The 72,089-nt window shown below is 43.7% G+C and overlaps 1 protein-coding gene across 3 annotated transcripts; it reads left to right on the top strand.

Moving 5' to 3' along the window:
* Nucleotides 1-14,126: 14,126 nt before the first annotated feature.
* On the top strand, nucleotides 14,127-49,185 carry LOC138260398 (lysozyme g-like). Of its 3 annotated transcripts, none has more exons than XM_069208839.1 (5): nucleotides 14,127-14,263; nucleotides 14,696-14,767; nucleotides 24,248-24,444; nucleotides 31,654-31,792; nucleotides 47,876-49,185. In XM_069208839.1, exons 1-5 carry the CDS (start codon nucleotides 14,260-14,262, stop codon nucleotides 48,004-48,006), a joined length of 543 nt encoding a protein of 180 aa, XP_069064940.1. In that variant the 5' UTR covers nucleotides 14,127-14,259; the 3' UTR covers nucleotides 48,007-49,185. The 3 variants fall into 3 exon arrangements, with proteins under 3 accessions (XP_069064940.1, XP_069064941.1, XP_069064939.1); XM_069208840.1 differs by having other exon boundaries at nucleotides 31,654-31,811; nucleotides 47,876-48,013; XM_069208838.1 differs by lacking the exon at nucleotides 14,127-14,263 and having other exon boundaries at nucleotides 14,680-14,767; nucleotides 47,876-48,144.
* The last annotated feature ends 22,904 nt before the right edge of the window (nucleotides 49,186-72,089 follow it).

The raw sequence follows: 72,089 nt of genomic DNA, 5'->3' as shown, positions 1-72,089 counted from the left end.
GCAGCCAGCAGTATTACTGCACAATGTAATAGTACTCAGGATACGATCCTCAGACTGCTTAAAGGCTTGGCTGTTTATGCAAGATTTAGACTCGACCTCTGACACAGAGAGGTTTGTCATTTGTGAACATTCGCTTCACTAAAGTAGGTACATTCTATGTTTTTTTAATTAAAATCTAAAAGATAAAACTCTCAAGCTGTTTTATAGGTGCTCACATTGTCATGCACTAAGTACAGCTACTGTTTGAGTTCTGAAGTGTCTAGGTTTCTTGTGTAAATAATGCATTCTCTACAGGTTCAATTCTGCACAATTGCATACTTGTGTTGATTTTGCAGCCTAACAAGCAGGACTACAAGTCCCAGAGTGCAAAGCAAAAACTTTGATTTGATAATCAACTTATGCATGAACCTAGAAAACTAGGGTCGGATTGGGAAGACAGGCAGTTGGACATTCTGCAATTGGCCGGTGCCTCAGGGTCATCTGTAGGCCATTTTTGTAGGGCTTGAGTCAACTGGCACACAGAGCCTTACAGTCTTACAGGCACCTGCCGGGCCCCTGTAATATGCCTTCATCTCAGCCATTCCCTTCTCCACTCAAGCAAGGCTGGGGCCCGGTGTTGCTCTGGCCCTTGGGCTGTATTTTACCTTGGTAACCCCAGGACCACTAGCAGTATTTTCCCCACTGACCCCTCCCAGCTGGGACAACATATTCTGGCCATGGTGATCAGGGAAGGAGGGAGTATGCACAGACCTTGATAGGGGCAGGTGTTGTCACCTCATCACCAGTGTCTTTTAAGCCCTGGTGGAGGAGGTGTGCATTTGCATAGGCCTTGCTGTAAGGCCACCTTTCCCAGAGATTAACAGGCATTTGCAATGCAATGGGTCTCGCGTTTGCTCGAGTTAAAGCTATTAGCGTTGTGAACTCCTAACCGGACTTTTCTTGCCACATAACCTGAAAATGAAAAGTACAAACGTTCACATAACTAACTGGACTTTTCTTACCACATAAACTGAAAATGAAAAGTAAAACAGTTTCACATAAGCGAGCCGACGGCCGCCATGAGCGCAAAGAAGACACAGGAAGGAAACAAATGTTCACTTGCAGTGAAATGTATCAGCAAAAGTGCAATTATCCATGTAACCGGCAAAAGTACAAAGGTCCATGTATCAGGGTCGATATCATGCAAAGCGCTCGACTATTGCCTAGCGAGATCACGCTGCCTACGAAATAAAGAGAAAAAGTAGTCTAGAAACCATACGGAAAACTCAGAGCCTCGTATGTTTTCAGTAGTTGGCCGGTGCGCTTGAGGCGGGCTTAACACGGGAAAAGGCGTGAAGTACGCATGCCTTTCACTAATTAAATCAAACGAATTTTAAAAGTCAAGCCCAGGAACCAACCAAACTGATGGAAATTACATGGGCATGGTTAAAAGCCCACAGAGTGATTACACCAGGCACAGAGCACTTTGCGTGCTCAACCCTAAAAAGGGAGGCTGTAAACTACGTTCGAGTCCCAGCATTGGCTCAGCATACTGTGGTTCGGGGCAAGTCAATTAATCTCCCATGGCCTAAAATGAAAAAATGAATTTGATCTTGTGTAATGTAATTACCGCTCATGTAAATCACTTCAGTGCCTTTGGGCAGAGTTCACGCCATATGAAATTAAACAAACAAAAAATATTCGGCCAGATTCTGCAAAAGCCCAAGCCATGATAAATAAAGAAGGCTCTATATAAAAACATCCATATTCCTTTTTAACATGGCTTTTCTGCCTTTGTCTAAGTTTAACTATGGGTCACCTTTAGAATACATTTTTATGTGCCTTTGCATTATTTGCTTTTGAAGTACATACTGATCAGAGGAAAAAATACCAACTTTGTGTAATTTTCTTCATTTTCGTACCAGCCGGGTCATTAAAATATCAGTCATGCTGGTAAAAAAACAGCCAGGTGGCAACCCTAGCCAGATCAGATTTTGTGGCCCTTGAGCAATTTTATTTCACCTGGCCACCCCAGCCACACTGCTGCGCTTCGGGTTTGCACCAATGTTACAGGCTCAATAAGCTTCAAACTGCTTAAGTTAAAAAATATGCCTCTAGAAATGAGTCCAATGAGACTAAGCAAATGGCGATCCATGAAATGAATGATCCTGGAATGTGGGCCGCTTTTTTTGGGAGTGCCTGGGCGTGATCCAAATCTAACTATATAGAAAACATTAGAGCGCTGTACTATTACATAACTGAAACCACATTTGCGCCACATTAGAGAACCCACACATTGATAAGCGCGAGGCACAATATGCAAGGTCAGGGTCTGAAAGCATCTGCCTGAGTCAATTGGCTTTAAATTTAAAATGCCGCCATCCCTTTGGACACACCTGCTTAAAGAACAGCCGCTTTCCCCTGGACAAGAATGAGGCAATCAGTTTAAGCATCTAATGACGCTCATATAATTATGTCAGGCCTTAGGACAGCCTCACTAGTCTATAATTAACAGGAAGGAGCGGCACAGCTCGTTGGTTTATTGGGGAGATGCCACTGGAGTGAGGATGCCCTCCAGCTTGCCAGGTGAGCGCGCTGCTCCTGGAAAGGGAATGGGGTGGGCCTGCCACGTGCTATGCAATTTACAGGGCGCTCGCGACACCTTCTCTTCTCAGGTTTCTTCAGACCAGCCTTTCAATCAGTATCTCTGCCCAGGCACCCATGCCACGCGCGATACGTTCACAAGGCCTGGATTTTATTCCAGCAGCACGTGCATTCTGCGACTTGCAGGCTCACATTTTGAATTGCAACACTGAGTTTAAAATATCGCAGCTTTCAAGGCGCATCAGACTGAAAATACAGGACTGGCTGAAGGTGTCAGGAGGGCATGCGGCGATTTAGCAGCTCTGATTTTGTTGTGGTGGAGGGGTGACCGGGTTAGGTTAGTAGATGAATCCATGACACCAAGAAACAACTTTTCTAATCCTCTGGCATTACATAATCTCTGCGTCAGGAAAACCCCTTTAGCTACTTAACCATACTTGAAAAAAATATGATATGCAGATTTTGCACTATTTTGCTATATTTGTAAAAAAAAATTGGAACAAACTAATTTTTCCTCAAACGTCTCCCCCTCGTTCACGTTTGAAAAGTCGATAACATGCATCTACTCAGTTTCTTATTAGTACACACAGCAAGAATTATGTGAACGCTTTTGAATGGTGCTGACCGGATGAAATAAAAGCGGGATTTTAAGCATCTCTAAAGAGACCTGGGCAATCACCTCCTAACAAGAGTCTATCTATGCACAGAAATAGGAACACTGGCTGCAGCAACTGATGGTGTGAAGACTTCTTTATTTGTGAATTGCTGAACTTATCATCGATCACATTTGCCAGAATGAAATGCAGAACTATTGCTGAGATGCCAGCAGTGTGCAGCACTCCCCTCCCTTCCCACCCTCTTCCCACCCTCTGAACTGTTAAAGCTCCTCTGGAGTGATTAGACAGACAGCCATTGGGTGCACCTGCACTCTTTTAAGTCAGACCAAATTGATGAAATGCGGCATTTCAGTCACCCTAGAGAGAACTGCTGCTTCCTGCTAAAGCAGGGCAATCACCCAGAAAAAAACCTGTTTAGGAATGCATAGTAAGAAATCACACAAATTGAATTTGCAAATACCATAGTAGCTGACGCCATATTGCTTTGACAGCTGCCATTTTGTATGTCCAGGCTAAACATCGCTGCCCATTTGCTGAGATGCCATGAGTGTGCTCCCTCCCTTAATGATCAATTTGGTTCAGGTGTCCATTTCACAAAGCTTTTGTGAGGTACGACTATCTTTTTCTCCCTTCGCAATAAACCTAATTTCGGACCTTGAAGCAACACTTAGGTCTAGTGAACTCTGGATGATGTACTCCAGTGTCAGAGCTCTCTGGTCTCCCAGTTCCATGCTTCCACAGTTCTCCAAGTTGACAGATTTTCTTTCTATTCTAGGACTTGCAGTTCTATACTGTGTTAAAATGGACTACAAATCCCATTGTACAGCAGAAAAAAATCTGGACTGGAATAGCTACTAACACATGGAACTGGGTAGCTTAAGAGCTCTGCATTGTACTCGAAGACGACTACCCCTACATATTGGTACCTCTTCATCACCAATTGGCCTTCTTCATAGTTCAGTGCAGAACACATTTTTCCATCCTCTGCACTCATAAAATGATGGCTATTACTATTTTCAACATACACTTCCATTGTAGAATAGCTCTTCTACCCGCTCATTTGTTCTACGAAGTACCGTCCACACCTCGATTCTACCCAATACCACTCAGCCTACTCAAGAAAGCAAAGGGTGTTGTCATCATGACAAGGCATCTCCTCTCATCAATGCCGTCTTGACATCTGTCATTCCTAAGGTGTTACCCATTGATGCTATTCTGTGCCTGGCATGAAAGATCATTTTAAATGGTCTGTTTTAATGATACTGTTATAATGGATTTCATTGTCTATCAAACACAGCACAGAGTTACAAAACTGGTTTCCACCATGCTCACAGAAGAAGTTGCCCCAGAGGATGCTGAACACTAACACACAACATAATGCATTAGACAGAACTCCTAACATATCTCCAACAAGAGGCAGACAGGTCATATAGATGGCTTCATGGCACCCAGAAGTACTAAGCAGCAATAAACTCCATACCCACACATCGCTTTTTAGTTATTAATGCCTAAACATGAAAATTAGATACCCACACCTCAATAAATGCAACAAAGCCACCGAACTCGGAATAGAGACAGATCACTCTTCCTGTAAAAAAATATATTCACATGCTTAATCGGACTCTGATCTGTGATGGTGTCCTCTAAAGCAGGTGGAAGGCACCAAACTGATCATTGTTCAAAAAGGTGACAACAGGATGTGTGCTATATAAATGTAAAGAACAATGTCAATAGAAATACAACTTTATTACCACACATATTGGGAATTATGAGGTGTGCAGTTTTTATCACACCCAGTACACTCTGGGTGCAATATAAAACAGGGCTCCCAGATACAGTTCAACAGATCAAATGAGCACGTATTTATGGGGCGGAGGGGGGGGGGCAAAAACGTATAAATGAACATGTGGATTTTGGTGTAATAAGTAGCAAAATCCACATGATGCCTAATTTTAGAGGTAACCGTGTGATAAGGGGTACCTATCACACACAACAGGCTGTGTGTAACTCAGTTTCAGTTTTTATTGTGGTCATAGTAGCGTGGGCCTCAGTATTACTTATCAGTAGGGTGCAACATGTTTCACTGTAGGCGTTTTCAATCCCACCCTTCTCTGAGCTGAGCGCATGCTGCTAAATCCAGCAGTATGGAGGTAGTGGGGGGAAGGAGAGGGCTTTGAATGGGTGGTGTCACTCTTTGTCCTGTAATAAACAGCCGAGAAGCAGTCGAAGATGTTGTGTTACAAACTAAGGCCCATTTTTATACTTTTTTTGCGCCGCATTTGCATCATTTTGTGACACAAAAACGGCGCAAACTTACAAAATATAATTGTATTTTGTACGTTTGCGTCGCTTTTGCATAAAAAAATGACGCAAATGCGGCGCAAAAAAAGTGTAAATATGGGCCTAAGGGTGTGTAAAACTGCGCAACTTTAGCTCAACCAATTTCATACATTTCTGAGAAGAGCTATGCAATATTGAGTGTGGTCCTAAGAAAGCTTCCATTCAGTTTTACTATTTGCAGATTTATTTTAGCAAAATGAGTGAAACATCCTAACGAGGTTTCCACATGTGTTGCTGAAAAAAAGCAAACGCATTGACTTTTCATGGGAGAATTTGACTTTAAAAAATGCAGAATTTTGTCAGGGGCATAACTGGTAAAAATGCAATTTTTCTCACTTTCAGGAAACTGGCAAAATTCAGAATTTCATTTCACACAAGTAGCACGGACTCTAGTTTCTTGAGACTATCAAGGAGAACCGAAACTCTTTCACCAGCTGATTTACCAAATGCTGTTTGTTTCCTGTGCAAAATATGATGTCTCTCTTCAAGGTGATCAGGAAATTCTTTAGGAGGACTTTCAAAACTGCTTTCCAGCTCTTCTGAGATCCCTCGTTTGACATGTTTTGCAATGTACAGTTTTCTTTCCATCCTGGAATAAATTCATATGACATAATAAGACCAGGAGTGAGTGAAATAATCTGCCCAGGGGACAAAAATTCGAGAAATTCCTGTATGTGCTGTTATCCCACCCACCCATTATCCCATCCACCCCTGAGAAGAAAAGTGACAGAACCGTACTGTGTCTCCCCCCTCCCACTTAATTGCTGAAATGTGTTTCATTCATTGCGGGAACATGCAACCTTTGATACGGGTAAGCATCCATGATAGTAATCACGCCTTGGTAATCATGACAGCAGTTGAGTAAGAATTCATCATATTATCACCTCTCCCCAGAATTCACTAGCCTTAGGGCACCTGATTTAGAATTCGGGGGACGGGTTACTTTGTCACAACGGTGACGGACACCCCACCATTATATTCTATGGGATTTCGATTTTGGCGGATGGGATATCTTTCATCGTTGTGATGGAGTTACCTGTCCGCCAAGTTTTAAATCAGGCCCTGAGTTCCTTTTGGCAAATACATGAACACTTGGAGTGACTCCGGTGTGTTTTACATGCACTGTTGAACTCCTCGAATTAGTCTGGTGCTTCTATTAAGATTCCCATGCGATGTATTTGTATTTCAATGATCCACTGGCATCACTTTCTCATGGTAACATTTATCCTGCCTGCTGCAGTTTCTTCAGGCATAGCTCTAAAGTGAAATATCTATTTTTCCATCAGATTGTGATGTGCTCTTTTTACCTTTGCCATGATGATGACCTTACAAATTTCCTAATATGGTCGAAACACTGCAATTAGATTAGGGATCATTGTATTCAGCGCTTGGCTGTTGTCAACGAAAAGCCCTGCCTTACTGTGATACTCTAAGACATGTTTTCTTGTGTATGCTCAGAATGCCTAGAGGAATAACTGTCTATGACAGTAAGGGCCTTTCCTTCACCTCTTGGCTCCCAAAAGAAGAAAATGTCGATGAGCTTGTTCATCTCAAAAGTTTACATTCTGGTAACAACTTAGGGTTGCATTTTCACATGATCTCAAGCATCTTCGTACTCCCTTTATTTTAAGAAACCATGCAAAGCCTGTTTTTAAAATACTATATTTTTGAGTCTCATATTTGCTTGGCAGCACTCAGTGTTTTATGGTTGCTTGAGACCTCCTTTATAAATGAGTCTGTGATTCACATGTATATTTTAACACATTCCAAGTTACAACATCTTTTTTAAAGAAAAAATTACTTCACTAAGCTGATTCTGTGTTTTGCAACAGCTATCTAAGTGTGTTTAATTCTGAAATTGAGATCCTATTGTTATACATCAAGTTTGCAAACATGCTCTATCTTTCATCTGAAAAAAGGTAAATAGCAATGTTGAAGTGGTTTGAGGGAAAGCTTATGGTGTTACCATGTAATATAAGGAATAAAATACCACCTGCCGTACATGATAAGGATATTTGAAGTCACCTCGGAGGTCCTTAATCTTATAAAAGAACTCTGCCTTCTGCCTCATTCCTTTACATGGCCATTGATTGCCTGGGTGACATGCAATACATTTATAATGTATGGAAGGAGGTAGTCATCCCATATATAACATTACAGAGCACAACACAGCTGAGCATAGCAGATTCTACATCATACAGAAATCAAGTAACAGTCAAAATCAATCAAATAGTAAATAAGAGAGCAAAGCTTGAGTATAGAATCAATCAAGGAGCTCAGTAAAGTTCAGGTCAGAAAAATATAGAGGGCATAACATGAGAAAACCTGAAATGGATTCACTCCCTGCAGTCATACTCTGAACATAGGATTTCATACATTCAACACAGTTCTACACAGTTAACACTGAATAAACCAATCAGAATTAGAGTGAAATAGTTGAAAAAAATACACGTAGAAGTTACTTGTAATTATACAAAATGGAGCTTTTCACCCCACCTGTGCTAGAACAAATATTGCTACATTTTTGTGTAATTCTGCTAAAACAGCTGGGTGAAAACTTGAACATGTATAGTTCTGCTGAAACAATATTTTAATATTCTTGGGAGGTCCTTGTTGGCTTGTAAGAATACATTCAAACATCATTTTACCAACACATGAAAAAATACCAGTCTGTGCAATACAGAACTTTGACAGCAAAAGTCACAAACAAAATGGAGTCTGAGGCCTGTAGAGAGTCATCTGGGTTCTCCTATACTTTGTAGTGACAAGGGTCAAAGGGGGTTGCACAACGGGGGAAAGGAATTAAAAGGGAGAGCCATTGACCCCGACTGCAGTTCTCCAGAGTAATGCAATACTGGTGCTGTGTCGTCTTTGTTAGTGTTTCCTGGCAGCACCCCGTCACCCTCTACATTGGCAACGAGGGGGAAACTACCTACAGTCGTGCTGTGCCACATTGCCCAGGGTCCTCTGCGCACCACTCACCTCGGCGGTCTGCTCCCCCGGTGGAGTGTGCTGGTGTCGGCCGTGGCGCGGGGATGTGCCGGTGCCTCTCTCTGGCCGGTGAGCTGCTGTAAGGGGGCGCCTCTAGTCATCAATGTGGGCCAGCCACTGCTGCCGGATTGCCAGAGGGAGGCAATGCTCTGTGGTCAGGCCGACCCAAGACACGATGTCTCAGAGGCACGCTGAGACACTGCCCGCTGCTGATTGGCCCCGCCTGCTGCTACCCGTAGTGAAGATGCGGCGTCTTCCTTTGCCCATCCCTTTTCGAGCGCTGGAGACCCGAACGTGGCCACGCGCAGTGGCACAGTACATGTGGAAATAAGTTACAAAAAAACGCGACGAACTGAAAGAGAAAAAAAAAACAGAAAAAGGACAAACAAAAGTAGAACTGCATCCAACACGACACGCATGAGCTGTGACACACCTCATCCAGGGTGTCCAGTTGACTAGGGCAGCTCAAAAATATAAATAAATAAATAAATAATTTTTAAATAAAAGAAGTGAACAAAGATACAGGGGTAGCAGGAAATAAGAGGGCAAGCCACAGCGGAGATCTGACGTTTCTCGCCTCAAGGGGAAGGGACTCCTGCAGCACAGACACTGGCCCGCAGGGCCACGAAAGGAGTGTGTCCATGGTGCCAGCAGTGACAGGCAATCACGATGAACTTGTCGCAGCAGAACTGGGACCTGCCGCCTCCACCGCCCACCATGGGAGTCCACTCGTCGGTGGCAGCGTTGCCACCCTTCAGCCAGCTGGCGGATCCTGCCATGGCAGTGCCCCGATGGCGCCATTCGTTAGGCCGGCTGGACAACTACTTCTGTGCCACAAGGAAGACGGATCGTGCAGTGGGTAGATCCCTGATGTTACACAAGGGTGGGGATGAACTGCATGAGCTCTTCAGCACCCTTCCCAACACGGGTGCGGCCAATGACTTTGATGTGGCGGTCGCTGCACTGAACCTGTATTTTGACCCCCAATTGAATCCAGACTATGAAAGGTTCAAGCTACGCCAAGCGCAGCAAACTGACACTGAGACAGTGGATTTGTTCTATGCCTGATTGAGGAAATTAGCAAGTACCTGCGTCCGCCTGGACCAGCACAAAGAAATCCGTGCACAGGTAATTCAGTGATGCCGTTCCAAAATGTTACAGAAACGAATATTACGACAGCCGGGTATCACGTTGGATGAGCTACTGATCCTCGCCCGCTCGCATGAACTCTCAGCCACATGGGCAGATGAGATGGCTGCCGCGAGAGGAAAGGCATTGGTTGTGTCTAGTGCTGCTAAGCACCCCGGGGTGAAGGAGGAGCAAGTTGAAGCTCTGCAAACGCATCCAGTCAGACCGAAATCCCCACGTGCCCCAAAACAGAGCGAAAGAGAGTGCGGGAGCTGTGGCTATGGCCACATGATGCTCAGCATGTGCCCTGCAAGGGGAAAGACCTGCAACAAGTGTGGGAAGGTGAATCACTTTGCCAGAGTGTGTCGAGCCGGCCGGTTTAGAAAAAAGACCGCACAGGAAAAGACTGCTACGGTGAGGCAACTGACACCTGTGGACAGCACAGATGGAAGTGCAGGAAGGTCAGGAAGTGGAAGATATGAAGACGAAGAAGAGGAAGACATTTTTGTCATTTCATTCACAGGAGGGAGGCAACAGAAGCGACGCCCGCCCCCCATGTGCAACGTGGACATACATGGCGCTAGGACGACCGTGCTGATTGAAACTGGGGCGCTAATCAATGTGATGGACGGTAGGCTAAATGACCAGCTGTCCCCGAAACCCTCACTAATACCCTACAACACAAAGATCTTTAACTACGGGAGCCACTCCTGCTGCGTGGTGCCATTCACGTGGAGTAGTTAACCAGGGTCGTTCGACAACAGCCAAGTTTTACATGGCAAAAGAGAAATACCCTCCTCGGATGGCACACAGCTGAAGACCTGGAGCTTGTCATTTTTGCACGTCAGGTGTACAACACTCATGCAGAGGCCATACTTGATGACCTCCCACAACTATTTGTGGGTCTAGGAAAGGTCAAAGGGAAGCAATTCGAGCTGCACATTGACCCTGCAGTGTCCCCCGCTGCGCTGCGACATCGCCGTGTTCCTTTTCATCTCAGACCGCTAGTAAAGAGAGAGCTGCGAGCTCTGGATGACCACAGGGTGATCAAGAAGGTTACGGGGCCGAACGCACCAAAACCCAAGCAGCCTGGGGCCATCTGCCTATGTGTTGATATGTGGCTGCCGAATCATGCCATCAAGAGGGAACAGCACATCACACCTACGATGGATGAAATTGTTGCAGACTTGAACGGTGCCCAATGGTTCTCCAAACTTGACCTCAATTCCAGCTATCACCAGCTGGCATTAGCTACGGACAGCAGAAACATCAGAACTTTCTCCATGCACGTGGGGATCCGGCATTTCAAAAGACTCAGTTTTGGCGTGTCGTCGGCTGCTGAAGTTTTTCAGAATTAGAGAGACACTGTCCGATCTGGAGGGAGTGCGGAACTTAAGTGATGGCATTCTGATCTTCGCGGAGACGCTGGAAGATCATCACCGCCGGATGAGGGCCACGCTGCAGCATTTGTCTGACACAGGTCTTACACTTCACAGAAAGAAATGTGTGTTTTACCAGAACTCTGATGAATTTTTTGGTTACATTTTCTCCTGTGAGGGGTTGAGAGTGGACCCCAAGTAGATGGAGGCCATTTGCAGTGCACTAGTTCTGTGAAACGCCACCAAAGTCAGGAGCTTCCTGGGTATGGCTACATACTGTGGCCGTTTCATACCTCAATTGGCTACGATGGCCGAACCCCTGTGATGGCTCACAAAAGCGGATTCCAAGTGGGACTGGAGTCCTGACGCGAGCAAGGCGTTTCAGGATGTGAAGGGGGCGCTGCTGGATAAGGTGACAATGGCCTATTTCCACCCCAGGAAAAGAACTGAGCTGGTTGTGGATGCTAGCCCTGTTGGGCTAGGGGCGGTGCTTCTGCATGAGCAGCGTGACCAGGAGTGGGAGCCTGTGGCATACGCAAGCTGAGCCCTGTCAGCGGTGGAGGCTTGTTATGCACAAATCAAAAGAGAAGCACTGGCAATCTGCTGGACCTGTCAGCATTTTCAGCTATACCTGTACGGCTGTTTGCAGGATTCCCTGAGAATTGAACATTGGGCTGTTTTGCTTCAACCGTATATGTTCAAGGTTGTCTACAGGCTGGGAGTAAATAACCCGGCTGATTACTTGTTGCGGCATCCCCTAGTGTATCAACCTGATGACAGGTCTGAAGACGAAGGAGAAAGAATGGATAGCTTGTGAAGAGGGTGGTTCAGGCGGCCTGTTCTGTGGCCCTCACACTCGAAGAGATAGCCAAAGCATCTGTGAAAGACCCTGCAATTGGCCGAGCAAAAGATGCTTTGAAGCAGCAAGACTGGAAGCGCTTTCTAGAAGGCACAAGGTCACTTGACTAAGAGGACCGTGTAGCCATGCAAGGACTCTGGAGAGTAAGAGATGAACTGTCAGTGGGGAGTGACGGGCTTTTGTTGTGGGGCCCGAAAATAGTGCTTCCACGGCACCTGTGGGACCGGGTGGTTGACCTGGCTCACTAAGGACATTAAGGAGCCACTAAGATTAAAGCTTGCCTTAGGGCCAAAGTATGGTTCCCAGGCATGGATGCCATGGTAGATACTCTTGTTGCAAGGTATCACTCCTGTGCCATCTCTGCTATTGATCATCCCACCGCCCCTGTGATTACGGAGTCGCCGAGCTCCAAGCCATGGCCGAAGGTCAGTATGGTTTTTGGAAGTTTTGCCAATGGGAGGCTGACAGTGGTTATGATGGACTCTTGCACATGATTTCCTATGGTGGAGTTAGTTGCGTCAACTGCTTTTGAAAATGTCAAACCCATCCTGGAGAAAACATTTGCATTGTTTGGCCTGCCTAATGAGATTCGCACTGATAATGATCCGCTGTTCCAGGGCCAAGAGTTTTGAGATTACTTGGGCTTCCTGGCAATCCGTCACTAAATGATCATGCCCTATTGGCCACAAGCCAATGGCGAAGTAGAGCAATTCATGCGGCCTCTTAATAAAGCACTTCGGATCGGAGTGGAACAAGGGGAGGATATCGAGTAGTGTAGATATACGTTTCTGCTGGCATATAGGCAGACGCCTCACAGCACCACTGGCTGTGCCCCAGCAATTCTGATGTTTAGACAGCCCCTGAGGGACTGTATTCCATCAGGGCTGCGCTGGGAACCAACAGAATTGAATATGGAAGCAGTCCAGCAGAGACAGAGATTGACCAATCAAAATGCCAGTAACCAGAGAAGAATACGGTGTTTGGATCTTCAGGTGGGTGATTTTGTGGTGGTGAGAAACCGATGTCTGAGTGGAAAGTTTCAGACTCCCTATGAGTCAGGACGGTGGAAGGTGACCCGAATAAAGGGGACCATGGTGACTGCCAGAAGAGGTGGGCGGCAAGTAACCCGGAACATATCATGGTTTAAGAGGGTTGAAGTCTCCTGTGAGAATGGCAGAGACGATGACCATAATGAAGACGGAAGCGAGGAAGTTCTGGCACCAGACGAGATGGCCGATCCGCCGGCTCAGGGGCCCGACTCTGGTTCAACGACAGGTGATGTGGGTTGGTAGGAGACCACTGGTCGGAGTGAGAGGTATCATTTGCGAACTAATCCTGCACCCAGCCAGAGACTGAGAGACTTTGCATGTTCATGTCGTTTCTGTGGGTTTCTTTAAATGAAAAATAATGTAGCAAGAGCTTACATACTTAGATTATTTTCACTGGTCTACGTTTCCCTTTTTCTGGTTTGGGTTTTTTCCTCTGGTGTTTTGTTTCATTTGATGACTAAAACCTGGGAGGGATGCAGAGAGCCATTCAGGCTCTCCTGTACTTTGTAGCGACAAAGGTCAAATGGGGTTGGACAACGGGGGAAAGGAATAAAAAGGGAGAGCCATTGACCCCGGCTGAAGTTCTCCAGAGTAATACAATACTGGTGCAGTGTCGTCTTGGTTAGCATTTCCTGGCAGCATCCCCGTAATCCTCTACAAGGCCAACAATTGCTATGTTATGGGGGGCGTGGGGGGATTCATTTTTTTTTTCACTAGTCTAAGCCATTTATTTTCGACAAAAACAAATGTGAGGCTTTAGGGACAAAAAGACTGTTTTAGGAGGTGACTTCCCTCTATTCCCTGCATTGAACTTTTTTTTTGTTGTTTTATATAGCGCGAACTGGACCCGAAGGTTCTGGACCGCACAAGGGCACATTCATTTTTGGCATCTGTAGGGAGATTAAGCGTTTTGCTGAGAATCATAGGATGTTGAACCGACCCAGCTCCAAAGTCAGCAGGTTTAGCAGGAATTTCACTGAATTTTCTCAGTGCTTTCTTATATTATGCAACTTCCAGTTTACGATAATCTTTCGAGAAGTCCGCGTGACTGACAGTGCGCCCACACGGTCCAGCCAGTGTGTGGAAACAGCTATTCAATGCACGTGCATTGAGCTTCGGAGGCTGTCTCGCGCTTTCTGTTTGCGCTCAGGCTGTTCCGGGTGGGTGGAGCTCAAACATTACTTCAGTCACATTCATACTGAAACAGAAAGCGAAGCATACCATCATATAAAGCGGGCCTTACAGGACCACTGACGAGCTTTCTGCCCACCGCATCTTGAACTTGATCTGCGTGGCACACAGAGGAAGCCCAGATGGGTGAGAATGCTTATGTTATTGCATATAATTTGCGCACGGGTGGAGGCTTAACTACCTTGGAGGTTTGACTTTATATCATGACATGTTTCACTTCTCAGTGGATCTTCAATGCTGTTTTCGTATATGTTACGTGTAGATCGGCGTTTTTTGCACCTGATGTGTAACTCAATTTGCAGCTCCTCTCTGTGAAGTGGCAGGCCTTCTTTCGTGTGTTGTGGTGGCCGAGGGCCAGACTGATACAGTTTATAGTGTTATGGTTAGCAGGAACTTCAAACCTTTTGGCACTGGAAGGAGCACGTGACGTGTTCTTTTGCCGCCCCGTTCACGCCCATAATCATGATGAAAACAAAAGTGAAAATGCAGATCTCATGTTTTTATGTCTGTGATGTCTTTCGGATGAAATACGCTTTTAACTCATGGTGTGCCCCTTAGGTGACGTCATGAGAGTGGAGACCTCTGGAGCTTCAGAGCAGACTGCGCGGCAGGACAGACTGACTGAGAGAGGTAAGCTGAACACGCTGGCGCACACCTGCAGTGTTTACTGTCTGGCCTAAGAATAAAAGACCAGACTGCAAGTTTTTACTCAATAGTAACTTCCCATTCACTGAATGGAAATGGACTTTAGAAGCAAGCATACCCAGAATGGTTTTATCCTCAATCATATTAAAAAATAGCGAAAAATTTAAATAATAGTGAACGTCTCACTATTTGTCTTATTCTGGTCCACCTATTTCTGGGAATGCTGTCCCATTATGAACATATAAACACTTCTCCAGAAAATCAGTGTGGCCTTTATTGCAAGCATTCTGTTTGGAATGGGTTTCTGGTTGGCTAGTGTTTGCAATTATGCCAGGCAGAATCCACCACTCTAGCCAGGGCAAGTAAGATCCACACCAAAGATAACTGTGCTCACCCCCGGTAGCTTGGCACAGAGCAGTCAGGCTTACCCCCAGAAGTCGTGTGTAAAGCGTTTGTGCAAAACACACTCATACCAGTGACACAATAAATACACCACAAAGGAGGCTCCACACAGGAGTATATAAAAATACAAATTTTTTTACATATCAAATAGACCAATATGACACATTAATAATTACTGCATAATTTCTGCACATACTGAGGTAGTACTCATTATACTGACCAAACAAGAAAAAGAACAACACATACCATATCACCAATGCATGAATTATCCGTTAGCTTAGAGGTAGAACACATAGATCAGCAGAGATCATCATAATCTTCATAATTATGAACTATCAACATAAACCCATCAGCAACAGTGAGCCCACATAGGCAAAGTGAATCCCTACGCCCCAATTAGCTGTGTTACAATAATCTGTGTGAACCCTGGTGAGAAAGAGGGTTTGCGGCTATAGCCGTAGGCTCACTGAGATGCAGATGTTACCTTCAGGGAAGTTAAGGTAAGGGGTGCACTTGTAAACAAAATAGGGCACATGAGTCTCTGTGCACACATTACGTGTAATGTGGTTGTCACTGTGGTCTAACTGTACCGAATACCTTGGCCAGGCTTATATCAATTGTACCCTGAAATACACCTCAGGTTACCCTGATTATGGCAAGACTAAACAATATGCATACCTAATGGGAGGACATTCCATGATAACCTCCTGGTGCGCCACAAACAACAAGTAACCCAGACTACACTCATCCCCGTGATCCACAGCCTCAGCCCTGCACCTTGCAAGGGTTCGCACTCGCAGATCCAGCGGGCCCTGAAGAAGAGGGTGCACACAATGTGAGTTATAGTGAGGGAATCTCCTGTGGTTTCCCCCGCATGCAGAATCAATTCCTGGCAACTGCACGCATAGGTACACGGCAACTGCCGACGCAGTACCTGGTGTCCTGGGTGTTATACGGCAGCTGCACAGCCACAGAGGAATCCTTTCCGGCCGGGCAGCAGCCTCTGACAGTTGCAGAGGCCCATAGCAGTACCAGTGGGCCTCAGGGATGAGGTCCGCTCCTTCTAAGCCTCCACCCCACCTGGCCAGGCGCCTCCCACGCTCTCGGGATGGGACTGGCTTGCAATCCTCGTGTGGTGGGCCCCCCTGGGGTCACCTCCCAACGTGTCTGCCTTCTGAGGAGTCCCGCAGGAAGAAAGATTATAGCAGGATGTTCTCGGTTTGGTGGGTCGCGAACTGCACCCTGTAAATAACAAGCGCTGGGGTAGGGATAAGAGTGCTCACCCTGAGCTTATTTTTTTAAAATGGGGGCCGGGGGGAGGATAAAGTGCCTACGAGGCACTAGTGTGGCTCGGAAAAGGTAATAACCAGATGAGGCGCTCTCCACATGCTACTTTCAGGGCCAAGTACCAAATATAGCGCTCCCCAAATGCTATATTTGCAGGGCCAGGGGCAGCACTTGGACACCAGTGATCTCATGCTGGCCCCTGGGAGAACACAGGAAGGGACACAGGGGCGGCCCCTCCACTATGTCGGAGGAACATCACCCCCCGCCAGCAGCAGCAAAACTTTTATAATAAAACAATAATAAACTAGGTTTATTATCAGTTTCTTGTAAAAGGGGTGGGGCCATGATCAATGACAGGAATGGAGGAAAGGTCCACAGCAATCCCCCTCAGTGCGCATGTATGTTTGGCCAGTTGTCTTAGGCCGGCCAAACACACATGCGCACTAGACTATCTCTTGCCAGGTGGGAGACAGCAGGTAGAGACTTCCACTGTGCTTAGGAGTACCCTGCCAGCAGCCTGAAAGCAGCGATAGGATTGGATGCAGGGCAGGCTGCGAACCTGTTCTTAGTAGAAGAGCGGATCGGAGTGGCGAGGCACGTTTTAAAAAAAAAAACATATATATATATGTTTTTTTTAACATTATCCCCCCTCCCACATGCCACGCCACCCATATTTCCTCCCGTGAGGCGCCACTGAAGGGACACAAAGTAGGCAGCAGTGGGCAGGGAGGCCAGCACAATAAGTCCCTTAATGGCACTTCCTCCTGGCAGTCCAGCAGTGCCTAGGGACCCAACACCCAAAGAGCAGCTCGCAGCAGGACAACAAGCAGAAAAGCAATTCAGGGATCCTTTATGCTACCAAGCAGCAGAAGGTAGCAGGACAAACACAGAAGAGCAGTCCAGATGAGTCCTTTGAGCAGCCCAGCAGAGGTTCAATTTCAAAAGTGCTCTAAAACCATGGGGCAAGAGGCACTGTTCTTATGCTCCAGGTGTCCTGCTTCTAGAAGGTGGAAGAAGGTTCCAGACAGAACTGACCAGTTCCAAGAATTTCCCTTCTCCCCTACTCTGGCTTCAGGAATCAGTAGGGGACGAACATTCCATTTGTGTGAAGACAGGGCACAGCCTATCCAAGTGTAAAGTGTGAATGACCTTCCCTCTCTCCCAGCCCATGAAGACCATCAGTATGTGGATGAATGCAGATGTAATCCGGTCACACCTAACCCTTTCTGATGGATGGCTGTCTGGAGAGTATGCAAAAAAGTGGAGCTGTCACTTTGCCCCAGACGTGGATTGGAGTCACGCTGCAAAGCACCAGAGTTATAAGCACAGAGAAATGCCCACTTTTCTAAAAGTGGCATTACTAAAATAGTAATGTAAAAACCACCTACACCAGTAAGCAGGATTTCTTACTACAATTCCAATCATGCCCATCCCACTTCTCATAGATGTGAAATTACCACTTAGACACTTATAAGGGAATTCCCAATGCAAACCTATCAGAGGAGCAGCACTCAGCAGTGAAAAACGAAATGGCTGTTTGTCACTACTAGGACATGTAACACATAAACATACATGTCCTTCCTTTTACATACACATCACCATGCGAATAGGGCTATCTAGGGCCTACCTTAGGGGTGATTTAGGTGTAGTAAAAGGGAGTTCAGGTCTTGGCAAGTAGTTTGACTTGCCAAGTCAATGTGGCAGTAAACCGCACATGCAGGCACTGCATTGTAAGCCTGAGACAAGTTTGAAAGGCTACTTTTGTGGGTGGTGCTATCAGTGCTTCAGGCTCACTTGTAGCATTTAATTTACAGGCCCTGGGTATATGGCATACCACTTCACAAGGGACTTGCAGGTAAATTAAATAAGCCAAATAGGTATAATCCAATTATACCAAGATTTAGGGGAGAGAGCACATGCTCTTTAGCACTGATTGGCAGTGGTAAAGTGCCCAGAGTCCTAAAGCCAGCAAAAGAGGGTCTGAAAAATTGGAGGAGAAAGGCAACAAGTTTGGAGATAACCCTGCAGAAAGGGCCACTTCCAACACATTCCCAAAGTGTTTTTCTCAACTGTATTCATTACACAGGTGCACAATCAGTTTCATAACAGAATTATCCTGTTGATCTAATTTCAGCAGCCAAGAAGGCTCGTGTTCCATCAGAACTTGGGCCCAGGCCAACATGTCACTCATATTCAATGATATACTTTAATGTTTGAGGGACCCAATTAGTTCATCTCACCTTAGCTGGTGAACTCAATGGATGCAGGTATCCTAAAAGTTGTAGAGTACCTCGGGTTTCCTTGGTGACTGTAGGCATCCCATAATGTCCACTCGTTAAGTGTATCGGGCCAACACTGCCCACTGCCAATCAAACACTGTTGGTGGGCTTTCACTTCCTTCGCAGATCTGCACACAGGGTGCCAGGGATGTGTGTGCCAGTGTTCTGCTTTGTCTGTGCTCTTGGCCACACACTTTTGTTCAGGTGTCACCTCTTCCACCCCACAGACCACCCACCTAGGAATGGTTTGACCCAGGAAGACAGAGACAAAGCTTTGTGCTCCATTAAACAGGATGTGAATCCTAATCCAGATACATAATATCTGTGATGAAAGGTTACTGCAGAAAAGTGATACTAGCGAGCATGAGAGGGAGAAGGAGATAGTGCATCCTAGGGTAGTTAGTATGATATTCTTTACTATGGCGTTCTTCATATTCTTGATCCTTGAATGTGGTAAAGTCACTAGCTAATTACAAGGCTAGGAAGTTATGTGGCTTTAAGGATCCATAAGAGGAAGGCTGCTTGACACTGAAGGCTTTCTTGGCCCTAAGGATGACCAGAGCAGAAGGTTTAGGAGACGTTTGTTGGAGGTGGACTCTTTTAGGTCTGATTGACAGTATCATGATGCAGCTTTGAAGCTTGGGATTATGTCCTGCTGCGCATACCCGAGACTGGGGGAGAAGCAAATGAGCGCTCTGTACATCAGACAACGACTAAAAGAAAGTAACATGGGTGTTAACATGGATGTGACTTTTGGCAAACCAGGTGTCAGAATGGGTCTCCTTTCTAATACCATGGGCCTTCACTGTCCCTAGACAGGGATAAATGATGCTCGATCCATGAGGCACACGTACATTTATAAGGAGTTTACCAGTGAAGAGAAATGTTGAGTCTAAATCATAAACTGAAAATAACACATGATGCCTCTCAGAGGTATCACCGTGATCATCAAGTTTCTCGGAGCCATGTGTATTCCAGTTCTTCACTCTTTCTCTGGTCATAGTCTCCAGGAATCTGATGCTAATCCTGCAATTGGTGCAATTGAAAACCATAGGTTTGGAAAAACTATTAGTGGCCGGGAGCCCAGCTCTTGTGCTCGAAATAACAGGCCTGACCTCGACGAATAACCAAGCACTAGCACTGTGCTGCTATAGTATCCCTCAGCTCCTAGGAGTTACATGGGCAGAGGGAGGCAGCAGATTTATGTGGATCGTCTTCTTCACTTTCACCCGTGTTTATCAGAGGGCACATTGGCATGTCCAGGCCTTAAAGTGACCATGCTTTTCAATAGTCTTAGTGGCATTCCTACCACTACTTTAGGGTTAATAATGTAGTCTCATTCGCCACTTACTACGCTTATGATAGTGGATGCGCGAGGGTGCGGATACTGTTGTGTCTGTCCGTGAAATAGTGATGAAGCAAGATCTGTGTTTCATAGATTCCAAGCCATAGTTAGATTAAGAGCAGCGCATCGTTTTGCTGGTGGGTGTAATATGGTTGCAAACTATACTTGAGAAATTTCAGTTTTTTTAGGCATTGGATGGTAACTATATTGCCCAGTGAAATTAAATTAATTTTTTAAAAGCATATTATGAGTTGACCCTACTAACTAACCACAAAGTTCCAATACCTATTTTTAACTTCTTTAGCTTTGTAACTATATTTGTCTTATTTTGTTCATGCCCTCTGTCCTCATCCTCTTTTCCCCCTTCCCCAAAAGTGACTGACATGCTCTTCAGCGGTACCCACCAGGTTTGGTGCAGTGGTGCATGTGCCCCCACACTTATTGGCAAAGAGACTTCACTTATATCCAAAAGATTGTTGATACCACTGACTAAAAGCCCGGGACGTGGTCCAATGCCATGAACAGTGGACTCTGGGCACAATATTTGGCTTTCGGACATGTGATATGGGCTTCTTGGCAAATGGGGCAAAAAGCAATCAAAATAGCGAATTTCCTAATAAACTAACTACCTTAACCTGTATTATAGAGCAATCACAACAGTAACCTTGTATTATGGTCCAATAGTGCCATAAAAACGTTGTGTGGTTTTCATATGTCACCAGAACTGCAGGGGAAAAAAAATAATATATATATATATATATATATATATATATATATATATATATATATATATATATATATATATATATATATATATATTAGAATACATTTTGATTGTGGTAAACCTGCCATGAAAATATTTTTTATTAAAAAATTGTATCAATAAAAGGAAATAGAATGCTGTTTGGCATTCAGTTGACTGTTGTAAAAAGAATAGAAAAATATTAAAGTATCTTATTCAGTAGCTAGGGTGTAACTGAAGACCCATTGGTGAATATTTACAATCTCCATTTTGTAGTACTTTACCACCAGAATTGTACTACTAAAGTGCTACATTATTCATTTCACAAACCAATGGTTGTAAGTCGTCCCCTCCACCTCTCCTATATTTTCTAGGGGGATATCTATCTTTACTGCTTGGAAAAAGTGTGAGTGCCATGGTGGCGGCTAGAAAAAGAAACATACTTACTACTAAATTGGAGGGGTTTACTGAGTAATAATGAGAGAGTTAGAGATAGAGGGAGGCTTAGAGAGGGACATGCGCCCACCCACAAAGTAGTAAGCCCAAAGTAAGTAAGACCCCAAACAGTGACAAGTTACTCCAGCTCAGAGCTGGGAAATGTTAAGTACCACATATGACCAACCACTGCACTACAACACCCTGTGATATAGAATAAAGGAGTTATGGACTTAAAATAAAACCTCATGGGAAATAATGTCAAATTAAATAAAGTATTTCAACTGGTTGAATTAGTGAATACATATATTGAATTTGTAAAATAATGTACGATTATTAAAATATAATTAAATTAATTAACTTAATTCTAATAATCACTTTTAATAATTTTCAATGCTAAATAAAAAATGTGGGAATTTATTCTTTATTTTAAACTCCAGAAAATAATTTCAATTTAATATATTCAAATGAATTAACCATTTAATTCAAATTGAGTTAAAAGTATTGTACCACTTTTTGTTCTACATTCAAGATAAATATATAACATTGATTTAAATTTACATTTAGCATGAAAATATTTTTTGTGTTCAATAAACATTTTTTAATTTTCTTCTACTTTGCCATGGGGAGTCTCCACAGTATTGGTGGAGATCGCTCCATGGTAAAGTATAGGGAAAATTAAAAAGGTTTATTGAAATTTATGATAAATTAGTGAAATTATTTTACATTACATATTAATGTAAATTAATGTTATTTATTTACATACAGAGCAAAATAAAAAGGCTACAGCACTATTAACTTAATGTTGAGATAAATCTTTAATTATTTAAATGTACAAAATTAAATACAAATATTTTTCTGAAGTTTAAATAAAAAATAATTTCCCACCCATAGTAAAAAAATTAAAAATGTTATTATGCATTAATAGTTACTAAAAGTGATGTATGAAATTAATCCATAGTAGTTTGTTGTTTAATAAAAATCGATGTGCAACAATGTATACATTAAAAAGGTTAAAAAAACTTATAGTTAATTGATAAGTATGTGCTATTTTTAGATGTTTTCTTCACATTAAATTAAATTAATTTATATTTTACACTATCTCTATTTCTTTCTATGGGAGGGTGTTGCAATACCAGTAGTTTGTTCTGTGTTGTGCTATGATTTACTATTGCTTCTTTCAGGCAGTGGCAATTTACCCCCATAAATTTGGCTCCAATCCCTGTTTCAGGGAGGGAGCCATGTAAGTCTACACTTTTGAGTAACTTTACACTCGGATTCTGTGAATAGCTCATACTAGTAAAGTAACTTAAATTACTGAGCTCTTATCCAGCTGATTTCCTAATTTACAAAAGTGAACTGAAAAGTTTCAGAGCAAAGGAATTGGCAGGTGGGGCTCATATGTCCTGCTGAGCTTTGCTTGTGTGGGTGAAGGTTTTAGAATCTCTCCTATGAAGGTGATGATGCAGTGGCCTTCCCTAAACCCAGAATCAGTACAAACACGTATTTGTATTTTACAGCAAAATAGCACCCATTCTGTGCTATTCTTTTGCAAGAAGATATGAGTAATTGTTAATAACTCAAAAGAACAGAGTTGGTAAAAGGGTGACACAACACATTCATATTTCATCACAGCTTACTTACCTATTAGTCTACATCCTACCATTGTTATAATGAGTTGGTCTCCAATTAAATTAGAATGTATAGGACAAGTTATGACAGCCCCTGCTCTCATACTGTCCATGACATTAGGCCCTAAGTACGCTTTCCATCTGCCTTGCCCCTCCCGTCCCCGATGACCTGTATATTATATACCTTTTTCATACGTTAGTCTATGGAGGGAAGAAAGGGTTCGCTCACACTCGGCTCCTGTATTTACACAGTACAATAAACAATGCCCCAGTTCAGCTTTATGGACTGTGCAGAAGCTTCAGTTGTTATATCTTTCCAGTTCCTCTGATACAGAACCCTGCAAAGTCACTTATACTTGCAGAACAATTCTCTACTAACATGAATTGTAAAATACTGCAGAGGGAGGAAAAATCCCACATATATGATTAAGTTGGCTTGATGTCGATGGGCTTAAATTAGATATGATCAGACCTGTTTTCTGGAGTTAACCCACAGTCATGCACTGCAGTGTCTTCTCTGCACAAAATATGACCATGTTGACATACATCAAGGTCTGTGTTGTATGTTAAATTAACCATACACATACTAAATGCTGTTCTTTCATCTGGCCTTCATTTGACTAGGCAGCCAATGTGTTTCAATTACCATACTTCCTGTCCCTCTATAAAGTAAATAAGTCCATGTCCATGATAGTCCATTATAGTTCATGAAGCTGACATTATCTTTTCTGTCCTTGTAGTTTATGAACCTCCCAGTACCTTCCTTCTAAATGCATTTACTTTATCAATCTGACAGCACTTTTAAGTCACTTTTTGGTCACAAACCTAAAGCTACTTTGTTTTTCACCTTTGCAACTTGAGTCTTTAAGTACCTTTTTGTCTCCTCAAGTTTGTGAACTTGACAGGACCTTTGCTGTTGCCTTAAGTTTGTGAACCTACCACCACTTTCGCCTGAACTTTGATTCTTTCACGCAATGTTTCTCATGCCGTCCTCACTGCAGTTCCCAAGTCCTGTGATACTTGTATAGATTCAAGTCATATAAGGAATATCTTTCCCAAAAGCTGGATTCAAAAGCGAGATGCAGCTCCCCATTTTGCCGCTTTCTGTTGGCTTAGCCCAGCATAATCATGGAGCCATGGATCCTGCCCGAGTCAAAGTTTCTGTTCTGATTGGGAACAGGTTGGAAAGCACAGGTTTGTGTTTAGAATCTGTGAACCATTGTAGGAAGTGGGTAGGAATAACCGGCCAGCTGGATATAAACCCCGTTTAATTAGTTTTTTTGTCATGCATGATTGTGAGTGATCAGGGACTCGGCCCCATAAAATATTGATTTTTGATTCTAGGAGTAGCAGCATCTCGTAGGATGGCTCAGACTGACTTCTCCAAGGTGCAAAAATACAGGGGCCTTATCGAGGATGTAGCAAGGGAGAAGAATGTACAAGCAGCCGTTATTGCTGGGATTATGTCACGTGAGTCCCGTGCCGGAGCTGCCCTGAAGGACGGGTGGGGTGACCATGGCAATGCCTTTGGACTCATGCAGGTTTGTATAAATAAACTCCTCTTATCTTGTCCTACTGTCTATGTATGAGATTATGGCGTTGCCTGTAATGGTTGTCATCTGGGGCTCGGGGCTAGTTGCACCTGTTCTGTCCTAACTCCAGTCATCCTGATCACCTTGTGCACATCCAAAATATTTCTGAATATCTTGTTGACAAAATGCTGGAAGGTTGCAGGGCTATTACCGAAGCCGACAGGCACAACCAGATATTCAAAATGCCAATACGGGGATATTGCATGTCATATTCCATTCATCCTTTTCACATGTCTGTACTAAATTACATTCTCCTCTAAGATCCAACTTACACAATACTTTGGCAGAAGTGATATAATCCAGAACTATGGATGTGAGCAGTAGTGGATATGGTTTCTTACAGTAATCACATTCATTCTCAACAGTTTATACATGGCCGGTATACTCCATTTGCCTTTGCCATAAAGAAGATTGGTGCCCCTGCTGGAAAGGTGGAGTGTTGAATGAAGCCCTGCACTAGGAGATATTGTTGTACAATTCATAGCTCTTTCACTGTCAGTAAATAGATCTTCCTATGTAGAATGGGTCCTCCAGATAATGGATCCTTTCTGCTGTCATACTGTCCATGGGTTGGAAGAATATTGCTCCCTTTCTCACTCAACACATATATAAATTCATGATAATTTAGAGGAACAACTTCTGCATCCTTCTGCATGTAACTTGTCAGCTAAAGTCTAAAGCAGTCCCTGAGTATTGTCAGTGCCTCTTTTTTTAAAGCACTGTGTATCACGGTAGGGTGAGTTAAAGGTGATGGCTGGTGTATCCCAGTCTATATGGGGGTTATGTTTCATATGCTGTGTAATGCAGAGGATGATAGAAAAGGGGAAAATGGAGCATTGAATAAATTGAAGTGAATGAATAAAGGAAGGATTTCAAAACGGGATGCGACTGAAGTGACAGCAGTCCCATCGATTCCTTGTTTCTCTTCCTTCACATTTTGCTTTAAATTGATTCTCATGAAGCAATCGGATGCTCAAGGATCTACCAAGGCAATAACTATCAAAAGTCGTCAAGAAATAACTTTCAGTAAATCTGTGTGATTATTCAGTAATGCACACTCGGTAATTTGTGAACTCTTCACATGCGTGATGTAGATGGACAAGCTGAGTTGTTTCCCTGTAACTGAGGGCAGGCTCGGACCAAATGTCCAGTCTTTCCACACTTGAAACACAATCATGTCTTCCTACGGTTTTCCTTTTCGTAGGCTGAGAGGGTCCTTCATTATTCCCCATTATTCCCCAATCTGCATGGGTTCTTCTGCCTGAGGTGTAACACCAGTGCCATCCCGGACTTTATTAAGTCAGTGTCTTCAATTTTAAATACAGCCCTTGGATCTCTGAAGTTTTTTCTGAGCGTTCATTTGCAGCTTTAGGTTGATTAGAGCTGCCAATGTGGTTGGTTGATTTAGTACCGACCACAAGGAATCTTTGAGATTTTGTCTGAGACCTTGATGAAAGGCTGCACTGACAGGCTCATCCGTCTACACCACCTCAGAAGTCAGGTGTTGGAAATGAGTTTCATAATTCACTAAAGCCTGATTTCACTGTTTGAGCATTAATAGGACAGCATGGATTGATTGGGTAATGATTTTCTGATCTAAATACGGTGGAAAATTGAGCCATCAGTCGGATCCAGCTAGACAAAAGCGGGCTTTGATTTAATATAAATATTTTAGCCAATATTAAGATGCCTATTATAAGGTAAGAGAGTACGTACATTACTTTACAAGTGTCATTATTGCAGATTTGGAGTTTCGCTAAGAAGTGCAACTGACTCTGGACTATAATATAGTTCTGAAATTTCTATTGATCCCCGCTGAATTTCTCTGTTGAGGCTAAACCCAAATTAGGGTAACAATCGCAATTTGGTCATCTCCTGGACTGTTAACTACATTACCAGCGTTACTTGTGACACTCGTCGAGGGATTATCATTATGTGACAAAATGGTGGTATAGCAGGAACTACACTATAATTGGTTCAAACGGCTCATGATATGAGCTCACTCTTTCCAGGAGTAAGCGGTCTAGTTTTTTATGCTAGTCAAAGCTTCTGCAGGAACGTTCTCCAGGGCTTTCAACCCCTCCATGCCTGTTGCCTAATCTAATTCCTGACAGTATACATTCAGATGCAGATGGCTTTACCCCTCGTTAAACAGCCTTCTTCCAAAACATAGCAGGAAATAGGGCATTTAACAACAAGCAGTAGCTTTGTAATGCTAAAAGAACATTTTATCGATTGCCTGCAGAATGTTCTAATAAAAAAGGGGAATCAGGAATTATAACGTGGGTGTTATAAGGTGTGTACCTGCCATTATGCCCCCCCCCCCCCCCCCCAGCCTCTCCATTTTTAAGGTCAAAGCCTACCAGACAACAGAGGTTTGTGGTTTGCTGAAGACATCTTGGGGGCAATCAGAAAGCTTCCCTGGGAATACATTCCACCCATTGCTTACCACTGGCTTTGTGTTTTGTAACTCATATTTGCTTACTTTCCATTTGCTGGCATTATTTGTCTTAGGCTTTCCACCATGTCTTTGTCCCTCCCATTGAGCATAGTCTGCCTACTGTATTGTTCCATGATCTCTATTTCTGTAAACATACTTTTACATTTTGTTATTTTCTTGTCACATATCCCTTGTGTTCAAAGACAGAGGTCAAATTTCAGACTCTGTCTTCCAAGGCAGCTTCGTGTGTTTACTTTTCTTTCTCTGACTTCAAAGTGAGAGGCTTTATCTGACAGTGGTAGGCCAAGGGGGCAGAAGTGAAAGGGGGTAGTTTTTTGTCATTTCATTCAGTGCAGGGTTTTCTCATAATTTACATTTGCTCTCCCTGCCTCTGCTGCAGCTTCTGTTTTTTGCTAATGACGTGACACCTTTGGGTACTGAGCTCTCTACAAGTTTATTGTACCTAATTTTAAAAGCTTTTTTAAACGACATTCTACTCCACTCTATGCCACTCCAGTCTACGCCCTCCACACTACGTCCCTCCAGTCTACGACATGCCATTCTAGGACACTCCATGCCACAACATTCAGACACTCTTATGTGCCCCCACTCTGTGCTTCCCCACTCTAAGCCATTCCACTCTGACACTCCACTCTACTTCTACTTCACTATACACCATTCCACCCTGTGACACTCCACTCTACACCACCCTACTGTACTCCACTCCATGACACTCTACAACTCTCCACTCCACTCTACAGCACTGTACTCAACACTACAACATTCCACTCTAGGACACTCCACTCCATGACACTCTGCTCTACGACACTCAGCTCTACTCCACAACACTCCACTCTACAACACTGAACCCCACTCTATGCCACTCCTGAAATTGTTCTCCACTCTATGACACTCCACTCTGACATTCTACTCCTCTCTACCCCCTCCAAGCTACGACACACTGCTTCACTCTACATGACTCCTTCTACCCCTTCTACACTACATTACTCCACTCGATGATACTTCACTCTGCTGTATGACACACTGCTCCACTCTACGACAGTTGGCTCTACGACGGTCTTCTCCACTCTGTGCCCCTGCACTCTACACTCCTTTACTTCACGTCACTCTACACCACTCCACTTTATTCTACATTACTCTACTCTACTCCACATCACTCTACTCCAGGACACTCCACTCTACTTCACAACACTCACCTGTACTTCTCACCACTCTACTTTACTTCATGACACTCCACTCAACTCCTCAACACTGTATGACACTCCAGAACCACTTCACAACACTCACCTGTACTTCTCACCACTCTACTTTACTTCATGACACTCCACTCAACTCCTCAACACTGTTTGACACTCCAGAACCACTTCACAACACTCACCTGTACTTCTCACCACTCTACTCTACTTTACTTCACAACACTCCACTCTACTCCTCAACACTGTATGACACTCCAGAACCACTTCACAACACTCGCCTGTACTTCTCACCACTCTACTCTACTTCACAACACTCCACTCAACTCCTCAAGACTGTATGACACTCCAGAACCACCTGCTCCCCTCTACCCCACTCCACTCCACTTTAGGACACTTCACTCCACACCACTCTCCTCTACGTCAATAACTTTTAGTCATGATGAACGGGAGCCTCGCTGGTGTACGATATGGCTAAAACACATTGCAAAGCCAATAGCTCTTGAACAGGTGCATCCTATTGGCTTTGCCAGTGCTTGTTCTTTTTGGAGCTTGCAACAGTTCAGTGATCAAAAACAAAATAATAATATGGATTTTTAACAACACGAGATGAATGATTCATTTAAAGTTTATTTTTCCAACATTTAAGAGGAGAGGTATAGTGATGAATTCTGTCCCCTTATATTTGGGGATAAAAATAATTTTTGAGGAAGATCACCATGTTCACAACAGTACTTGAAATAGAAATATAGAGATGCACGTACTCACCCCCCAGAGTACCTGTTTACTATTCAGAAGTGCCAATATCTTTCCGTGAAAAGTATTGCACTCTGGGGGAAAGTGGATTGGCTTTTATTGTCTCGATAGTCCAGAGGGTTCCTTTAGTACCCTAGAACGTCCACTGCCATGCATCTGGACTCAAGCTTAAACGAAGATAAAGCCTTACAACAAAACAGAAATAAAAATCAAAGTTCTGCTCATAAATAGGATATGACATGTAAGACACGGCATCAATCACAGGTCCTGCCTAATGGAAATTCCCACAAAAATCTTGGCAACATCTGCCTCTCCATGCAAAATACGTGCTGCATGAATAGATTCCAAATGCTTGACAGTGAACCAAACAATTCAGTGAACATTTAGCCTCGGAGCTGAACATAGAAGCATACATAGCAAAGGCAGTGTTTATGCTTAGAAGGAGAACAGGAACATGTGGAATTAGAGAAAAAGAGAAAAGTTCCGAAGTGTGAGAAGAAACATTAATTGAGATAGAGAAGAAGGGTGAAGAAATAGAAGACCAGATCTGTGATTTGGTGATATCCAAGAGAGGCAATAGCTACTCTGTCTATTGCTGCTTCCGTTCCTCTTGGCAGGTTTGCACCCTTTGTGATGTAACTAATCTGACAATAGCGGATAGATAACCTACCCATAATATTTCTGGTTTCCAGTTCATATCTGGATTGCATGAGGATAGGGCATTCTGACGTTGACAGGAGTGCTGGTTATGGTCCTTGGAGGGTAGGTAGAAAAAGGCTTTCTTTTTTTATAGCACTCTCGTGACATGTTATGTTTACAGTCAGGTGAGACAATTTCATGTCCGTCATTTTTTTAAAAGTGTGGTCAGTCATCTAGGAAGGAAGTGATTGTGGAAACATAGATATTGATAGTAGCCATGAAACAATTGCATAAGGTTTAAGGAACCACATCAAACCTTACTGTGGCGAATGGGTTGGCAGACAGGCATGGTTATTCTTTAAAAATGTATACACGCAGAAGATAAAAAATGTGAACATTAGGGGTGTTATTTTGATCTGTTTCCGTACTTTACAGCTGACGGTGTATTTTGTGTGACTGTAAACTCGAAGGATTTATATTTCATTGACAGCAGTCTGGATACGAACACTTCTGTTTGCTGCCACAGTCCAACATTAACGACTGATAGTTTCTGAACATCAGCCCATGACTGCTGGGTCCTTTTCTACAGGAAAGGTGACTGAAACTTCACAAGAGGTTCACTGGAACCTTTCCAGAATGCTTGGTGCAGGTAAATGTGAATATCAGTGCAAATTCAGACCCACTGAGGCCCCTCGTATTGCCCCGGGACTCAGAGAGATGCGGAGGCCATTCATTTCGGTGCGTATAGAGGTCAGTGAGATTTTGGTAGAGAGCAACAGGTACCCAAAAAGGTCACGTGGTGTTCACAAAGGTGATTGACAATTAATTTATAAACTAGGAAAATGAAAGCTGGAAAGAGCTTAAACAGATTGTAAAAGTGGGTTTTAAGAAGCTTAGAAAAGTTCAAGGAGGTTAAATGTGCATTGATGCAAAAAGGAAAGTACACCCATTTAGAATTGGTTTAACAGATTAATAGATGTCTGTCCTTTATGGAGTCCTCACCAAGTACTAAAAGCAGGTAAAACTAACCTTATGTAACAAACTACACAGTGAATTTCACTTTGTCACCCTTTATTCATTAAACATCAGGAGCATAACTGTAGTGTTGTGTAGCAGAGGATACTCTTTGTGAAATAGCTCAGACAAAAGTTGTTGCAAATACGAACAGGAGTATTTGAAATGAAAGGGTAGGCAGCCATGGCCTGTGTGTGTAGGATTCAAGCTATTGAGGGGTCGCTGTCACAAGCAGCAATCGGTATTGTGAACAAGGTTGGTTTCGAACCTCAGTATCATGTACACTACAATAGCCGACCTCATGTGTGCACCCTCGGTCCAGGAAGGCCAACGCCATGCTGGTTTCAAATAGCGCCACGTTACACATTTCAGCAGGATCACTCTAAATGTGAATCATTCACCCAGTCAGTGGTTATCCTGGACATCTGACTGGAATCCCCGCTCCTGAGGCCTTACCAGGTATTGGGCACAATGTCCCAGCCTGATCCACGGTTAAGTGGGCGTGTCCGACTGAGATGCTGCAGCCTATTATGGAAAAATGCGCTCTCACCAGTGTAAGCACCAACCCTGACAGTTTTCGCCTCTGTTTTCACAGTATGTCAGTGAAAGCGCAGTTTGAAAGTGGGTTCCATGTTCCACCGCTCTGAATCTGCCTCATTTTCAAGGCGGGACAGGGCTCTCCTTGCAAGTGGATGGAGTGTTTCACTGCACCTGCTTGTACTGTGAAGCTTGACGGATTCTGCGACTTCCTTACCTCCCTTCCAAGAGCTACCCCATTTCACCAGTGGTCCACAACCAGTGTGCCGTTTGTATATTTTTTGTTGCCTTCGCTGACTAATCTGTAATAAGACATGGGGGTGGGATAAAGTATGTCGCTCCTTGCAAACATTGGGCACAAAAGTCGATTGTGCTGTGGGTACCCCATTGTAATATTCCTCCTAGTCCTACTTTGGACATCTCCTGTCTAAGTTAATGTTCATCAAGTCTCCTGCAGCAAGTGCTTTTCCCCATAAGGGTTGTGTTCACTCAAAAGCAATCTTTAAAGAGCAAAATAATGTATTACTTTAACATGAGGTTTGCCTTGCTTTGCATCAGGTGGACAAGCGATACCATACCGTTGAAGGGGAATGGAACAGCAAAAAACATATTTCACAAACAACGGGAATACTTAAGGATATGATTACCAACATCCAGAGGAAGTTCCCAAACTGGACAACGGAGCAACAATTAAAAGGTGTGTTCTTAAACGGAAGGTAATTGTGTTGTAATATCATTCTTTACTCCAGCAAAGGAAATGCTATCTATTGTATCATAGTATTGGAATGCTGGGAGCTTCACCTAAGAGAATAGGTAGATCGCCAATAATAGCTGTTCTGGATCTTCTGAAGGAGGTGTTCATGTGGAAGGGTCTGGATTCCATCTCATCAAGGATAAGAAAGTGGGTGATTGCAGTTCAAGAATTTATTTGTATGATAGTATACATACCAGGTGTTAAAAATGTATATATGGATTGTTTTTCTTGGTTGGTGTCTGGTTCAGAAAAGAATGTTGTTCAAGCTGAGTTCAGTGATGGAGAGGTGGATGTGTATGAGGTAACTGGAAGCAACATCTGAAGAATTGTGAATGGTGAAATAGAGAAAGATCTTATTTTTGTGGATGTGATAAGAGATGCTCAGTCTGATAAAGTTGGTTTGTTGTACAAGCCGTGGTCTTTTTTGAGAGACAGGTTATTTTTGGATCGGGGCATGCTGTTGAGAGGAACTAGACTGGTTCCTCCAGTAGGTCTTAGGAGCCGACTTGTGGCTACGCTCATGTAGATCATGTGGGAATAGTTAAGACTAAATAAATATTTCAAGCTGATTTTTGGTGGCCTGGAATAGACATTGAGTTACAACAGTCTGCCAGAGGGTGTTTACAGTGCATGAATAAAGTCAAGATTTTGGCTCCACGACAGGTACATTTTAGATATTTTTGGTCCATTGAGGGGATAGCATCATACTCCTTATTTAATAGTGCTGCTAGATTTGTATTCAAGGTGGGTGGAGGTTGTATGAGTGCCTGACATATCTTTGGGGTTTATCAAGTTTTTAGAGGATGTGTTCAAAATAGGGAGTTTTCCCAGTTAAATTCTTTCAGATAATGGTCCTCAATTTTGTTTATATTATATGGAGGATTTTTAAATTCTTTGGTTTCATCACTAGAAAAGTTCAGCACACCATCAGTATACTATCCAGAAACTGGAAGAGGAGGTCACCGGCGTGAAGGCACTTGATGTGAAGCTCTGCTCTGTGACACCTGCAAATGGTGGCCTGCTACCGTCAAGGGTCACCATTCCTGTGATTGCAGCCTATTAAAGGGATTCACAAACTGTGACCTACCTAATGAATATTAATTAGACGGGTCATTCTGCCGGCCCTTGCAAGTTCAAATTTTATGACCTGACCTCTTAGTACATAGGTTGATTTGCAAAATATGATTCCAATCACAAAACGTTGGTGCACTTTTTGCGACCATTATTTGCAAACTGAATAATAGTACAGCTATCCCTAGGTGTCATATCCTTTTCATTCTTAAGTTGTTTCTTGAAAGCACAACTTTGAAGTGATGGATGCTAGATGTCCAGGTTGGATAATGTTTCCAGTTTTATAAAGATCCTCATACCATCTTCAATCTGGTTTCATAGTGGCATAAAATACAAAGGTACAGATTTATTAGACATTGTTCTCAGGAAGCATTGCCTTGGGGAAATCCACACATTTTCAGACATAGAGAAGAGAAAGAGAGACGGGTATGATCAAGTGCATGTGGTAAAAACATTATTTGCTGTATACATGTATTCAATTACTTTATTCATTTGAGTTTTATGCAGATTGAAGTAGACATGATGCATGACTGAGCGCTTTAAATAACATTTTTAGGCTCAGATTATGAAAAGTGTTATGCATTACAGCAATCAAAGTTGTGCTGTGTTGCGTGACAAGGAGAGAGCAGGAAAGCGCCATATTCACAGAGATATACCACTGTCCTTCTCTGTGCCTAGTGCCATGTGCACTGCTGCAGCGCCACAAAATCCTAGCTATTACCTAAAACTGAATAGTGGATTCTGCACAAGAGGTCAATGGATTGACGCAACAAAGGAGCAGGGAATGTCATCAATGAGCAGTGTGACTATTAACATTAATTAATATTTTCAGAATTTTTAACCTCAAACAAAATCCACACCAGTTTATTAAAAAGAATTATGAAGTTATTTCCCTAGATTAACAATGCTAATGTCACAAAAATAACTCTCAAACACAAATGATAAGCATATAGAATTAATAGTGGCTGATTAGAACGTCTTATATATCTGAGTTTAATCAAAACAGTCAAGCAAATAATCTCCAGTATCATAACACCTATTAATAACACCAGAATTGGCAATAAAGATAAAGTATACATTAGTACAAACAATCAAAGATTGTCAATATGAATCTTGAGCATTTGAAAGTTATTTCCCTCACTAACCACCAATTAGCATCAACATGTTGGATTTCATGTAAAAGAATTTAGAAACACAAATTTAGAAAAACACACTAACTCGGGTTATTAAAAACATTGTTATTATGCAGCATTTAAACTATATGTTGCAGCCGGTACCTGCAAAGCAAAAGAGACACATATATCAATGTGATTTCATACATTACCCATAGAACAACAACAGGCAGTCTACTTCAGCAAAGGGACACCATCAGGTAAGTCTTCAGAGAATCAGGCCTATCAATAGCTAACCCGACACCGCTAATAAGACTCGAACCATCAGGAACTCGAACTAAGAATCACAGAATCCCTCCCTAGAGTGTCTCACTCTTCTCTCTTCCTGACCAGGTTCCTACCCAGATTGTTATACTAATCTTCAAAAAGTCTGTGATTGGTCAGTACATGGGGTGGTTTACGATTCAACCAATAGTCGCTCTAATTGATAACCTAAAATGCAATGACATCAATAATAACCAGGACACATTCATAACAGTAACTTTCCCTCTTCGTCTCGTCTGTGACTCCATTGTTCCGTCTCGTCTAAACTTCTCTTCTCAGGAAGAACTTTCTCAAGTTGAAACATTTACTACCATCCTCGAGGAAGAAACCATGTATTAGTGGCAATTTCAAACAATAGAACATTCAACTCGTAATATGATTTTATAAATCTGACCTTGTAAGACATGGTGCAGCAACCCGCTAGGGGTAGCTGTGTTCACAATTATTGAGCTATTTAGCACACTCTTTTATATAAAAATTAAACCACGGAAAATAACCACAACTTTAGCTAGACTTTTGCCTAGTCAAACAACAGAAATATACTATGGTAACCATTTTCAAAAGTCACCCGTTTTCACATGTTAATTCACTTATATGATTATTACATTGAAATCATTAATAAAAAGTATTAGAAAATTCACACTCTTGCAGTACCGGGCTCCTCACACACAGCTTTGCACTATAGAGCAAGGGTGTCTGCATGAGTTTTGCTTAGGGTTTGTCTTGGAAGGACATCCTTCCAGTACAAATTCCTATGCTTAGACTAACTTCAAAACGTATCCCACTTCAAATTTGTGCTGTACACTGCAGCACACTTGCAAAGTGGGAAAAATGAGAGGAAATAAAAGCATTTCTCCCTTTTAAAGCCTGCTTCAAATGGGCATTATTTTTGGCTCACAACCCTGTCTACTTTTATTAGTAGGTCAGGTTTGGTATCAAAAACCATGGGTGGTTGCATGGGAATGGCTGTGTGCCGTCCATTGAACCTTCCCTTGATGCAGAATAATGCTAAACATTGCTCTCCATTACTTTGAGGGACCTTGCAAATGGTTTACCACCTTATTCAAGAAGTTGGTAAAGTATTAACATTCTGCCACCAGAAATTGGTTGCAAAACATTAATACATCCCATTCAGATTTGATATTTAGAAGGGATGCCCAAAACACGCCCCTTCCAAATATGGAATCATAAACACAAATTGTGATTCGGTAATACGTTACCAAATCGCAGTTTGTGCTTTGAACATATGTCATATTATTTGGCCAATTCAGACTTCGTACACATGGCCCCAAGTCCTCATTGTGATACTACATTAAAAGCAATGCAGAGCTTTCATATTATCACATGAAAGTAACAACACACCAAAAGCATTTATAGTGAATATAAATATTTATACTATCTTTGTTAAAAAAAAAACAGCATCAACTTTCCTCGCACTGTCATGGCCTCCTCGATCTGGGGCCAATTTGTATGTTTTGTATCAATGCCTTTATTTATTGAAAGACTGAAGAATTGTAGGATAACAAAATAATTTCTTTTCAGGCATCTTGTTTAGGTCATTCTCCATCCTTTTTGAGCTTCTTTTCAGAAATCAAGTCAGTTTATCGCAATAAACAATCTAAGAAGCCTTATGGGGACAGAAGAGTTTTATGATTGGCCAGCACGCATGAGTGTTTTTTTTCCTTTTTTTTTTTTTTAACCTTTGGCCTTCATTGCCTGTGGCCAGAGTCGCTATCCATAGAGTGGATAACGCTCCTATAATTCTTAGCTTCCTGGTATTTTCGGGTACGTAATTGTCGAGTCCAGAAGTTAGAGCCTCGGGCCGGGGAGGACCTGTGAGAGGCCCATGTTGAATGCCTTCCGAGGGCAGGGACCCAAGAGGTGGGAAGGCCTCCAAGCTAGCGCACACCAGTGATTGGCCGGTGATGTTTAAAGGGCCCAATCACAAGAAGGGCCTTTGTTTGACTGCAGGATTAAAGGGAGAGATACGGCACAGCCCTACACTGTGCGGTGTGCTCTTGCAAATTGGCCCACCCACCCACACCAGTTACATGTAAGTCGCAGCTGCGGTTTCAGTTGGGGCATGGGCAGAGACAGCACAGAAGAACAGCTAGGAGGAGCGCAATAACCTTAAAAGAGGAGCCGCTTAAGTATGTGTCCTTGACATGCCTCATGGCAGGGGCACTGGGAGCAAGCAAGTGGTCAGTAAGGGGTCAGCTTAGGGCGGACATGTGCTAGGCACAGGGGCTGCCCACACGGATTTCGGCAGCAAGGAGAAGCATAGAAGCCACCTAAGTGCCAGATGCTGTCGCTCACGGCGAGTCCGGAAGTGCAGGCGAGGCAAGATGGACACCAGAACCTAGTGTCAACAATAACAGATAAATATGGACTATGCAGGGAGATTGAGTTGATAAGTGATTGTGTTGTTTATGATCCTTGTTCTATGTGACTAAACTGCAGCCGTTGTGCACCAACAAGTGTCTCTTGTGTGTAATAAGGTAAAAAGGGTGCAGCTGACAAGGTCACTCGCCCATCTAGGAGGGTTTAAGACAGATAATCGTGGATTTTAGAGATGTGCTGCAGGGCCTACAGGCAGCTTCTGTTCCAGGTCCCTGATCTCGCTCTAAGGGCGACATGAGGTGCAGTAGGTGCATTTCCCTCACCTGCTGTGACCTCTCCCCATACTCAAGGCAACCTTAGACCTGCAACCAGCCCTCAACACATATCCTGCCACAAGCAGTTGATCACATTTGTGCGAAATGGGGAAAAACATGCAGTATCGAAATAGGTATTGTGGGGTCTGCCTATTAGCCCCATTATGGCGGAAAAACTTTTGGTCCCAGGATTTAGGTTTCGGAATGAGGATACTGGTCGAAATCAGAGATTCTGGTCTTCTAGTTGCTCCACAATTGCTCCACAACTAAATCTGTGGAACTTATAATGTGGGCCCAAGACTTGAAAGTGAGAGGGGTTTGGTTGAGTTTAGTTGCAGATACCAAAATCTGTAGAACCTACAACGTAATGTGCCAAGAGACTTCGAAATTTCTCCAATGCTCGCAGTTTCTTATTACAGTAATTGGGATATATTTTTTCCATTGCACGAGCACTATATGCTCCAGGGCTCTGGAAATGAAGCCAAGGCCGCCCGGTTAACTGTCCTGGGACTCAGCCTTGAAATGTTCTGGCCTGCTTGATTCTAAAAATAGCGTTTAACTCAAAACACACGATCGGCTAGCGTTCTGCAGTCCTTCACGATTTCGGGATGTCTTTAATCCCCCCAGGAGATCTCTGCTTGTGTGTTTGGAGGGGAACCAAGACAAGCAATCCAGACCTCTCTAGGTAGTGGGCAGACACAAGTGCGTCAGTAAGCTGCAGCCTTCCAGCAGCTACACCACGGCTATAGAGCTGGGCTGTCCAGATACAATGAACAGATTGCAGATGGCAAGTCCTGTAGGTCCACAGCCCAGCTAGGAGACACTCGGAGTCGACAACCTTCCCCTACAGCCCAGACATCTTGCCTCTTGTACTCTCGAATACAAATACATAGGTGTTGGATTTGAAAGTTTATTAGCTGTCAACGAGCGAGAATCACATTTCTGTTAGCACATGCAGTTAAATGTTCAGGTTGGGCTGACCAATCCACATGTTTAGCCTGCGGGCACTAATTGGCAATAAAGGTCTTCTTTCAGAAACTCTGAAGCTTGTGATGCAATAGAACTTCACCAGCCAACTAGAATGTGACGCTCCACTTTCTGTGTAGTGTAGCTTTTATCAAGGGTTACTTTATTTTGTTATAAATAGTTTTGCAATTCATTTTGTTAAACCTTATAAATAATACTAATATAATTTAGCACTAAAATCTCAGCTCAGTATTTAAAATGCAAAGGTCACAGCCAAAACAAATCGCCATCTTTTAAAATTCATGCAAATTTCCCCTTCACTGAAATTGCATATATATTGAGCCATCACCCTATTCGTGTAATTTCAGGACTGTACTCAAATAACTCCTCATAATCAAACATATCCATTGTATACAACTTTTTGCCAGTGTGTACATTGGTTAAAACCTAAAATAAGGCCATCTAGCAGTAATGAACTATAAGACACTGAGAAGAAATTGTGGAATGAGGAACCTAGGAGAAGAGGGAACACTGTTAATACGCCCTCACAGCCACTTACATCCATACAGTCATTAGAGTCGTATGCCACGAGGTGTGCCGAGCCATGCGCTGGTGCGATCTCCAGCCTGCAGCACCCTCTTTCGTAACAGCATTCATGTTCTTCTTATGTGCAGGGACAACCTCTGTTCGAAGTAGTAATGTATGTGAAGAAACTGCAGCACACCTGAATAAGGGCTGTAGAGCAGTAGGGAGATTCTTCCACAAACCGAGAACATTTGCCAGTGCCTGCACCTACCATAGCCTTCAAGTGGCTGTATGAAAGTCTGACGATGAAATAAGACCCTTATGCCGAGTAACGTAAGGATTTAATTGAGATGATAAGGTCTATTTATTGATCTGCTATCAACGTAATTTGCTTACCCTTTAATGAGTTTCAATTGCAGAATGTTGTATTGTAGTATTTTTGTAGTGCTTTCCTCACTCTTGGCGAGACCCTTAAACGCATTCAGGTTGTTTGAGTTAGTAGATGCTCCACTGCTTTGCCTGGCTGTAGAGGGTGTTGGTTGAAGTGCCACCTGTGAATAGTGTTTTGGTGTTGAGACCCTGAGGTTGTGCTCCAGTCTTGGTGCAGTGACGCGTAGCTGCATGTTACTCCTTCAGCAGAAGATTAAAGGAGTGTTAAGGATAGTTTTGCAGTCTGTGTTTGCATTCCTGTAAGACTTGTGGTCTGTGAGTCAGTTAAATATTGTGGAACTCCAAGAATCCCAACAATTCAAACCACTATTAAGCGACTATTAAATACTGGATGGTGGCCGCCCAGTTACAACAGAATCTTACTCCATGGAAACACAGTAATGCCAGCAAAAAATACTACAAAGTATTCACAGGAGTGACATAACCCAAGTCCTTTGTAGCATGATTAAGCAACCACAGCATGCTAGCTGGGGTTTTCAGTGGAATGAAAGGGTAGCATGTATTGTAAATCCAGAAACAGTATTGTAGGAGGCTGATCTGGTTTGTAGTAGGTACCTAAGGTACTTACACCTTATACCAAGTCCAGTTATCCCTTATTAGTGAAATGTAGGCAGTGTTCTAGCAGCTTAGGCTGTCTAGGGTTAGCTGTAGCAGAGCAGCTTAGGCTGAACTAGGAGACATGCAAAGCTCCTGCAATACCACTATAGTTACACAGTACTTAAACACAATAAAAGACAATACTCAGTGTTACCAAAAATAAAGGTACTTTATTTTAGTGACCCAAGGCCAAAAATATCTTAGAGACAATTCTCCTTCTGGACAATATATACACTAGAGACTAAAATCAGGTAACTAAATAGTCATGGAATAGTGCAAAGAGCAGAAAATACAATAGAATTTAAAGGCCTAGGGTCAACACAAACCATATACTTAGAAAGTGGAATGTGAATCTCAAATTCCACCCTAGGCAAGTGTAGTGTGTAGCGGGGCACTGGGAGTGTAAGAAACCACCAAAGGTACGTAAAGTACTCCACCCCAGAGCCCAGAAAAGTAAGAGTAAAGTACTGCAAGTTTCCTCTGGACACACTTTGTGATAAAAGATATTGCAAGAACCCAGCAAGACTGCAATCAACAAATGGTGGATTCCTGGACCTGAAGACCTGTGAAGAGAGGAGACCAAGTCCAGAAGTTGCAGACTATTCCAGGAAGGACAGGAGCCCCTGCCAACATAGAAGATAGTGCAAAAGAGGATTCTCCGGTTAGAAGAAGTCTGCAGAAGAGCACCAAAGAAGATGGCTGTGGGTTCCTGTATGGTGCAGGAGATGTCCCACATCGAGATGTTGGATGCAGGCTGTTTACGTCGCTGGATTCTTCCAACAAGCCTTGGTTCAAGCAAGGTCGCAGTTTGCGTCAAAATGGCGCTGCCTGGACCCAGGAGGCTAGGGGCCTCAGCTCGGACTGAGGAGGCAGAGGGGGCTCCCAACACTGGAGAGAGCCCACAGATGAGTAGGAGGCACCCACGGGAGTCCCAGGACACGGGGACAAAGAAGATGGAAAATGCAGTTGGTGCAGCACAACAAAAGAAGGTCCCAAACTGCTGGAGAACAACTCAGTGAGTTTTGCATCGCAGGATGGAGTGCTGCGGACCTGGGCTACACTGTGCATGAAGGATTCTTGAAAGAAGTGCACAGAAGCACAAGTAGCTTGAGATGACGCAGTGCGCAGGGGTACTGTCGCAAATCGGGAAGGCAGGCTCTTACCTACACCAAACTTGGACAGCTGGATTTTAGGATAGTCTAAGTCGTGTTGGTACACCACCTGTGTTCCAGGAAGCATGCTCGTCATCATGTGAGGAGTCCCAGAGAACTGGTCGTTGTTGCAGAAGGTCCCTGCAGGAGCAGGGAAGTGACTCCGTCACTCCACGGGAGATTCCTTTGGTTCTTCTGGTACAGAGTGAAGACAGGCAGTCCTCAGAGCGTGCACACTTTGGAAACTGTTGCAAATGCTAGCTGGAGCTGAATTTGCAGGTCACAGGAGTTGTCCTGGATACTTTATTGCAGTTACAGCATTTCCTGGAGCAGTCTGTGGTTGATCCGATGGTCAGAAGTTGAAGCAGAGGATGCAGAGGATTCTTGGAGGAGTCTTGCAAACTGAATCTGAAGAGACACCAACAGGAGAGACCCTAAATAGCCCTGAGAGGGGGATTGGCTACTTACCAAGGTATACACCTATCAGGAGGGGTCTCTGACGTCACCTGCTGGCACTGGCCACTCAGAGATCTCCAGAGGGTCCCCATACCTTGGAAAACAAGATGGCTAACGCCAGGGACATACTGGAGGAGCACTGGGCACTACCCCTGGGGTGGTGATGGACATGGGAGTGGTCACTCCCCTTCCCTTTTTACAGTTTCATGCCAGAGCAGGGACTGTGGGTCCCTGAACCGGTGTAGACTGGCTTATGCAATGAGGGCACTATCTGTGCCCTTCAAAGCATTTCCAGAGGCTCTGGGAGGCTAACCCTCCCAAGCCTGTAACACCTGTTTCCAAAGGGAGAGGGTGTAACACCCTCCTCCCAAAGGAAAAACATTGTTCTGCATTCCTGGGATTGAGCTGCTCAGACCTCAGGAGGGCAGAAACCCGTCTGTGAGGTGGCAGCAGCTGTAGCTGCAGTGCAAGCCTCAGAGATCTGGTTTGGCAGTACTGGGGGTCCACGGTGGAGTCCCCAGGATGCATGGGATTGACCCCCCAATACAAATTTTGGAAGGGGGGGACAATACCATGATCTTAGACACCTCACATGGCCATATTTGGAGTTACCATTCTGAAGCTACATATAGGTATTGACCTATAAGCAGTGTACGCGTGTAATGGTATCCCGGCCCTCACGAAGTCTGGGGAATTGGCCCTGGAAAGCGTGGGGGCACCTTTGCTAGTGCAAGGGTGCCCTCACAGTTAGTAACTTTGCACCTAGCCTTCAGTAAATGAAGGTTAGACATGTAGGTGACTTATAAGTTACTTAGGTGCAGTGAAAATGGCTGCGAAATAGTGTTTACTATTACACTCGGGGTACAATGACAGTCCTGAAGAAAGGTTTGTCTGAGCTCCTTATGGGTGACAAAAGAAATGCTGCAGCCCATAAGAATCTCCTGGAACCCCAATGCCCTGGATACTTAGGTACCATATACGAGGGACTTATAAGGAGGGGTCCAGTGTGCCAATTGGAATTGAAATATGAAGTCACTAAACTATAGTGACTAAGTTTGGAGCGGAGAGAGCATAAGTACTGGAGTTCTGATTAGCAGAACTTCAGTGACACAGTTAAGCACTACTGACAGCACACACATTAGGCCACAAACTATGTGCACTGGGGTACTGGCTAGCAGGATCCCAGTGAGACGACAGGCAAAGCATATTGACAAACAGGCAGAAAGTTTTGGGTAACATGCCAAGAAAGATGGTACTTTCCTACAAGTATAGGCACCGAACGGTTTAGTTAGGACAGGTAGGGAACAATTGAGATAAGTGTGTCATGAGATCCACTCAGTAGAGGTGCTCATTCAATTCTCTGGGGTCACTGGTGATAAGGTAACCAAAGAGAGAGTGCCTTCCGTAAACATTCACTTTGCTGATGTCAAGAGTAGCAAAGGAACCTCATCCTGCCAACTCAAGACAGCTGTCGAAGTAAAACCCCTGTTCCCATTTCAGGTCTAGTTGTAACTTACCTGCCTCATACACATAGTGTATGGAATTGCATAGGCTACTAGTAGCCCACTTCCACACATGATCCTTGATCATGATTACAGGGAATACCTTGGCTGAATATGCCTGCTTGATTGCCAGCAGCGAGTAACCACTGGGCTTATAGATGAAACTTGCTACACCACAAACAACAGTTCTCACAGCCTGTTGTTTTTCCTTTGGAATAATGACCCCTGATCCATACTGTGATCCATTTGTATCCCCAAGTATTTGTCCCTTGCTACAAAATCAGGTTTGTTAGTGCCTAGAGGCCTACAGTTTCTGTGCCTCTTGACTCAAAGCATGTCATTCTTCTCACAGTTTACTAATAGGTTATTCTTGGGTCCATGATGTTTGATGTCAGGATCTCTTAATTGCAACACCAGATTTGACACTAACATCAAAGACTCTGTCCCCATGGAAACCCATGATGTCAGACCAGAACCATTCATCTAATAGTATTTTTCACCAACATAAAAGATAGCTTTTTCACCAACATAAAAGATAAAGGTAAACGTTTTGGAACGGGCATAGTCTGTCTTGTCTCTGCCAAGGCGGTCATTACCTCAAAGACCCTTCATCCCTAGGATGTCAGTCTAAGACATCACTGGTCTTCATTCCTTCCTTATATACATTCTCAGTAATCTGGGATATCACAGCATTCTATCCCAGTTTGAAACTGGTGTTAACTGCGAATGTTTTGCGACCACAATTGCGGTTAGAAAACAATCATACATGCCACTTAGGAAGGTATGCCCTTGGAACGCCCCTTCCTAATTGCAAGTCGCAATCCCCATTTTGCAAGTTGGTATCTGAATTTAGGCTCGCAAAATAGGGATGGTACATTGGAAAAGGCTATTTTGCAGTCGCAAAAGGCGAAATGTAGCCTTTTGCAACCGCAAAATTGCGTCGTACATCGGGCCCGAAGTGTGAAGACACTTGTATGCACAGATTTGATAACTACGAATATGAAATAAAAGCTGAGTGCAACAACGTGCTATTTGCACATCAAAAGTTGCCCTATATCGGTTCTGCTGTTTTCACGTAGAGTCTCACAGTGTTTGCACTGTTCACCCCCTGTCAGACGATAATGCAACTCCAACACAGGCGCTATGTAGATTCCCTTCAATATCCTTTCCTCGTACCGTGCCATTGCGAGGCCAGATTACTGAGCTGGTTTTCATCATGCTAAACAGTCATGAACAATGTAGCACCAGACAGTGGTAGCTATTGTGTCATAATTGGCTAGCTAAAGCTATGTTTTAAATAGGATGCTTGCTTTAAGTATGCCCCATTACTGAATTGTACGTGTTTGCATAAGGCTAATCTGTTTTTCTTGATATCTTGGTTTACAAGCTTTTTAATTGTGAACAGACTTCAGTTAAATCGATGGTCTCGCCCGTATCGTCAAGTTTCACTACAGCCAGATATTATCTTGAGATCATTTGAAATTTACTCTGACCACATATCCTTCCTGGAGTATTTTTCTGCAGTGTTACCGTCTATCCTTTGCTGGTGGTGACAAGATGCAGATTTTCTGTGCCATGAACCCTGGGTACAATATTGAGCAATGTCGCTGTTACTTTTATGTAGTTTCTCTCTCTCTGTCTCACACCCTTTTCGCTCTCTCTCGCTCCAGCAGCAAACAAGTATGTGCCCATAAGTAAAAAGTGTAAAACCTCATAGTTTTTTTTCCCCTACCCTCCCAGCCATGGAACCAGCCACGGCTCACATTATCTCCCTTCCCACTGGGGTGTTTCCCTATCTCCCACATACCCTGCCCTGTCCAGTCTTGCCGGTGACATCGCACTTTGGGGAGGCGATGCTTTGTTTATTTAATTCTGCAGCACCCCAGGGCAGCACCCTCGGAAAGGATCATATGTGGTGTTGTGGGAGTGTTTTGGGCCTACTTTTTGCACAGAACCCCAATATCCGCTAAAGACTACATTTTGTTGTAATAACTTAAAGTTAAACAAAGCCGGATGCTGGGTTTTTCTCAGTACTTTGAGGGTGCCCTCTATAAAAGGTATTGTTAGTATGGCTTTAAAACTTTCTGACAGATATTTAATAAAAGCTAGTCAGTAGCCCATGAGCTAGAGTTGAACATGGTAGCCAGGCTTCTATCTCTGTGTGTAGTTTTTCATAGTCATTAAATCAGAAGCAGGCTGAGCCATAAATAACCTTGAACTTCCACTGACACCCGGCTTCCCACTCTCTGAGATGGACAGCAGCACCCCTATCTCTCGCATACATCTGTGTGTCATAGGGGCGGGCCTCGCGTGTGGGTGCACCTGGGTCTCTGGAACTGCAGTGACCCTAAGTAACTTCCTTTGATTCGCAGAATTGTTTGCAAACTTACAACTGCAGGTGTACGCCTCGCTCTGTTACTCCTCAACTATGTTTAACTTCTGGGTGCCATTTGGGGAATGTTTTCTCTGAGGAATAGCCTTGAAGTAAGGTCTGCCATTCATGGTCAGAGATACTGCAGGCACTGTACATAAACAGGAAACACAAGTGCATAATGGAGCATCATCATGACAACGGTTGTGGTACAACCTGTGCGGGGCCAGCTATACGCTAATACTTGTCAGCTTCATGATCGTACACCTAAGGGCTTTACTGGTCTGATCTCGGTATCTACTGAGAGACAAAGAAGGAGGCTAGGGCAATAAACTGACAAGATGTTCTTTCATTGCTTTAAGTGTAGCTGAGGAACTCATCAATTTAATGCAAAAAATACTGTTTTATGAGTTCCACAAAGTAGTCCAAGAAACCTGTGTCACACTTCCATGAAAACATACCCGACCCCTCATAGGACAGGATCGTGTCTTTGGAGACCATGCTTCCATTATGAACTTATTGCTATGTCCTGCTGGGTTCATATGATCCCAACATTTTCCTTGTGTGTGAATTCTATGGTGACTTTGACGATGGACTCTCCAACCCTTTTGAAATTCTGACAAGCATGAAGAAAAGCTTTCAGAAAGGTTTCCCACTGATCTCTCTTCATCCAACTCATGCACTCAGTTTTCATAGTGTGAGCGTACTTGAGACAACTTGTAGACAGCCAAATGTCTCAACCAATAAAATACTAACAAAGCCTAGCTACAAAGAAACAGTTTTTATGATTATGCAGTAGCCATAAAGTGCAGAATCACAAGCAGGTGCAGTATGAGTAAGTCCAGTGTTCGCGTGGTTGTGCTAATATAATAGGATCTTTTGGTTTTGACCCAGTAAGATTGGTCCCCAATTGCCAGTTAGAGGCCATCAGCGTGAGGTGTTCTACCGACAGGCTAAACAGGGCTTGAAGGGCCCATGCTTGAGCGGGGGGCTGAATACTCAGCTGCGGCAACCTACTCTAATGGCAGCCTGTTCGTACTCAGCATTTGCCAAACAATTTCAGTGGTAATTATTACTGTGGGCAATGCGACTTCTTATTCACCTCCTTTATGCATAGTTGCGTGAAGCTAATATATTTGGAAAATTTAGCCTGATCCATTGGGCACCGTAAGGGTGAACACCAGTTTTGTAGCCTCATTACATGTTTTTATGCCATATGCAAGAAAGATTGGTTTGAGTAGTGTACGGCGAAAGTTCAAGAGTGCCGGGCAACAACGTAGTAGATGATTAAAATATTCATACCTGTAGGCACAAAGCTGCAGTTGAAAAAGTTAATAAGTAACTTCCACTTGGGGTTTACTTCTCTAGATTGTAAATCTATTAGCCTTGCAAACATAATTTGTTTAAGGCATGCTTTCAGAGGGTTGCAGCTGAGATATGGTTGAGTTCTGAGGCAGTCCGGTTGAGCATTGGCACACAATTGTCCGACTGCTAGCAAAAGTTTGTATTTACTAAGTTTATCCATATCACTTGCTTTTGACAGGGTTTTCATTTGTTTTTTCAACATTGCTTTGATGGCGGCACAAAAGAGCTACAGACTCTCCAATATTGTCTGATCAATTTAAAGAGTGACAATAGATTTTTGGAGATATAACGACCATGGGTTCCCGTTTTGGGCGAAGATGCTCTGGAGGACAGCTTTCATGGTGTTGGGTGGGGCCTTTTTAATCCTGTAGTAGTAATTTACGGAGGACAGTACGCTTGCCCATGATTGGCCCTCTAGATAAATTCCAGACTTATTAGGCAACTCGGGAGGTAAGTGGGTATTCTAAATATCTTTTTATAAGCTTTGAGCTGGTACTTGTTCTTGGTGTTAACTAGTGAACCCGGATAGGCTTCATGGCCGTACTTGATCATCGATAGGAGAGTAGCTGCTATTACTCGCCCTATTGGGACAGAGGAAGGGCTTTCCAGGGCGTCGTGTAGTTTGCACATTCTGATTATTAGTGAACTCCTGCTAGATTGACTCTTCAGCTCATATGCCTTTCAGTTGATCTATGAAGCTGGGCTGAAAATTGTGCCAGAGGGCCATTGTAAACATGGGTGCATCGCAGATGTTGAGCAAAAATAGTGTCTAAGATGCGACTGAGAATACTATATCAGACACACATTATAAAGAATGTTAATAGTCATACATGTTTAGGTTATGTAAGCCAAAATAATAATTGTGGTCCGATTGAAAAAGGTAAACTTTTAGGAGTGCAGAGACTCGGTTGTCAGGGCGGAGAAATGAACACCTAAAAGGACTGAACTGCATCTTTCTATGTGGGGATCTCCCCCCTCCCCCCCCCCCCCCCCCCAGACTGCAGAGTCTCCACACTTGTAAACCTACTATTTACTCGTAGATTGTGAATAACAAATAAAACACAAACTTCCAGAAAAGTGTGATTTTACCTTTGTCAATTATACATTCATTTATACATTGTTAGTGTATAACAAAAGTGTTTAGAAGGGTAATAATGTCCATCGGTGTAGTAAATACACTGATATGAAGTCACCAGTTACATCATGAACACTCTGAGTAGAGTTAGCTGAGCACCCAATGTAGTAGAAACCCAATAATGATGAACTATGCATTGAGTAGCGTGAAGCATAACTTATAAAGCGTATCTAAAAACTTTATCCTAATACTATTGAAAAAGAGTAGTATATGCACAATTACCATGTACTAAGCATTGTGAAACAGTCATCTGGTAATTATTTTGGCAAACAGAGCCCATATTGTTTACACCGCAGCCCCTGAGCCTGTCTGAGACTGTACTGATGCTCTCTCCCTCTGTCTTTCAGGTGGAATTGCAGCCTACAATTGTGGCCCAGGCAAGGTCTCTAGCTATGAAACTGTGGACAGCCGTACGACAGGCCATGACTACTCCAACGATGTGGTGGCCAGAGCTCAGTGGTATAATGAGCATTGGTAAAAACAGCAGTCACAAAGTACCAACACCCTACCCAACTCCTCTTCCTGCAACAACAGGCAGCAGTTTTTTGGGCAAAGAGATACAGTGCATTTGTCTGCTGGCAAATGCCATTGTTCTCACTGAATTGGGAAAGGCCTTTGCCATTAGGAGTTTTGCAAATATTCACACTGGCCTGATGCTAATGCAATGCCATTGGTGCCAATAATGCTAAGCCTGTAAACACTGACCTGGTGCTGTTGCAGTGCCATTGATGCTGATGATGCTAAGCCTGTTATCACTGATCTGATGCTATTGCAATGCCATTGATGCTGATGATGCTAAGCCTGTAAACACTGACCTGGTGCTGTTGCAGTGCCATTGATGCTGATGATGCTAAGCCTGTAAACACTGACCTGGTGCTGTTGCAGTGTCCTTGGTGCTGATGATGCTAATTCTGATGACACTGAGCTGGCGCTGTTGCAGTGCCCTTGGTGCTGATGATGCAAAGTCTGATTACACTGACCAGGTGCTGTTAGAATGCCCTTGGTGCTGATGATGCTAAGTCTGATGACACTGAGCTGGCGCTGTTGCAGTGCTCTTGGTGCTGAATATGCTAATTCTGATGACACAGCTGGCGCTGTTGCAGTGCCCTTGGTGCGGATGATGCTAAGCCTGATGACACTGACCTGGTGCTGTTGCAATGCCCTTGGTGCTGATGATGCAGTGCCTGTTAAAGCAGTCCCCTGGCTGCGAATCAGAAGGATGCAATCTCCATAAGGTCAAGTCACGATGAAACCCGGGACGATAGGTGCACGCATGAAATGTGTCATTTCAATGAAATCTACTGATCCGCTGTGTTGTGGCTGACATTCTTTCATTTGCAGTACACCATTTCATTTATTCCATGTCCTTCAGTCCTGTGTGGTCTTTTCTCTGCCCCCACACAGCTGTGTTTTTTCATGCTGCTGGTTCCGATTTCTTAACGATGGGCTGTCCTGCTGGATAGAAAGCTTTCCTCACAATTATTTGTTAATTCTCATCTACCTCTACATTAGTAGCATCTGCGCTTTACAAAACCACTAACATAACATAACACATTATCAGTGTTTTAGCTTTACTAGATCTTTGTTATTGCAGTTATTGTAATTTCTGCTATGATGGACTGATTATAAATGCAAATAAAATGGATTAAACTGGAAACCATATAATTTATGTTTTGTCTTGCTGTGACCGTCACATTTACCACACATTAACTGGCATAAGTTTATAGAACACGGCACAAACTTTGCATATGCAGTTATTGTCACCCCTGTTGTTGGTACTTCAGTCACCCATAGTGAGACCTGCAGCAGCGACTTTTTCGCTATGGCGGAGGAGCGTCGCCCCCTGCCAGCAGCTGCTAATCTTTAACAATGAAAGAATAATAAAGTGTGTTTATTATCCTTTTGTTATTAAAGGGGCTGGGCCAATGGGGATGACGGGGATGAGGGGAGTGCACTGTGCACTTTCTTCAGTGCGCATGTGTGTTGGCCCGAGAACGGCCGTCTCGGGCCAAACACACATGCACACTGTGTTCTCTCCAGCCGGGCACTGTGTTTCCAGGCCTGGAGAGAAAAGGCACAGTCGCGCAGTCTGCCTGGGAGCGTCCTGGCTGGGCGCTCAGAGCCAATCCTAACGCTGCTGTGAGCAGCGTCAGGATTGGCTGCAGGGCAGGCTGGGAGCCTGTGCCTGCCAAGAGGACGGAGGAGTGGCAGCGCGGCGCTCAAGTAAGTTTCTTTTATTATTAGTTTGATATCAATAAATTCCCCCTCCCAAACCTTTCCTGCCACGTGCCCCTTGTAACCCCCACGAGCTGCGTCTGGAGCCCTGTGAGTGTGCTTACTTGCTGCTTTCCTTGTGCAACCAAACCCGTGGTACAAATGAAAGCTGCTAATTCAAAAGACGTTGGTTGTGTAGAAATTAGGTTGTGCCATGTTTTGTTTGTCATTAGGGCAGCTGTGAAGTTAGTAGTCAATCATTGCACATTCTTGCAAATTGGTGTGAAATGATTAACTTGGCTGATGGCTCCGAACTGGTGAGCAGCCAGGGGTCGCCACTAGCTGAACTCTGTTCATTGGTTTAAAAGAATGTTCTGCATAAAGAAGCCTTTTCATTTTTCTTACGGGAAAGGCTGCACACAGTGTGACGTGAGAACCTATCCAAACTGATACTTCGTTATCACCCGATCAGATATTATTGGTCAACTTAAAATAAAGCTATTGCTGCTCCCATCGAAATATGAGCAGCACATGAGTAGAACTCTGATCAGGAGTTACTGGCCCCAATAGGAATTAGATGATTTGTGGAAACATCACAGATCTTCTGCATTTCACCTCAAAACCCTAGCTCCTCAAACAAGCTCCTGTCTCTGGACAACACAACACAGCAAAAAAAAAATGACAAAGCCAAACCGCTGTACTTCGTGGCACTGTCGGTGTTTTTTAAGTGCTATGACGCAGCCAGCATTTTCGGTGTCATAGTACTTTTTTTTATTTACTTCCACCCATGCTGAATATAGCTGTGCTGATGTACAGCATGGCTAAATGTTTTAATGTACAATACAGCTCCTCTGATAGCCTAAATGGCTGCTTGCTTGCCACTCGTTTATCCTGCATTGCATTGGATCTCGCATGGCTACTGCCAGTAAACCAAGAGGCCATCAAGAAATTGTATTGTTTGTGCTATTGCAAAACTTTAAAACAATAACACACCATGTACAATACTTTTGCAAGATAACTTTACACCACTATGTTTAATTTGATGTGTTCTTTCAACAATATACTTGCATTGTTTAGGTGGAAGTCTGTTTCTTTTGTCTATTTTTATTCTTTTAATTTATCTTACATATGTTGTCTTTGTTGTGTGTGTTTTATTGTGGTAGTATGAATGGGTGAATGCAAAAATGTGTGGGTGTATGATTAATGGGCACATGAATGCAAGAATGAGTGACAGAGTGCTTGCATGATGATTTAATGAGTGCCTACATGAATCAATTACTGCAAATGTCTTCTGACTCAGCACAAGCCGATGTGGCTCTTTCTAACTCACACTTTCTTTTGTCCTTCCTTATACTACTTAAGCAGTGTGAGAAATTGGGTTACTGGTTGATGGGGGTGAAATACTACTCGAGCAACAACCACAATTCTCGTCAGGGTGAAGCACAGCAAACCGCAAGTAACCTGTGCGTAGCCATCTGGTAAAGTGGCACGAAGCAATCAGACTTAACTTTGTAACAACAGGTAAGAGGAGTTTCAGGGCTATGATGCAGGGTCCTGCTTCAAGGAGGTGTTGGACAGCAGAGGTTCGTAAGAGCTGCGTTGGGGATGCAGTGGCTACAATGCAAAGCTGCAAGTTGATGCACGCTGGCGCGTTGGTCCTGCTTGGACCACAGACTGCTCAAGTAGATGGCACAGTAAGTGCTGTAGGCCCACTAGTATCCTTTAATTTACAGGCTCTGGGTAAATGTAGTTACCACTGTACTAGGGACTTACAAGTAAATTAATTGTGCCAATTGGGCCAAATCTGTTGTCACAATGTTTAAGGGAGAGAGCACAAGAACTGGTTAGCATTGGTAAAGTGCACAGAGTCCTAAGGCCAGGGAAAACGATGTCAGCAAAACAGGAGGATTGAAGGCAAAATATTGAGGGAAAACCACAGCAAGGATGTCAGAGCTAACAAGTGAAAAAAAAAGAAATGCTAAATCATATTAATCCTCCGAAAAAAAAACAACAAAGTATATCTTCTTAGGAGATTCAATATTATGAAAATCTTAAATTCGATTTTAGCACTGATTCACAAAAAAGTAGTTTCAAACAGCTGCACCATGGCAGTCCGTGTGTGCTTCCGGTGCAGACCGTGCGGCGACGATCCCCCAAGGATCCTCACTGAGTCCCACACTGTTCAACGTACACATGGCCCCTCTCACAGCTATTATCGGAAGCCATGGTATGAACACAGTGCCATATGCCGATTACACACAACTCATCATTTCCCTCACCAAAGACCCGTACAGGGCCAAAAGGAACTTTCTTTCAGGAATGGAAGCCGTCGCCACCTGGATGCGAGAAAGCTGCCTCAAGCTCAACTCCGACAAGACAGAGCTCATCTTCTTTGGAAACACCACCTCAGCTTGGGACAACTTCTGATGGCCGACATCCCTCAGCGGCCCCCCTGCACTGACTGAGTATGCCCGCAACCTAGGCATCACCCTCAACTCCTCCCTAACCATGACCCACCAGGTAAATTCAGTCGCCTCTTCCTGCCAGCACACACTCCGCAAACTTCGGAAGATCTTCAGATGGATCCCAGCAGACTGCCGCAGGACAGTCACCCACACCTTAGTCACAAGCAAGCTAGACTACGGCAACGCCCTCTATGCCAGCACCTCGACTAGAAACTTAAAAAAACTACAACTCATCCAGAATACCGCCACCAGTCTCATCCTGGACCTCCCACATCAAGAACATAACTCCCAACACATGAGGACCCTCCACTGGCTCCCAGTCGAGAAACAAATCACTTTCAAGCTACTTACCCATAGCAAGTCTCGAACAGAGGGGTTAGGATGTAGCATAATGGTTAGAGCTGGTGTAACAGCCAGAGCTGGCAAATTTGGAGCTGGGGAACCAAGTTCAAGTCTAGGTGTTGGCTTAACATTCTGTGCAAATGGCTTAATCTTCCCATGTCTACAAAAAATGAAATGTAATCGGTGCCCACATAAAACGCTCCAATCACATCAGGTTGAATTTGTCCTATATAAAAGAGGAAAAAAGGGGCAGTGAGTTTTCCACGGAAGAAGGGTGACACCACAGGAGGGTGAAAAAATAGTGCAGGGAGAGTCCATTAAACATAAATAATGTTCTGAAACAGTAAGCATCAAAAGTACATGCAGCAAAAGAGACCTTGATTACAAAGAAAAAAGTAACTCCAGCAACAAAAAAAGCAGATGAAGACTTTAAAAAGAGGGAGTACTTTATTCAAGTTCCACAGAAAAGACAAACGCATGAAAGCAAACAAAGAGAAATCAGAAATCTACCGGAAATTGCGCACAATAACCAATAAAAAGCAAGGAAATCAGAGTGACAAGCAAGCCAACAAACTAAGTAATGGTCAGGCTGAGCCCTTTTAAGATTTGTCTTTTTTTTTTGTCATAAGAAATTTTGCAAGGGCTGTGCAAGTGAAACGTCAAAAGGATCCACACCTCAGTTTGCAACTGATGAAGGAATCATAGATGCGATGCAACCAAAGCACGCCAAGGAAGTCTCAAAATTATGGTTATGTTTTATAATTATGTTTTATGTATTTGTAAAGTGTATGGCTACACTAAGGCTTCCCAGCACTGGGTGAGTGAATGAGCAAAGCAGCAAGGAGTAGTGTAGGAGGCCTTAATGTGGGAAGAGCCAAGCTTTAAGCATTTTCCTGAAGCGAAGTTGATCTTCCAGGTGTCTCAACACAAGGGGCAGTGAGTTCCAGAGTTTGGGGACCTGGTATATGTTAGATCTGCCTCCAGATCTGGCCCTATGGATTCTTGGTATCCTCAATGATTGACCGTAAGCGGAGCATAGGGATCTGGGTGGTGGCAAATGGGAGAGAACTCCTCTAATCTTAGGAGAGCCTTTGGAGTTGAGAACTTTATGTGCCAGACATAAGGATTTAAATGCAATTCTCGATTCAGAGGTATGCAGTGTAGTGTTCCCGTAGTCTCTTGCACTGGGGCAGATCTTGACATTTTAAGAATAATTCTGGCAGCTGCATTTTTGACTACCTGCAGATTTTTAGTTGCATACTTTGGGGAGCCATGGTAAAGTGAGTTGCCGTAGTCCAGGCGATATCCTACCAAGGATTGCACTACTATTTTTTTTTAAGCACATGATGAAATCCAGAATCTTGCATATGGTTCTTAGCAACCCGAAGCAAGTGACAGAAAGCTTTTTGCTTGCATATCCATGACTAAAGTTTTGTCCAGCCACCTTCCCAGATTCTTTATGGGGGAGTTAGGGTCACAAGGATTCCCCAGACAGTTTAGCCAGCTGTTCACAGGTAGGGGGAATATGTTGTTCCCCAGGATCATTAACTCTGTCTTGCCACTATTTAGTTTTAGGCAGCAACTCACCATCCATCTGGCGACTTTTTCAAGTCAAGGGACTAGCTGATGATTCTCCAGCTTTTTGCCCTTGGCGAAAGATACAACTAATTGCGTTTCATCTCTATAGGAAACTATCGACAACACAGACTCCTTATCAATGTCAGCCAGAGGTTGCATATAAATATTAAAGAGAGTGGGGCTGAGCGCTGTGGGACCCCAAACTTGGATGGCATAGCACCTGAAAAGCATAGCATAACATCTGAAAAGCATAAGTTTAGACAAGCAGTGGCATTCTGGACTACCTGAGGTGGACTAATCAGGATTTCCTGGAGACCTAGGGAGAAGACTTTAGCATGGGGAAGTCTGGAATTTATCAGAGCATGAACTAGAGTCTTCCTAGAGTGAAGAGGCAGCAAGAACAGTGGTTTCTTAAGGGGGAAGAGCATTCCTGCTCAATAATATCCCCGGCACCACTTATACTCATTGTAAATTTGTTGCACAGTTAATCAATCACACCTATTGACAATAATTTCACACATGTATTCACGTGGATAATTGCTGTGATTCAATTTTATATGTAGACCCAGGCTTATTTACAACTAGTGCACAAATGCACATTGTTACGTGAGTCCGTAATCCGCTTGCAGCGCCCCATTCTCGTCCCGTGGGGGGCCCACGGTCCACTTTTGGCGTGTCCAGCCTGCCACGAGACGTTTGTTTGCCCACAGTGTCCAACTCTTGCGCGACGACGGGGTTGGGCAGCCCAGGGTCGGGCTGCGGATCTTGCTGCGGTTGGAGCGTGCTCTGCCTTTGCGTTGTGGTTGACCCCTGCGAAGCATATATAATACTTATCTGTTTTCTTGGCTTTTGGCTGTCCACCCTTTTGGTCATGGGGGCCATGCTTCCTTGATCCCAGAGTGCTTGTCTATTCCAGCATGCACTGCTCTTTCCTTTTACTAGTACTTATCCAAGATGGTGTTTCTCCTATTTTTTCCTATGATACTTTCCCAACTTAAAATGGCGTTTTTCCTTTTTCCTGTTTGTTCGCTTTCTGTTTTCCTGGTATATAAGGGGCTTGAGTTTCTTCCTTCCTTGCTTTGCAACACTCTGGTTTGGTGGTCCTCGATCCTGTTTGTTCCTGCTGTGAATTGCTTTCTGCTTGGTTTTCCTTGCAGCTTCCTGATGTTCCAGCTTTGGAGTCCTGATTTTACTGTGCCTTTTCTGATTTTCGGGAGCTCCTTTCTGAAGGTTTTTTCCCTGGTGGTTTTTCCTCTGGAGCTCCTGGAGGGCACGGACTGCTTGGGCTTTCATCTTGCCAGCAGCACCATGGCTACTGGAGGGGGTCGTCTTTATCTTGGCCAGACCAGGATGTACAAGATCCAAACCCGTACTTCACCTACATTCGACAGAGGCAGTAAGGGAAAAGCGAATCATGACACACATGGATATCCATTTATAGTCAGTCTCTCTTCTGTACTATTATTACCAGTTTATTTGTAATCAATTTACAGTCCCAGGAGGAAAGTAAAGCTGAATAGGCCATTCCAGGGTCCACCTTTGTGACCTGCAAATCACCACCGATGTAAGTCACAGGTGTTTATTTCTCTGAATTATCTTGCCTTCTCAAATAGGCGCTAAAACTCACACAAGCAATGGCAAAACCAATATGTTAGGATTTAAAATGCTGATGCATGCAAACAGACACTCATAAATGCACACTGATTACTTGTAAAGAATCCGCAGGATTTTTTTGTGATGCTGTTGTTTTTTATTCTCCTAGCTGATGTTATCGTGCATCACACAATTTTCAGGGGAAAAAACAGTGCACAGTCACGTGAGACACAGAAAGAGGCAGGTTCCAGAGAAACCTGCCACAAGTAGTTATTGAGTTGCCCTCTTGTGATTATGTTACCACATTAAGGCCAGCCCTTTGACTCCAAGGTCCCAGTAAATTCCCAGCCTGCTGTGCAGGCCCATACAGCAGATTGGTGTAAGCCTCTTATTGTGCACTTTAAAGCTAATACAAAAGTCCGCCCCTGCATACACACACATTGGTGGGTGTCTGTGAATGGTTTTTGTTATACTTTAATACAAATCATGCAAAGGAAAAATGCTTGGCAAGGCCAACAGCTTTGAGGCCAAAGCTGACCACTTGGCCTGGCCAGTGCTTGTTCAGGTAGGCTTTGAAGACGATGCAAAGTGACTTGATTTAATCTTAACCACCTCTGGATGCGAGTGGTGGCGTTCAAAGCTGGTTTGGCACTGTCAGATGTGCCTTCGTTTGGGTGTCAAGGACCAGATTTACTGAAGTTTAACATAACTCAGCAAAGAAACTTGATGCACTGCTTTGCTGGAAAGGGAAAGAGCATACCCACTGCGGTATGTCACACTTCTGCTGTCTCCTTGCACTGATATACTAGTGGCAGCCTAGCGCCAAGGCAGGCACTCTTGTGCCACGATGCACGGGGGACTGTGTTGGGTCAAAATAGTGTTTGTGTAGAAAGGTATACCTTACTGCACGATAACTAATGCTAAAGTCTTATTCTTCTATGTATATGAAGAGGAAATAGCAAGGAGAAATAATGATATTTCTTCTCATTACGCCAGCCTTGGATAGGCGGACCATTTTTGCACAAACCTAAGTTTAAGACTTTAGTAAACCTGGGTTTGCATCAAAATACATGCGTGAACGAACAGGAACACACATTCTCCACCCATGTACACCTCTCTAGTGATGGGTAACATTACTTTTTGGGTTAATTCTCATGCCAAGCCACGCAAATCTTCATTTGCATATCTTAATAAATCCCAAAATACATTTTGTGTCATGGTTGCACCAAACAAGTGGCACAACCATGATGCAAAACTTTTGCAGACCTGGGCCATAGTTTGTTTGATTTTCTGGTCTCTGGAGACTGTCAATCTAAAGCTTGTGTAGATCACTTTATAGTAGGCAATCTATCCCAAATCAAGACATCTTATCAGTTTAATGTGGTGTCGAGTTTGCAGGAGAGTGAGGATTTTGCAGAACATAGAGGGGTATAGAATCAGAGGATCTTTGTTGGACAGTGTGTCCTCGCAAGGAGCGGGCAGCTCAGGACTTGGCATTTCCTAAGGGGCAACACTCCCATAGGCGAGTTAAAGAGCACCAGGGGTCGGTCTTACACCTCCAGGAAGGGATGCGCTACAGCTTTCGCACCGGGGGATCACTGCACAGACCCACACATTGTACTGGTGGCACCCATGACCCACCAATAGCGCATAAGTGGGGGGAAACAGGGCTAGGGAAGGTTGAGAACTGTGCTGATCACTAGCTGAGGGGTACATTCTCATCAGAATTCTGGGTTGCCTGATAATTATCTCACCTCTCTGTTGTCCCTAGCAGATTTCTGCAGGTCAGACCTGGCAAAATTTATCAGGGGGAAATGTCCGGAAAAAAGAGCAATATGTGAAATGTGGTCCTTGCAGCGCGAATGGTAGGTGATGTGCTTCATTCTCAAGTTAAGAATTTGAAATGAGGTCCCGCAAGAGCTGCAGATTTTGGAACTGGGAAACCGACTCGAGTCTCAGCGTTGGGTCAGCATCATGTTATTGTGGGTAAATCACGGTGCCTAAAAAATACTCACACACACACACACACACAAATGAAGGTGTCCTTGTGTATTGTAACTGGTGCTTAGGTAAAGCGCTTAAATGCCTTCGGGTCGAGTTCGAGCTCTATAAAACTGCAAAAAAAGACACCGCTAAGTGAAATGTTTTATTTTCCCATTAATAATTATTTAAATTGCTAATTTATTCGCCATTAGTGTATTTCAGATAAACTCCAACGCAAAATGCAATTCCCTTTTCTTTCAATGGACAGAAAAAAAGTATATCATTCAGCTCTAGTTGAGAAAAAATATCAGCTCTGCTCTGAGTTTCCTGTTACATAATTCATGGGCACATGTAAGAGACCAGCGTAAACACTACATGGAAGGGTGGTGGGTTTCGCGGGGTAGGCCACGTTTGCTTTGAGTGGGTGGTCTTCACCGCGATGCCAGCCTGCCTTGCCAAGTATGCCAGGGGGATCTGGCAGTGTACACAAAGGGGGTTGTCAGTTTGCAGTGGTGGGTTCCAGGGCACGTAACCGGAGCCCGAGCGAGACAAAAGTATCCCCGGAGGTGGTGGGAATTATTTCCCAACAAATAAACAGCGAGAAATGTTTTGAAAGGTTAAGTGTTGGTTGCTCTAAACCTTCGGGGCAATATAATTAGAGCTTCCCTGTGGACGGCTCCGGGTCCCAGTGGTTTCTATTTAAGCTCGGGCAGACATTGAGGTGGTGAAGAAAAATTACATATCAGGGGCAACAGGGAGAAATTATATCTTGTGACAGCCGATCCAAATCTGTCAAGTGGGCGAGGAACCCGGAAATCATATTGGGCCACAATGTAAAGCGAAATAGCCAGGGAAGGGACTTAGGGCCAGATGTATGTAGAATCCACTTTGCGATTTTGTAATAGCGATTTTTAAGAAATCGCTATTTCTGAGTCGCAAAATGGTATGTATCATATTTGCGATTCGGTAATAGCGATTTCTTAAAAATCGCAAATGCAAATAGCGATTCTGACCCCATTGCCACCTATGGGCCTGTAGGCCCATATTTCCGAATTTTTTGCATTACCCAAATTGCGAATTCCTAACTGGAATTCGCAATTTGGGAAATGCAAACCCCAGGGTGCTGGGGGCCTAAGGCCTCCTCTGCTGCACCCCAAAAAAAAAAAAATATAGGACATGTAAGGCGCACACATGCCAAAGGGGCATGTGTGCGGTACATGTCAATTTAAAAAATGCATTCTTAAATTTTGCACATGGTTACCACCAAGTTTTATTTGGTGGTAATTGCGATTCCTTAATGCCCAATTCGCATTACGGAAAAGCTTGATACATGTGCTTAAGAAATCGCAAATAAGGATTCCATATTTGCGATTTCTTTTGTAGAGAATCACAATTTGCGCACTTTTCTTAAATCTGGGCTGTGGTTCTGTGGTACTTTCGTCCCATTGCACAAGGCATCACAGCAACAGTGGTTGCTGCACAAAACTTCACTAAAAATAATAAATCTGCCCCTTTGTCCTTTTAAAAGAAGCACAAATCTACATTTAATATGAAACTATGTGAATGGTAAACACCATGCTGCTGTGGAATGTGTTGCTAGGTGTTAGTCCCCTATGACATCGCATGGTTCATCTGAGCGGAAGGTGCCATAAGGTAAAAAATGTTGCAACTTTCCGAAACTAAATGAATCACAACAAATTCTATACCACAAATTACCCCACTGATATGATTCTTGTTATTTGGCCCTGAGATAGTAAACGAGCGACCCGTAACTATGACATTACATTGTTTTTCGGGGGCCATATCCTCAATATGCGCTTTTGCGCAGGACGCATCTGTGTACATGCGCTTATGCAATAGCGCTGTCTAAAGCACACGGATTGAACTCAGAACTTCTCTGAATTCGTGTACACACTGCAGATAGCACAGCTCAGAAACTTTGAGTTTGTCTCTTTTCGAACTGTGCTTCTGGCATCCATTAACTAACTGGGAGAAATTCAGAGAGAAGCGTCTGTCCTGCTTGGTTGCACACGTTTGTGATACATCCCAGTTATGTTTGGTAGCAGGCGTAATCAAAAGGTGAGTTTCATCATTGTGTATATGGGCAGGCATAACTGTCTCTTGAGGATGAACATATAAGGAAACTGTTTCTGAGGAGGACCACTTAGTCTGTCCCCATACAAGGGCAGCTGTTTTATTTTGTTTTTATTGACCATGTATGATGTACAGCGGCCTCACTTACACTTAAGAGAGCGTCAAACACTGTCCAGACAACATGACCATTGAGGTACTGCTCATTGAAGCATAATCGAGATAAGGGTGCATAATTAAGAAAAGTGGGGCTGGATCCAATGCAATCCAATTAAAAATGCTGCTAAAAATGGTGCAATCCAATGAAAAATGCTGCTAAAAATAGTGCAGTGTAATGTCTTAGCTTCCACAGCGCCATTTTTGTGGTCCCCCTAATCAATCAATCAGTATTTGTAAAGCACAGCTACTCACCCATGAGGGTGTCAAGGTGCTGACAGGGGAACGCCCCCTTTGCATACATAATGCCTGCATTGCGCCACTTTTTAAAAATGGCACTGTGATTTTTGAAGCATAACGCCACATTGACGTAAAAAAAATGACGCTAATGTGGCGCTAGAGCTTCCTAAATCTGGGCCTAGGTGTTTGGAAAAAGAAAGATGTGATGTTGAGTGGGGTCAGAAATAGATACTAGGCAGCTCACTGTACAGTTGGTTTCTACATTGCACATTTATACATTATGTTGCACATATTTACAACTTGAGGAACAGGGAGACCGTGATTTGACAAGAATCATACAAGGGGATTCACATGATGCTTGCCATAGAGCTTCTGCGAATATGTCTAAATCAAGTGGTTGGTGGTGCATGGGCTTTCCATCAGCGGGCCATGTACCCATCCAAATCCCTTAGCTCTGAAGCAATCGAAGAGATCCTGATTCAGTGAGGACCCCTGATAGAGCGGAACGTGGTAACAAATTTACCTACGTTTAGACGCTCTTTAGGTCGATGAATCTTTTGACTAAGTGGGAACTCTCTGTACTCTTAATCGATCAATCACCTTCTTTCGATAATCAATAACGAACATAAGCAACACCTTGAACAACATAACACTTAACAATTAATCCAGAATACATTTCGGCGAACCCTGACTTTTCAGCCAGGAATAACCACACCAGTTTATTGCAAAGTTAGTGAATTTATTTCCCTATATTAACAAAGCTAGCACAATATAGATGTGTCTCAACACCAAATGATAGACATAAATGAACATTAATAGCTGTCCATATCGTCGGAACAAGTGTAATCTATGTAGCATTTGAATCACAAGGCATTCGATAGTGGCAATGCAAAGCACTAATACGATAATCTGTAATGGGCTAATTGCGTACATTTAGTCAGCATAACAAGATCTCAAATTGCATCGTGCGACATATGGAATCCTCGTCTAACCTCAAATTAGCATCAGCATGTGGGACTTCATGCAAAAACAATTTGGCAACATCAATTTAGGAAAACTCCTAGCTAGGGTCCTTACCAAAATCAGCAGTTGGTTACCTAAAAGAAACACAATGCAATTTTACAATTTCCTTTCATAATTACCAATTCCAATCAGCAATCAATGAAGTCTTCGTCTCACAGGTACCGTTTCTCGATCAGCATGGGACGGGACCAAGGGGCAGGGGTGGATGGGGCAATTGCCTCACGGCGGCAAGATAAAACTACTACTTCATGCAAAGGGACAAATCAAAGTTAAAGTCTCTAGGGCAAGAATCATTAAAGTCTCTTTCTCTCGACTAGAGAAAGCATCAAAGTCTCTCAAAATGGCGTCGCAGCAAAATGTGTCATAGTAGCTACGAAGTCAAAATGGCGGGATGTCCGAAGATAGAGAGAGAGAGCCTTCCTCTCGTACACCTGGGTTTTATAGACAACAGTTCAAGTCCAGTAGGGTCTCCATTGGTGGGTTCATAGGTTAGCTTCAAATTGACCAATCAAAAACGACAGTTCTCAAGCTTTTACTTAAGCATACATTATCCTTGGAGATGGGTACGCAGATCGCAACATTGTTTCCCAATTAGCTTACTCTCAGAGCCTCCATTGTCCGCACCTGCAAGTCGACCTTGAATTAAAGAGAAAATATGCCATGCTGGCACTAACTTTAAGATAAGCACGTGAACAGTTTCTGTGGAAAAAATACAGCTTCAAGCAGAAATACACGTTTAATAGCACAGTGGAAAAATACAAACATCTAAACCGTGAGACCAGGCAACTAGGCCAAAGCCTCCGCTAAAGTAATGCTAAGCTAAAACATTTCAAACAAGCAAATCGTAGCACACGTTTATGATTATGTCGGATTAGTGCAATTCTAATACACCACGTTATATAAAGCACGCGTATAAATGATGGCAAACTACTCTGAGGGCACATTTTGTCCCCGTACAATCTTTATTAGTTCGGTTAATATCACACATGATTGTTTCACACTACGTTTATGCGTTAATAAATCAAAACCTTCATTTTCTGCTTCATCAATCCCTCCTCTGATGACTACTTGTCATCACACAAATTTAGCCCACAAATTTTATCCCATTAAAATTCTGTCAGCTCCCTTTTCCTTTTAGTTCCCCTAGTTTGCGCTTTATATTCTTCTGCCATTCTTTTCATTATTTTCTCCTCCTTTCTTCTTTTAATTCTTTCCATAATCATTATTATTCCCCTTTTTATTCCCCAAATTCCAAATACACAAATTATCACTATTAATATCCCTTCTATTATTTTCAATAACATTCCATTCCAAATTCCCCCAATCCAATGTCCCACTGAAGCAAGTCCCTTTCCAACCTTTTCCCACACTCCTGGTTCTTTCAGTTCTTTCAAATCTGCACTTTCTTTGGTTAGATTAGCAAGCATAGTTTTAATTTTCACACTATTATCAGGTATATAGGTGCAGCAGTGACGTGCACCAATCATTTTGCAAACGCCTCCATCCTTTGCTAAAAGAATGTCTAAAGCAAGCCTATTTTGAAGAGTCATAGCTCTTTCCGCTGCAAGTTCAGCATCCATCAGGATTATAGCACCTGAAAACTTTGTCAGCATGTTATCCACTATAGTAGACAACTTTCTTATTTTGATGGAATTCAGCACAACTCCCAATGAAGGAATCATGGCTCCAAATATGTCACCTACCACAGCAGCTGCGGTCTCTCTTTTCTGGATACGATGGGATCCAGGTGTCTTTTCAATCATCGATATGTCATCCAGTTGATAAACTTTTGGAAACACTATACCCAAATAACATCTTCCCCACCATCCCTTTGGAAGACGATAATAGGCATTATGCCCACAAATGTAATACACCCCTGGAATGACAGGGTCAAGTCCGTCCATCATGAATGTCCATTTGGCCTTAAAGATAAACGTATGTTTGCATTCACTCGCTCCTACAAAAATGTTGTCATAGTAAGATTCACCTCGATATATACAAAACTTCCCTACATGCCAAGCATCTAAAGCAATTTTCCCTTGTGTCTTTATAGCAGCAAAATCATAATTATCTACTGAAGTCCTCCTATGTAGTTCTTTTTCTAACTTCGCTTTCATTTGAGCCCTTCTATCATCCGTGCGATCTAAAAAGCTTATTTCTACTGCAGAGACTGAGCAAGTAAGGTTTTCCCTATGAGCATGAGCCGTTTCAAAAGGTTGCATTGGCTCGAAAAAATCCCTCATAATTTTGTAATCCCAATATCTTGCAGTTTCACTTAGCTGCGCTATTATAGGAACATAAGCAAATGTAACATCATAATTCGAGTAAAAATACTGTATGTTAGCTTGACCATAAAACCTAGACATTACTATACTACATGTAATCCCGTATGTAAGAGGCATGTGGTGATAAGTCACTCCTTCCTTTACTGATGTCGGTATCTGGGTACACACATAACAATCTTTCGCATCCATAGTCTCAACATACTCTGTTAATAAGCGATAGAAAACGTTATACGAAAGCTCTTTCTTATCATGCAAGAGCCTCTCATCCATTGCTAGTCTTTTCAATGGTGTTAGTTCAGTGACAGTAATAGGAACAATAGTAGAAGCAGCAATAGTTTCCTTCTCACCCTTCCCATGCATTCCAAACACAATTGCCATTATTATTAGTACACATGTTAGTACCAAGCCTATACACACGTATTTACAATATTTCTTTCTATTATTCTGCATAGCGTACCTAGGCATGATCTGTATAGAATCAGAGAGCTAGAAGCACTTATAAATGAAACTACTTAGCAATTCAGTTACAAAGCTGAACGAGCACAATGTTCACACCGTCTTCTTCAAAAGGCCAGTCACTTATCGGTTAGCAGCATTTGTCTCAATTCGGTTTAACAATGTCTCAGCTGGTTGTTTGTCTCACGTTAGATTGCAGCAAGCAATACCATTTACTACCGTTTCAATCAACAGAGTCTATGAAACTTTTCTTTTCTATTGGTATCTCTTCTTCTTCTTCGTTCTTGATGCTTAGAGATACAAACTCATCAGTCCAATCATCGTTTACTGCATATGCCCATTCAGGACCGGAATACCTCCTGTTTGGTATCCTTTTCCTTTTCAATTTTGCTTCTCTTTTCGATTCTGCTTCGCTGGCACTTTCCTCCTTCGCCAAGTCTTTTTCTTCACTTGACGATTGTTCCACGACAGTCACTTCCTTTCTTTCCTCTTTCACTTTTGGCCTTCCTCCCTCGTTCAAACCTTCTTTGCCCTTTTCTTTTATCGGTGAGATACTTAGTCTTCTTTTTGCACCGTGTCCGTTTGATGGACCTGCGATCTTTTCTGTAGAGTTTTGAGCTTTTTCGTTTTGCTCTTCTTTGTCCCCACCTTCAGAGGAATCAGTCACGGTTTCCTTTTCTTTTTCTGTATCGTCTGTTCCCGGGAAAGCCCCCTTCTGCTCAGGCTCTCCTGCCTTCTCACTCTCTTCGAGCCGTTCATCACCGTTACTTTCTTCAGGCTCTGTATCACTTTCAGCTGCTTCAGGTTCCTTGTCACCTTCAGCTGCTTCAGGCTTTTTGCTACCCTCAGCTGCCTCAGGTTCTTTGTCACCTGCAGCTTCGTCGTCGCTGTCTGAACTTTCTCCTTGGTCTTCCCCAAGTGAGTCGGACTCTTCGTTCTCCAATAATATCTCCTTTTCTCCTGCTGTTGCTTGTTCGCTTTCAGTTCGCTTTTGTTCTGTCTCAGCACTCGGCACCGTTTTATCAGGCACTGGTAGTTTCAGCGCTTCAACTTCCTCATCTGTGGGACACAACACCTTCTTTGTATGACTGGCGTGAATCCAGTTGGGAACCCCCGCGCACTTCACGGCGGTAGTTGTCGTCAGGATCACTTGGAAAGGGCCTTTCCAACGGGGTTCCAGACACGACTTCCTCACGTGCTTCTTTATCACGACCCAGTCACCTGCTTTCAGTGCGTGTCCTGGACCTTGGATCGGTGGCAAGGTGGTCGCTTCCACCTGGTGAGAGAAAGAGCGAACCACGTCAGCCAGACCTTTGCAGTAGTCTAACACCATATCATCTGTAATATTCAAAAGCATGTTTGCGGGAACTGCAGGAAGTCTCATAGCCCTGCCCATGAGAATTTCGTGCGGAGACAATCCAGTTTTTCTATCCGGAGTGTTTCTCATTGACATTAGCACTAAGGGCAATGCGTCAGGCCATTTCAAATTTGTTGATGCACATATTTTTGCCATTCTCGACTTCAGCGTACCATTCATCTGCTCCACCAGTCCTGATGCCTCAGGGCGATAGCTGCAGTGCAGCTTTTGCTCAATGTTCAGTGCTTCGCAAAGTAACTTCATCACCTCGTTATTGAAGTGACTTCCCCTATCTGATTCTAAAGAGATCGGGAATCCGAAACGTGGTATTAACTCCCTCAATAATAGCTTGGCAACTGTAAGACTGTCATTTCTACGTGTAGGGTATGCCTCAATCCAATGACTAAAAATGCACACAATCACCAACACATATCTTAAACCTCCATGCACAGGCATCTCAATGAAGTCCATCTGCATACGACTAAAAGGACCGCTTGCCCTACCAATGTGACTCGCGTTCACAACCGTCCCCTTTCCTGGGTTCATCTGTTGGCAAGTGACACATCGATGGCAAACTGCTTCTGCAGCTTGACGAAATCTGGGGTTAAACCAATCAGTTTTGAACAATCTTATCATGGCATCTCTCCCTAGGTGAGCTTGCCCATGATAGAACCGCGCAAGCTGTGATAAGAGACTATTTGGCAGAACAAATTTTCCCTCATGTGAAACCCATAGCTCGTCTTGTCTCTTTATGCATTGTGATTTAATCCAGGAATCTCTTTCATCCTCCCTGACATTATTCTGTAGTGCTTTTAGTTCTTCTATTGTATCTACGACCTTCAAGGCAAATGCTTCAGCTGGTTCGAGTTCTGGTTCACTTATTGTATTCCAATCATCCCTTAGCAATATACAGTTCAAAGCGCAAAATCTTGCGACTTGATCTGCATAGGCATTTCCCAGAGACACATAATCCTGTCCTTTCGTGTGAGCACTGCACTTTACCACTGCAACTTCAGCTGGCACTTGAATGGCATGTAACAACTCCCTTATTCTCTCCCCATTTTTCACTGGGGATCCTGAAGAAGTCAGGAAACCTCTCTGTGACCATAGTTGTCCAAAGTCATGCACAATCCCAAACCCGTATTGGCTATCAGTGTAAATGGTGACTTTCATCAATGCAGACAATTGACATGCTCTAGTAAGGGCTACAAGTTCTGCTACTTGTGCAGAATAGACTCCTTGGAGCCATCCCGCTTCCAAGACCCCTGTCACAGTACATACAGCATATCCTGCTTTCAAAATTCCCACCCCATCTCTTAGACATGAACCATCAACAAAAAGAATTTGGTCATTTTCATCAAGTTTTGTATCCTTGATGTCCGGTCGGGGTTTTGTGCAAAATTCAGTCACCTGAAGGCAGTCATGCTCGACGTCTTCAGCGTTCTCAATTTCAGCATGTTCTCCAGGAAGCAAGGTAGCTGGGTTCAACGTGGTGCACCTTTTCAGCTGCACATTCGGTGAGCCCAGAATAGTCGTTTCATACCTTGTGAGTCTTGCTCCAGTCATGTGCTGCGTTCGGGATCGGGTCAAAAGTATCTCAACTGAGTGAGGGACCATGACTGTTACTGGGTGTCCCATCACTATTCCTTCACTCTGAGTGAGGCTGATACCAACTGCTGCTACGGCGCGCAAACACCCTGGGAGGGCTGCTGCAACCGGATCCAAAGTAGCTGAAAAATACGCTACTGGTCTGTTTACGCCACCATGGGCTTGAGTCAAGACAGACAAAGAACATGCATCACGTTCATGACAAAACAATGTGAAAGGCTTCGTGTAATCAGGCATACCTAAAGCTGGAGCCCTGCACATGCATTCATTTAATTCAACAAAAGCATCCATCTCATCCCCTTTCAGTTCGATCTGATCCACGGCATCCTTCTGGGTCAATTTCAGCAAAGGCTTCGCTAGAGACGAGAAGTTGGGAATCCACTGGCGACAGTATCCCACCATTCCCAAAAACTTCCTCACCTCCTTCCTTGTCTTTGGTGGACTCATTTGAAGTACACTGGTAATTCTTTCCTTCATTATTTTCCGTGACCCTTTCTCTATCTGGTGACCCAAGTATTTCACTTTCTTCTGACAGAACTGCAGTTTGGAAGGAGACACCTTGTGTCCATTCCCTCCCAAATGGTTCAACAGAGCAATGGTATCGGCTGTGCAGCCACTTTCTGTCTTTGATGCAACCAGTAAGTCGTCAATGTACTGTACTAAGGTTGACTCGAATGGCAACTCTAACTCTTCCAAGTCTTTCTTTAGAACCTGATTGAATATCGACGGTGACTCAGAGAACCCTTGAGGAATTCGACACCAACTGTATACTCTGTCTAGGAATTTGAAACAAAAGAGGAATTGGCTGTCCTCATGAAGAGGCACAGAAAAGAATGCTTGTGACAAATCGATGACTGAGAACCACTCAGCTTCGCAAGGGATCTGAAACATTATCACAGCCGGATTCGGTACGACAGGGCAGCACTTGATTATGATGTCATTTATTTTCCTCAAATCCTGTACAAGTCGGACTTTCCCACTTGGCTTTATTAGTCCCATTATCGGTGAATTACATGGGCTGCTTAATACTTCTTTCAGTACTCCCTGCTTTACGAATTCGTCAATAAGTTGGGCAACTTTCATGAGGGTATCTTGTGGCATGTGGTATTGTGGGGTCTGGGGAAAGATCGCATTGGGCTTTACCATCACTTTTACTGGTTCTACTCCTTTCATCAATCCCACCTCTTTCCCTGTCATGTCCCACACTTCCTTTCCGACTGTTTCCCGTAATTCTGCTGGGATATCTTCTTCAGCTATCATTGGTAAAAGACAGATCAGAGGATACTCTTCGTCAACTGTTTCTATCTCATCACCCCCTTCACTGTCTCCTTCTTCCCCATCACTGCTCGTCTGTATTGTTATTCCCTCGTTCGAGCACATTATCGAACAACCCAACTTGCACAATAGGTCTCTTCCTAACAGTGCAATCGGGCTTGAGTCACATACTACAAACTGATGTACCCCTTGATAGTTACCGATGTTGACTGGTATCGGATCTGTTATGGGGTTCGTCAGATGTCTGTTTGCTACCCCCACCACTTGAACTGTCCTCCCTGAGAGTGGCAAATTTGGTACTTCACTGCTCTTAACAGTTGAACGTGTGGCTCCCGTGTCAACCAAGAATGAAACACGATGACCCATTACTCTTCCCTCTACGTACGGACCCCTTTGATCAACTTCTAGGGATGCCGCAAGCACACAATCTCCTTCCTCTTCCGAGCTTTCACTCTCCCATACATTGTTTATTCCACTCTCACTGTGTAATGGGAACTGTTGTACTGTGCCGTTTGTGCTCATTACCTGACCCGTTACCTGTGGAGGAACCATCATTTGCTGCTGACTCATTGGTGCCAAAGGTATTTGCATTTGCTGATTAGGTACCATAGGTAACTGCTGTTGCATCGGCTGCATTTGCGTCATTTGCACACGGGGCATCTGCATCTGCTGCGGCTGCATAGGTTGTAATCCCTGCAATTGATTTATGGTCTGAAAATTTGGGTTTGGACCTCTCATTTTTGGTCCTCTCATTGTCTGAAAAGCATTGACATCATTGTTTTGCTGACCAACACCTACACCTGCACCTACACCTTCCTGCACCACCATCGGACACTCGCGTTTCCAGTGACCTACGTTTCCGCACGCGTGACACGGCATCACTTTCTTCATTGCCTGCACACCTGTCACAACAGTGTTCAAATCCGGACCATTATTCACAAAACCTCCTCTGCCTCTGCCTCTGGCCTGTGGCTGAAACGCCATGTTTCCTTGCAACTGCGGCTGCTGTTGCTGAAACACCATGTTTCCCTGCAACTGCGGCTGCTGTTGCGGTACCTGCTGTTGGAACCCTTGCATCCCTGGCAACCCTTGCAGTCCCTGCAGACCTTGCAAGCCTGTCTGAGCCGCCTTAAGCTGCATCATCATCACCTTCTCTTTCAGCTTTTTCTGTTTCACCTCAATTTCGTCGCTACAGTATTTCGCATAAGTCAAGACTTCATCAATCAGTTTCGACTGCCAGCAGATCAAATGCGATTTTATCATCTGGCTTATCTCTGGTTTCAGCCCTTCCACAAATCTGAACACAAAATGAAGCATATCTTTCGCCTCTATTGCTTCCGTGCCACTGTAGTTCTTGAACGCCTTCAACAACCTCTCATAGTAACTATGAATCGATTCTTTAGCCTCTTGGGCAGTTCGATCAATTTTCTGCCAATCCACATTTTTCGCGGCAACCTTCGTCTTCAAATGCTCAATCACCTTATAGTACAGACACATCACCATAGGTGATGGTGCACCCGTCTCTCTGTCTCTCTCTGGTTCACTTGTCGGCCAACCTACAGCTCTTTTGCAATCCTCCCACAAATCTGCCGGAACCACAATCTCGAATAGAGTGTTCAGGTCTTCCCAGAGACATTTTGCAAGCTTCACAAACCTATCAGTCTGTTGATACCATTCGATCGGCTTTTCCCTCAGTTTGGGAAAATCATTCGTAAAAGACTGAATATCACTCCTGTGCCATGGTACATGTACTAATTTTCCCCCTGCTGTCTCCCTCATGGGTAACATGGTTACGGTCTCGCTGCTCTGCGGTCTTTTCTCATTGTGCTCTGTGGCACTGTCCCTCCTCTTATCCTTCCTCTTTACCCATCTGCTTTCCCACTTGTCTAAGCACCTCCACACTTGGGCACTCTGCAACAATTCTCTAAGGTGTGCCTTCATGCCTGCTGATCTCATGTGTTCAAAATCTGTGGTCCCAAAATCCAACCTATAGCTCCTGCTCAAGTGTTTCGTCTTGCCTATGTCAATCCCGTTCCTGTCTGCTACTTCCTGCAAACTTTTATGTACCTTGTTTACCTCTTTCGTGATCTTTGGACATAGATACCTCAACTCCTCTTCCGTGTAGGATTCTAACCTGTTCACACCCATATTCCCTTCCACCAATTCTTGTGCTTCCATGTTCAGCCTCATCCTGCTCAAGTAATCGTCTCCTTTCCCACTGTCTGAACTTTGTGTGGAATTTAAACTGTTGAACCACTGTGTCAGCTGTTGCGCATTTACCCCCATCAGTGTAGCATTCACATCGACTGCCATCGATGGTTGCGGCAACTTTTCAGTGTTTGATGTTAATGGTATTATTAGTGGGGGGCTCGACCTCACCAGTGTTGATTGAGCGCATACGGGACTAAACTCCATCAAGGACCCAGACCCATTTGGCTGAGTCGCTATCGGGGTTATCCCTGGAGTGTTTTCTATGCACCTTCTTTCTGTCCCATTCTGCAGCATTGGTCCCTGACTGCTCATACCTAAGTTAGGCTGACTATACAAAGGTACCACTGGACCTACAGTAATGGGCAGTGATATTGCATCTGGATTCTATCCATTTCCCATATTCTGAGGCATGTTCATCCCCATATTATGGGTCATCACTGCCGGCATGCCCATCTGACTCCCCGTCATTTGAGCATGAGCGTTTCCTCCCTGCATCTGCTTTTGAGGCATCATAAACTGAGTTGATTCAGCTTGTGCCATTGTTGGGTAGTAACCATTCTGTACGCCCCTTACGGTTGGATCTAGAATCATTCCTCCACTGTTATCACTGCTGTAGTACCCTGGCATCTGCGGCTGATAATTTTCTGCTGGTTTCAACACGGGCACCTCTGGATACATTCTCCTAACCTGCGGTATTTGTGGGGTGAGCAGTAAACTCGGATCCTTAGATCCCGATGGTACTCCTGTATTCTGCGTTTCACTGTTCTGTACCGATGCCGGAGGGGCAGAACTGGTACTTGGACCTTGTCCATTTTCTGCATAAGGCGGTGGACGGTCGTTCAGCAATTGCATTATCAACTCCTCGTCCTCTAACTCCTCTTCTCTTCTCAACTTTTCCTCGTCCTCTTTGTCCTTGGAACACTTCCTGTCTGTCTTACAGGTAGCTTTCTTACCTGTCTCCTCTTCATCTTTAGTAATTGCGGGGAACAATTTTATTCCCTGCAATACATCTGACCTCCACACCTTCTGCGCATTATCCCACCTAGCATCCGCTAGTGTCTTTTCTACCTTCCTCATCCTTGTTTCAAACTTGTTCTTCTGTTGCTGTCTAGCCATGAGTTCCCATATTGCTAGAGCCTCAAACTGTGCTGGCCTTGGAGGTACCTTCATGTCATACATCGTGAATCTCAAATTCTCTAGGACCCTTATATTGAATGTCCCATGTATCGGGAATGCTACGCTCCCATGTTTCTCTGTCCACTTGTGCCATTGCTTTAGCCAAAGACACGGAGCTACCCCTTTTTCCTCCATTACAATGTAAGCTGGTGTGCCCTCGGGCGGCGTCTCTTCCCCTACGCTCGCTTTGATGTATGACTCTCCCTTCATCGCGCTCCTGAATGCTTTAAGGAATTTCATTTTCTCGTCTTTAAATTCACAAAGTTTATAATCAATAGGTCACTTTTATTCCACAAAATTCGTAATCAATAGGTGACTTTAATTCCCGGAATACTCTTCACCTGCCTTTCCCCTTCCAATCGAGTGCCACGGACTGCGTCCAATCCGTGCGCGACCCTTCTCTCCAACCAACCTATCCCAGCGCGGCTCTTAGTGACGTCACACTCACACACTGCGGCTGACAAAGCCTCGCGGCCAGTCCTCCTTCACTCAGTTCCTCCCGTAACAA

Source organism: Pleurodeles waltl, chromosome 9, assembly GCF_031143425.1.
Source record: "Pleurodeles waltl isolate 20211129_DDA chromosome 9, aPleWal1.hap1.20221129, whole genome shotgun sequence".
Classification (NCBI taxonomy): Eukaryota; Metazoa; Chordata; class Amphibia; order Caudata; family Salamandridae; genus Pleurodeles; species Pleurodeles waltl.
The sequence above is the reverse complement of the archived record's forward strand: the minus strand, read 5'-3'. Positions and strand labels throughout refer to the sequence as shown.

Coding starts and splice junctions, on each gene's coding strand:
- LOC138260398 (XM_069208838.1), top strand. CDS start 14,680: ATGGTGTGCCCCTTAGGTGACGTCATGAGAGTGGAGACCTCTGGAGCT. Junction 14,768..24,247: donor GGACAGACTGACTGAGAGAG/GTAAGCTGAACA, acceptor TTTTGATTCTAG/GAGTAGCAGCATCTCGTAGG. Junction 31,793..47,875: donor AACGGAGCAACAATTAAAAG/GTGTGTTCTTAA, acceptor TCTGTCTTTCAG/GTGGAATTGCAGCCTACAAT.